This window comes from Manihot esculenta, chromosome 18 (genome assembly GCF_001659605.2).
Source record: "Manihot esculenta cultivar AM560-2 chromosome 18, M.esculenta_v8, whole genome shotgun sequence".
Classification (NCBI taxonomy): Eukaryota; Viridiplantae; Streptophyta; class Magnoliopsida; order Malpighiales; family Euphorbiaceae; genus Manihot; species Manihot esculenta.
Window position 1 is genome coordinate 4501423 of NC_035178.2, and position 70783 is coordinate 4572205.

General features: G+C 33.1%; 7 protein-coding genes, 2 long non-coding RNA genes and 1 pseudogene across 16 annotated transcripts in view; 5 read left to right on the top strand and 5 right to left on the bottom strand.

The window, feature by feature from the left end:
* The first annotated feature begins 1038 nt into the window (after positions 1-1038).
* Positions 1039-4937, top strand: LOC110606511 (annotated as a pseudogene).
* Positions 4938-5750: 813 nt separating this feature from the next.
* Positions 5751-8587, top strand: LOC122721275. The gene is made up of 5 exons (XR_006349375.1): positions 5751-6175; positions 6296-6445; positions 6782-7079; positions 7159-7529; positions 7671-8587. It is a non-coding gene; the product is annotated as an uncharacterized LOC122721275 (long non-coding RNA).
* LOC110606510 (amino acid permease 6) lies at positions 6636-10748 on the bottom strand. Its single transcript, XM_021745359.2, has 7 exons — positions 10214-10748; positions 9884-10117; positions 9704-9797; positions 9399-9613; positions 8923-9065; positions 7272-7499; positions 6636-7196 (listed from the first exon to the last, which is right to left on the bottom strand). Exons 1-7 carry the CDS (start codon positions 10326-10328, stop codon positions 6771-6773), a joined length of 1455 nt encoding a protein of 484 aa, XP_021601051.1. The 5' UTR covers positions 10329-10748; the 3' UTR covers positions 6636-6770.
* Positions 10749-15423: 4675 nt separating this feature from the next.
* On the top strand, positions 15424-24202 carry LOC110606340 (protein FAM135A). 6 transcript variants are annotated; one of them, XM_021745096.2, is made up of 16 exons: positions 15424-15592; positions 16164-16463; positions 16550-16635; positions 17823-17977; positions 18924-18988; positions 19349-19531; positions 19624-19678; positions 20446-20694; positions 20793-20926; positions 21613-21766; positions 21887-21946; positions 22032-22289; positions 22377-22635; positions 22715-22920; positions 23212-23262; positions 23507-24202. In XM_021745096.2, the coding sequence occupies exons 2-16, from the start codon at positions 16393-16395 to the stop codon at positions 23795-23797; spliced, it is 2277 nt and encodes a 758-aa protein (XP_021600788.1). In that variant the 5' UTR covers positions 15424-15592; positions 16164-16392; the 3' UTR covers positions 23798-24202. The 6 variants fall into 6 exon arrangements, with proteins under 6 accessions (XP_021600788.1, XP_021600789.1, XP_043808908.1 ...); XM_021745097.2 differs by having other exon boundaries at positions 16167-16463; XM_021745098.2 differs by lacking the exon at positions 15424-15592 and having other exon boundaries at positions 15609-16463; positions 23215-23262.
* An 876-nt stretch (positions 24203-25078) lies between these two features.
* LOC110606733 (xylulose kinase 2) lies at positions 25079-33940 on the top strand. Its single transcript, XM_021745691.2, has 11 exons — positions 25079-25321; positions 25558-26212; positions 26313-26401; positions 30945-31009; positions 31833-31888; positions 32277-32397; positions 32473-32547; positions 32632-32685; positions 33090-33184; positions 33260-33434; positions 33546-33940. The coding sequence occupies exons 1-11, from the start codon at positions 25263-25265 to the stop codon at positions 33776-33778; spliced, it is 1677 nt and encodes a 558-aa protein (XP_021601383.2). The 5' UTR covers positions 25079-25262; the 3' UTR covers positions 33779-33940.
* Positions 33941-36142: 2202 nt separating this feature from the next.
* LOC110607032 (tubulin alpha chain-like) lies at positions 36143-37067 on the bottom strand. The gene is given in 3 exon segments (XM_043953522.1): positions 36143-36550; positions 36552-36763; positions 36927-37067. Coding segments are annotated over 3 exon segments (624 nt in total). The 3' UTR covers positions 36143-36279.
* A 9793-nt stretch (positions 37068-46860) lies between these two features.
* LOC110606082 (receptor protein-tyrosine kinase CEPR1) lies at positions 46861-50183 on the bottom strand. The gene is made up of 2 exons (XM_021744828.2): positions 47536-50183; positions 46861-47363 (listed from the first exon to the last, which is right to left on the bottom strand). The coding sequence occupies exons 1-2, from the start codon at positions 50066-50068 to the stop codon at positions 47032-47034; spliced, it is 2865 nt and encodes a 954-aa protein (XP_021600520.2). The 5' UTR covers positions 50069-50183; the 3' UTR covers positions 46861-47031.
* A 2157-nt stretch (positions 50184-52340) lies between these two features.
* On the top strand, positions 52341-62179 carry LOC110606805. 3 transcript variants are annotated; one of them, XR_006349439.1, is made up of 4 exons: positions 52341-52845; positions 52999-53042; positions 60442-60514; positions 60634-62179. It is a non-coding gene; the product is annotated as an uncharacterized LOC110606805 (long non-coding RNA). The 3 variants fall into 3 exon arrangements; XR_006349440.1 differs by having other exon boundaries at positions 60442-60500; XR_002486569.2 differs by lacking the exons at positions 52341-52845; positions 52999-53042 and adding an exon at positions 58943-59106 and having other exon boundaries at positions 60634-62178.
* On the bottom strand, positions 55527-59324 carry LOC110606804 (receptor protein-tyrosine kinase CEPR1). The gene is made up of 2 exons (XM_021745792.2): positions 56472-59324; positions 55527-56074 (listed from the first exon to the last, which is right to left on the bottom strand). The coding sequence occupies exons 1-2, from the start codon at positions 59083-59085 to the stop codon at positions 55680-55682; spliced, it is 3009 nt and encodes a 1002-aa protein (XP_021601484.2). The 5' UTR covers positions 59086-59324; the 3' UTR covers positions 55527-55679.
* A 6016-nt stretch (positions 62180-68195) lies between the features above and the next one.
* The window catches only part of LOC110606457 (receptor-like protein kinase 7), a 3435-nt gene continuing 847 nt past the window's right edge, over positions 68196-70783 (bottom strand). The window contains exons 1-2 of the mRNA XM_021745258.2: positions 68886-70783; positions 68196-68786 (exon numbers count right to left, since the gene is read on the bottom strand). The exon at positions 68886-70783 is cut by the window's right edge and continues 847 nt beyond it. Coding sequence (XP_021600950.1) covers positions 68416-68786; positions 68886-70783 — 2269 coding nt within the window. The 3' untranslated portion in view covers positions 68196-68415. The remainder of the gene's footprint in view (positions 68787-68885) is intronic.

Genomic DNA, 70783 nt, shown 5'->3' on the forward strand with positions numbered 1-70783 from the left:
ATAAATGGACCTGGTACAATTCCAACCGTCGGATTATATTAAAATCGGACGGATCAATTGATTTACGAAAATCGTATTAAAATTATCCTATTCAAAACCATAAGTCAATGTGATTTTCGATTAATTTTAAACTTTTAAAATAAATAATTTTTATGAAGTTGTGTCGTTTAAAATTAATATATAAATAAATTAAATTATTAAATAATTAAGTTGAATTTTTTATTAATAAAAAATATTATTTTTATATAAAATTAATTTATTTTTTATATTATACAAATGGATAAATTTGTACAATTTACTTATTTAAATAAATATCAATTTAATAATATTTAAGATTTATATTTATCTCTTTACATTTTATTTAATTTTATCAAAATTATTTACTTTTAATTTTTTTTAATTTTAACTAAATTGATTGTTTAAAATTTAAATTTTAATTAAAATCTGAATTGAAATGTAAAAAAATCATAATTATAATTAATATAAAACCAAACTAAAAATTATCAAAATTAAAATAATATTTTAATATCATTAAATAAAATCAAACCATTTTCAATTTAATTTATAAATTAAATCAAATTAAAAATTAAAATTTCTGTAATTTTAAAATTTACCATTTAACTTTTAAAATATTATCATTATTAATAAATTAATTTTTATATTTTTAAAAATTTATTAAAATATTATATTTATTTTTCATTAACAAAATAATATTTATATTTATTTTTATCATTAAAAATATAGCAAAAATTTAAATTATTTCCTTTTTTTTCTTTATGAATTCTACGTGTTGATAAAAAAAATATTTTAATAAATTTAAAAATATAAAAATATTTTAATAAATTTTAAAAATTCAAAGACCTATATTTTAATAAATTTTTAAAAATTCAGAAATTAATTTATTAACGGTAACAATATTTAAAAAATAAAAGATTTATTTTGAAAAAATTAAAAATATTTTAATATATTTTTAAAAATATAAAAATAATTTATTAATAATGCAATATTCAAGACTGGACAGTAAATTCCAATAAAAAAACAACGAAAAATGAAAATTTGCCAGGCACACGATATTGTTTCCCTGTCCCATCACAGGACTCGGACCTAGATTCACCGGACATCGGCAGGAAAGCGACAACATTTAAAAAAGAAAAATCATGAGCTCGCGACATTGGTTTGCTGCTTCAGAATCAAAAGAGCCTGTGGAACTGTAAGTATCCTAAATTTCGCTATTTATAAATCTGTTCATTTTTTTATTCTCTGGATTCTGAATGATTCACTTGCTCACAAGTGGTGGAGCAACAGAGTCAATGTCCTGTGTTACCTCAGTTTCGGGATTGAAGAGCTTCCCTCTTCCCAATTCCTATAACCTCCATTTACCAGCAAACAAACGGAACCCAGTTTTTGGGTTCATTTTGTTTATCAAACTAGCATCTTTTCTCACAACTTGTACCAAGCTAGTGACAGTGTGAATAAGAGAATTTTATGGAATACGTCTGGGTTTTTATTGTCAAACTCACTTTCAGCTTATTCATTAAGTTGCAAAGCTAATATCAAGAGAAAGCATTTTGTTTTCTGTGTTAACTAATGTGGATTCTGTTGGTCTTTGATAGATTGAAGTGTAAAACCTTAAGGTTTTTGTATTTGGTATCCTGCTTGGATGAAATTGAAAATTACAAATACAATTTTCCTCATTAACATAGCTGAAATATTGACAAATTGTTACTGAAGTTGACTCATCGAAGTCTGTAAAGGAAATATCATCATTGCAGAAGTCCCTGGAACTTGTTTCTGAAAGAATAGTTGAAGCAGAAACAGAGATGGTAGGAAGGGATGAGGAAAATAGCAAACTGCTCTATGTTCATTTTGAGGTTACTTGTGCTTTCCAGTCAAGTTGGCTGCCTTTTAGGAAAGGGTGGTAGTATAATCAAGCAAATGTCAGCAGAAAGGCACAGATTCAGATTCTCCTTCTGGTGAATTAGTGCAGGTAATTGCATATTATCAACTGTGTCTTCATTGATGATGTAAGCCACTTACCTCTTGTCAGTCAACCTTGTGCATAAAAGGATGCAATTCCATGGCACATGGATGAGAATGGGAATATGGAATGGAAAGTTCATGTGAATCCAGTTGTATCTCTTTTCCTCTTTTGTTTTAACATTTTGATTATTTATGCATAAACATACATATTTGTAGCATGGTATGTATCTTCTATTATCTTTTAAAAGAGTAGGAAGATGGGCACTTGTGCATATATATTTATGTGCTTGTGCGTGTGGCTCTCAAGTATGAGTTTCCTTTTGCTCTTATTTTCACATCCTCCTCAGCTCTGGAGCATTTCTAGACATTACTGTTCTCACGAGGAGGTTGGATTTTTTTTTTTGGGCATTGCTCCTCCAATTTCAGCTTAGCTCTTTCTGTCATCACCACACTACATTCTCATACCAACTTCTCACTGAATGGAATAGATGTTTCAACATTATTACTGCAGTCTTAAACAGCAACGGCAATCACAGTCTCGGGCAAATAAATTAGTTTAGATCTCAAATTATATGTGTGTCTCTTTGTGTGTGCAAGTTCCATGCATTATCAATTTTTCATTTTGTTGCATAATTGTGCTGCAAATCACCGGAGAAGTTGATGCAGTTAGGAAAGCTTTTCAATCAGTTTATCAGCAGCTTCTGGAGAATCCACTCAGAGATCATGACTCTTTCCATGCTAAATTCCAGAGGGCCTTCATCTCGATCGTTTGGTCATCCTCTTCCTAGGCCAGAAGCATATCCACCACAATGCCATTCTTTCAATGCTCATGGAACAACTTATGGTGCTCGACCTCGGGATTTTCATAAAAGTGGTCCCTGGAATGAAGCCTACTTTAGATATAATACACTTTTGCTTGCCGTGTCTTGATGCGAAGGTAGGAGGTGTCATTGGAAAAGCGGGAACTATAATAAGAAACCTTCGGCAAGAATCAAGCTTTGACATCAAAGTTTTGGAAGGGATTTATGATTCAGAGGATTACATTATTCTCATTTCTGGTCCAGCAGTATGGTTTGCCTCCTCTAAAACTGCTTGATTGTAACAAGCTTTAATATTTTCACTTTCTTTTGCTCATTCATTTATGTTATGCTGACAACCCATCAAATATTGCAGCACCCAGAATGATAGAATATCAACTGTCCAAGATGCAGTTCTTCGTGTAAAAACCAGGATTGCTAGGGCTTTACCATTACCTGGTGGTGAAGAGAAGACTGTGATTGCTAGGCTTCTTGTCTCCTCAAATCAAATTGGTTGCCTCCTTGGTAAGGGTGGTTCTATGATGGCAGAAACAAGGAAGTCAACAGGGGGCCTATATTCTTATATTCCAAAATGTGCTTCAGAAAATGCAGAAGTGGTTCAGGTGTGTGCAAGGATAGATAGTTTTAGTCCACTAAGCTGCTTCATTTTCCTCATATTATTTTTATCATTTTCTTCAATAGTAATGTTGTTGTTAAAAATAAATTCCAACACTGTCTCCAAGTCTCAAGAATGGTTGACTACATACACCTACTTCTAAATGAGGGTCAGTTATGGTTGGCCTAGAGGTGTGTGTCAAAGCACTTAGTTGCAATCATAAACTACTTTTTTATGCATTTATATGAAAAGGAGAGAAGATATTCACAAAAGTGAGAAAAGTGAAAATGTCTTTCATTTCTTTTTTTAAACAAATATTTTCTTAAAATCTTAAGCGGTATTTACAAATTTAATGCTTATTAAATACTATTATACTATAATAATTCAAAATGTCACATTAGCAAGTTTTCATATTTTATGCATAAATATGCTCCATGTCAACACTTTGGGTGCTTTGGCATTCTTGGTTGGCAACAATTGTTGCCATGTTGAAGTAGGTGTATATAATCGATACAGGAAAGCAATGAAACTAATAATTGATACTTGGATGACAATTTTTGTGTTTTGGGTCAATAATCCTTTTTTTAATTGTTGTGGTACAGGAAAATGGGGAGTATGATGTAGTTCAAGAAGCACTCTGCAGATAAACACTAGGTTGCATAATCATGTCTTTTATGATGCATTTCCTTCTATAGACCATTCCAACCCTGCCTTCAGAGATCAAGTGCCTCCATTTCCTCCACGTGGGAAGAAGGGAGCTGTCTCCTTTCATGATGCATTTCATAATTTGATGGCATGAGTGATCCACCTCCACATGGTGGTTTCCATCTCCATGATGGTCATTCTTCTTTGATGGACAATATTCATAGATTAGGCTTGCCCCATATATCCAAAAGAAAACCTTGGTGTCCTCAAGTAGATACCTTCTTCTCTGCTTTCCAGGTTCAACAAGCGCTTCCCTCTAGTGTTTTGAGGCTGTTGCCTAAAGTTGCGGGGCATATGTCGCATATGCTGGCTGTTATTTGGATTGCACCATCCATCTTTGGCATGTAAAATTAAATATTAAAAATCTGTGATGATGCAGTTTTCTCTGTTCAAAATATTCTTAAAAAAGTAAATTGCAAAACAGTTTTGTGCAAGCTGTGATTTTACTCTCTTTCCTGATCTGGCATGCAGGGAGTTATTGAAGGTGGTCCTCCATTGGGCTTGCCAGACATTGGACCCCCCCCCCCCAAAAGGAAAAAAAAAAGAAAAAAAAGAAAGAAAGAAAGAAAAAAGACTTTCATGTCTTGGAGGGTATGCATATTGCCATCATTTGAAATTCTTATTTCTATTATGGTCCAGGTTTCAACTGTTAATTGTACATCGATAGTGTCACTGTTAACTCTCCTCTTTCATTCTTGTATTTATGTGTTTGTAGGTAAACTATTATCACAAGCACCACTGTTCAAGTTGTTGCTCCATGTTATGTGGTCCCTGTAATACATGGAGAAGATGGTTGTTTGGAACAATTTCATCAGATTTATTCTTGGTTTGGTCCTCCATTTACAGATTATATAAAACCAATATACAAGTAAATTTATTGTTTGATCAGTGTGTGTAAACATATTGGGGTGTTATACACACGCATAGACATGAGAGAGAGAAGGCAAGATCTATTTTGTTTGCGAAGTCTCAGTTGGAAATATTCATCAGCTGCCTTATCAAATTAAAAAGAATTACATGCTAGGGATGATAATGTTTCATTGAAGTAACTAAGGATCAAAATGCAATTTATCATTTTATTGCTGCATTAAAAGTGTCAAAGTGCCAGATTTGAATTGATTTCTTATTTACTATGACATAAAATGTATATGGTTTCTTTGGAATAAAGATACTAGTTTTGTTTTAAATATTCCCACAAAGGCCAATATAACCTTCTCATGGACCTGTAATTCCTTCCAGATTATGAGAACCTGCAGTAATGCCTTAATATCATATGTTTTATACATCAATGTAATTTCTAGTTTGTGTTGATGTTGTATTAGTGATTTATTACTTTATTTTAATTTGTTGTTAGTCTTACTAGACGAAAATGTTATATTTAATATGCTCAGAATTAGTATTTAATGCCTTTCTCAAAAGTTTCTAAACAACTTTGGCTTGTGGCTTTAAAAAATCTATCTTGGCCAATTCTATTTCAGCTTTCTGATGCTAAAATTACAATTACTAAGCTGAAGCCTTGAACACCAGAAACTGTGACTATAATATCTGGGACACTTGAACACACCCATGCAGCTCAGAGTCTTATTCAAGCATTTGTGATGAGCGAAGCGAGCCCACTTCATCTTTACAATAAGCCAATAAGGTAATGTTTGTGATCAGCTGCCCTCCTCTATTACCTCATCCCAAAGCCTTGTGTTGGCATTTGGCAATTAAGATAGAGCACATTCACTTTGCATGTTCCCTTGTATATACAATCTTAGATTTTCTTTTTGATTTTTCTTCTTATTGAATCTCAGTTCCATGTTTGAACTAGATGAGTTACCATTGATACTATGAGAATGCTATAAATCTAATTTGGCAGTTCTTGTGAGTACAGTGAACGTCGATTGAGCTTGCTGGTGAAAAGATGACGTACTTTGCAGGCTGGCATACATGCTTAATCTCTTATTAACAGAGACAAGTGCTTAAAATATTCCTTTGACCCCCATAAGAGTTATCAAACAAAATCTATGTTTTGATTTTGTTTGGAGGATGAAAATTTTTAGCAGACTGCTAGCAAAAAATTTATGATGTAAAGGTAACTTGTCCTACTTACATGCATATTTTTGGTTACCAGGATATTTTCACTTCATCGGCTTAATTTCTTAATATGTCCAATGAAACCAGAACATTAATTAGTATTGTTTGTTTTCTGAAGGTTGGCAGGCATCCGTTATCCTTTCTTTCAATGCACGAAAGACATATAGTTCTAGGTATTCTATCACTGCACGAAAGATATATAGTTTTAAGTAGCAAGGATTGCTATGAAAAAGGGAAAAGATTCGCAGGAGAAAAAGGGAGTAACAAGGTGAATCAAATGGGTTAGTTTGACGACAGCCTTAGAGATTTATTTCTTCATAAGTAATGACAAAATTCATGTTATGTTTAATATTGTCAAGCAAATTAAGTAAGGTTTACTATCAGTGGGGCATTTCCATCAGGTTATGGTGAGCTGTTGGCCCAGTTTCTGAATTGCATTGATGGGGCTCTTGGCAAAATGAAGAAAGCAGGCTTTTTATACTAGTTTTTAATTGATAGAGGAGTACAAGCAATTCAATACAGATGAACATTCGGATTTGATTAATTTCATCTGCAACCAATAAAACTTTGAACTTGTTACTGAGTAAAATTTATTATTGATCAGATTGGAAGGGCTTGTAGGTCTTGAGAGAGTTCATCAGACCTTCAACTGATCCAGCTGCAGCAACAAGTGATACCACCAAGCAGGCGAGACTCAATATTTTCAGCCATGTCCATGTGAAAGAGAACTTTGGCATTTTTGTGCGTGCTATGTACATCTCTATCGGAAAGTACACTGTCAATGGCCAGAATGCAGCTGCTCCGATGAGACCCAAGAAGTCATTGAAGAATGGGAAGATCATGGCTACCACAGCAGTCACTATAACGTACAGTGTCCTCCACACTAATCTGAATGAGTTGAGGTAATACACACCATAAAAAGGAATGTTAATGTCGTGTTCTCTTGTTATGAACTTGTTCTCAGGCCACCTCTGGTTGCAGCTCCTCTCCACAAAACTGAAGATTGGCTGGCAGAAAACCTGGAAGGCATTTGAATCACTTTAGAATGACAATCAAAGCAGTGCGTAGTGACTAGAACGCGTCGTCTTATTCACCTGGTAGGCACCAATGAGGTGAACAGCAATGCAAACATTGGCAAAATCGATCAGCCAAAAAGGTTCATAAAATCCAAAACCTGTGAGGAAATTGCCAGGAGCATCATTTCCAAATGCTGCATAACCAACACAACCACATAGGACGTAGAACAGGGTGGTTGTCAGGATGCCGACAAAGGATGCTTTCTTCATAGCTTTGTTCTCAGGAGGACTTGATTTGACTGTATCCTGTAATTCATGTCTTTATCAGCTTAGTAGGTGAGCATCATTAGTGGAATTTGCTTATCATCCCCTATGTTAATCCTGTCTTAACGTATGCTAACTAGTTGTAAAATCAAATAGACACATAATTCTTTTTTCATAGGATTCTCTACTGACACCAATTCATTAACCATGCAGATTCTTGTGAGAGTAGACCTAACAAGAAATGCTACATGTTAATGTAAGGTAAATCCACCATTCCAAGTCCTTTCGGATTACGTTATGCATCCAAAATGTTCACAAAGGAGAAAAAGAAATGGGCATATATGAGGGTGTCTAGTGAAAAATAAAACCAGCCTGTAGATGAGACAAACTTTAGCAGCGAATACCATGATTAGTTGCTCAGGAGATGATGCAAGAAAGGGACAGGTAGAAAGGCTACAAGGTGGGCTTTCACTTCTTTCCAAAAAGGCAAATGCGTTCATTTAGCCCAAAATTTTGATTGTGGTCCTCCATATTTTGATATGGTCCACGAAGAATCTCTAGAAGGCTATAACCGTAGACTCCACTTCCAGGAAAGAGTCACCCTCAGTTCATTCGTCCCAAGCTTTCCTTTTATTTGAAAATTTTGGAGTCTACGTACGGCTGCATTGGTCCTTATCAGAACAGTGCAGCCACTCGATTAACAAGAAATGCCACATACATTGTTCTGGAAATGCAGAGGACAGAAGATCAATGATCAGATATGCAACTTGCCAATTTTATCACTAGCCTGCTAGTACTGGTAGGCGTAGGACCCCTCAGAGAAGGCCGTAGAGTCTGACTGGAATGGAATGGCTAGTGGCCAATTCACTCGAAAACTGCCAGTATCTGTGACTGACTGTAATATCTATAGTTGTGGGGTCCATGATGTAATAAATATGATTTGTCAACCTCACTAAGTGTGTGTTTGCCATTTAATTTGAGGGCTCAAATTGTGTGTTTTCTTTTTATTAGAAAAAGCATCATTTTAGAAGCTGTTCAGAAAAGCAGTTTAAGAAAACCTGATTTGTTATTTCTAAATTATATTAAAAATAATTTTAAATTATTATTTAATATTTTATAAGCAATATTTTTAAGAAGTTTTCTTTTCTCAACGGCAACTCTAATATCAATATCAAACAGACTCTAAAATAATGTAATTCATCCCATTGTATGTGAAAATAACTATTTTTAAGATTTTTAGCACAACTCTCAACTCTCAACGCAATTATGATCCAAATATTGATTTTTTTTTTTAAAAACAAACAAAGAAAGAAAGAACATCCAGCAGACAATGTACTTGAAATCTAGAGCTTAGCAACAAAGGTAGTCAACGTTTTTATCAGGCACACATTTCAACTTTTCAAGTATTCCAGTTGCAGTTAACATGGCAAGAGGTAAATTAAAATGAAGGTATTGATTGGGGTACCTGTATCTCGATAAGAACAGTAGAGTAAGCGTAAGCAAAAGCAATATCCCCGATTGCTTGGAATGCCTTCCATACCTTCTGAGCTGCTGTCACGTCCACCCCCACTGTTACTCCTGTTAAGCTTGTCCTTGCAGCTCCCCCTCCTATTCCACATTTCTTACATTACTTCAAATTACATAAATTTACAAATAAAATTTACTAAATTACTTGTGATATTTAATGGGGTTTGTTTCACAGGTATTTAGTAACGGCTGCTGCTGCGGCTGCCCACAAACTGATGACGCATGCATAATTCAATGGACGATGAATTAGTCAACACTAGACAACAATTGTCTTTAATGGGTTTGTTTCATGAGTACGCAATAATTCAGTTCAAAAACACTCAAGTATATTTTGAACTCTAGTATTTTTTCTCGAGAGCGCTGCAGTGTCAATAAATTAAAACTCATCGGTGAAATACTTGGTATTTAATTTACCTGCTACTTTTGCAATGGACAGTCCCAGACCAATTGAAGAATAGGCGAAAGACATCACAGCTGCAAGAATTGAGAGCCATGAGAGCTTGTGGAAGTTTGGTATTTGGCTCAGGATGATTTGGATCCCAGCAAAGATAATCATGTAGGGATAATTTGATATATGGCATTTGTTTTCATGTCCATGCTTGTGGAAACAATTTGACCTCTTTACAGCCCTGACAAAAATTATTAAATTTATAAGTAAATATTAGAATAATTCAAAAAATATATAATTATTATACATATAATATTTTTTAATTACTCACACCATGCTAATAGATGCTGTAATAGTGTAACCGATTGTGACTCCTACCAGATTCACATACTGAGCCAACCCACATAGGAGAACTTTCCGGCCACCTGCATGTATGCAAAGTTGAACGAATTGGCTAATGAATAATCAGAGATTTTAAAAGGGATTCATGTTTTGGTATCGTAGTTCTCACCTAAGTTGGCTCTCACGGCATCCGTGTATGTGTAGTTTCTTTTGCCGGTGACAGGATCAGGCGACCTGTAGGAATCTGCAAGAAGAGTGGAAGTGAAAAAAGTTATGAAAGAGAACGCCATGAGAATAGCCGGCCCTGCCACCCAGCCCAACTGCGCTATGGCCCATGCTAGGGACAGCACTCCTGATCCAATCACAGCGGTGATGATATGAGCACTCGCAGTCACCCATGTCCCTTCAAAACAACAAGAAGATGATCCCATGAATATGGAAATTATGACATTTGCGCTATAACAAAAAAGGCAAAATTCTGGAATCTGTATAGCCATACCAGTTCTTTTAGCTCGACCATCATCATCCAGGTTCTTGTGAATTCCACTGTTTTCATATCCTTCTAGGTCTGCCTGCTCCAAGTACATGCTACTATGTTTCATCTCTTTAGCCATCTCTCTCTCTATTTGTGTGTGTGCGTTATCGCAAGTTGGGACGGTTGAAGAACGAGGGACAAGACTCTGAAATAGAGATGTGTAATTAATGGGTAGTTAAATCAAAGACAACTAATGGGGAGATAGCTCAGTATATTAAATAAGAAAGTAAAGGAAAGAATAAATGTTTTATAGCTTCAAGACTGGAGGGTTTATAGAGAAACATATAGCTGTGGTGGTTGGCTTTGTTGGAATAATGACACTAGAGCCCTCTGCACCATTGATGGTGGTGGTGGTGGTGGTAGTAGGAGGTGGAGGAGATGGGATGAAAGGTGAGGTGTTTACTTAAACTTAAACCCTATAGGGTCCCCACTTTGTCTTTTACATCTGAACCATTCATTGTGAAATTTTGGACAATAAAATTATTAAATTGATTTTTTCTCCTCACCTTTGCTTAATTAGTCGGTTACTTTCATATGAGGGAAGACTTCGATCTACCGTGCATATAGGTTATATTTTATTAAGGTGGTGATAAATATTACATCATAAATATTACATCGGCCCATTTCAAAAAAAAAAAAATATTACATCGGCAGTGTCTTAAATGCATGAATGGGGGCAATCTCTAATCAGATCCTACAGTATTTTGAACGCGTGTATTTTTAAAAACGTTAATGATATTTAATATACTTTTTAAAATAAAAAAAATAATTACTAAATTTTTGCATATAGAAATTATTTATTTTTCTCATTTAATATCCTCACTCTGATATACGCATTCAACTTCTTCAAAATACTACACCTGTATTGATTTTAACTCTTCGTGAATCTTACGATTATCAAAGAAGTAGCCGATCTGACTAGTTTTAGTTTTTTCTCTCTCCAACAAAATCCATGAGAAGGTCAACAAGAATGATAGAAGTTGGTAGTTGGTGAAAATTTGTTCTTCTTCCTTTTCCTTTATAATCGGGTTGGCAAAAGTTTCTTTCTTTTCTCCTCCATTTCCTTGTTTTCTTCTAGTGTTTAGGGAAAGAGTAAGACAGAGGTCCAAGATAGAGAGGATACAGTCCCTAGGAAAAGAAAAAGATAATAATGATCACTCATATTCTTGGCATTTTTCAAGGTCAACACTGCATTTTTTGTTTGGTTATATCAGGCTGCCCATAAAGATTTTAATTCAATAACACTAATTAAAATTATTTCTAAAAATATATGTAAAATATGACATTTTATAATTTTAAAATATTTATGGTCATGACTGCTGAATTTCTAATATATAAACCGGCTGAGGTTGTATTATGAATGAAAAAAAAAAGCTCAAAACTTAATATAGCTCTTAAACAAATCATTCTATCAGCGCGTCATTCAATATGTGGTTCAAAATTTAAATTCACTAGAAAAGAGCCTGAATTAGGAGATGTGATGAGAGATAGAAGAGTATGTCTAATTATACCACAATTTTATTAACATGCGTGTCGAAAGAGAATTAAATAGCTTTGATGAAAATTGATAAAAAAAGTAAGACAGATGGCACTGAAATAGAATAGCGATTATACGTCATTAAAAAAAAATATAATTCTCTCCGACTAAATTTATTCATAATCTTGTAAATTTTATTTTTCTTAGTAAGTTAATTAATAAATGGGTATGCATTCTTTGATTAAATTATAAGAAATACTAAAACACATGCAATAAATATATGAAAGACAAAACGTATTATTATTAAATTAAACAATAATTAACATCACCTAATTAGTAAGGCATAAAGATAAGGTGACATTTAACACGTCTTCAAGTAGAAACGTGTCTGCAAAATGGAATAAGATGTCAAAATTTCTTATACGCAGCACTTGATTAATAAAAATGTAATTAATTAAATATGAGAATTACTATATAGATATATACTCAAATACACATACAATACTGGCTAGAACACCGCATGAGACCTGAGGGAAATAATGTCAGCAAAGAAAGAGACAGCCCACCAATATAGACTTCGCCACAGAAACACATTCTTCATTTGCCAACTTCATCTTCCACACCGCCATTACCCATTTGCTAAGACGTGATATAACTCATCTCCATGTTCCTTGTTTGTAGTACAGCAGCCTCTGAGCCAATGACTCTCATCTCATCCTTTCATAAGGATATCTAAATAACAGTTACCGTTATTCTAAAATCTCATGCCAAACATAATGTTATATTTATTTTAATTATTATAGGTTTCAATAAGAACAAAAAGGATAAATTTCATTATTGATATTATTGTATTAATGAAAATTAAAAAAAAAAAAAAGAAGTAGATAGAGATGAAATATACATATGTGGAATACAATCCTTGTCTCAGTCGGTCCAAGCAACCCCATGATTTGTATTTTCTTGAAAATAAGAATAATATCTTATTTATTATTATTATTATTATTTAATTCCAATACCTTGTAGCCTTGCAAAAGAAATGGACAAACCCTTGACGGGTCCTTTCGAAGGGTGCGTGCCTCACTTGGATATTGACTGCAACATTAATTTTTTAGATCACAAGTTTGCCTCGAGACCAACCCCTCCCTTCCCTAACCATGCACCACAACCAAACATGAGACAACTTGTTTATTTTCTTTATTATTTTTTAAATTTTTTCTTGATGAACCTTTTATATTTTTTCCTTTTTAATATGCAAAAGCGTAATTATAAAATTATAAATTTTCTATTTTTTTTTTCGTGTCTCTGTCACCCTAATTTCAAATCTAATCACATGTTTGCTGTATATGATTGAACGTGACTTGCTGTTACCATTGAGCCAAATTATTTGTGGTTTTTGTTTCTTTTAAAAATCAATCAAAATCTCACCAAATTTAACCTTGAAAAAGCACTAAAATACATTATAGGTAAGGGAAGTTTTTTGAATAAGGAGCAATAATTGATGGTCCTCACCATCCTCATTCAACCTCAACCACAATTAATTTTGTTTAAAAATTAAAAATATATAATCATAATTCTATTTCTAACTAATTTTATTAGAAATTTATTTTTTTCTTAAATATAATTCTAAATATTGTTAAAAACATTTAGTCTTTTTTTTTTTGAAAGTTTTCTAATTGAATATGTTAATAACTAAAGTGAAATAAATCATTATAGTTTGAAATTTCTACTTGCTTACTTCATCCTGTTTTTATTATATAGTGCAATTATAACTTATAGCGTATTAACGGGTAATTACGCTAATTGCTTGATCACCATATATAATCAATTTTATTTTCATAAATTGAAAACTATATTCAAAACTTTTATTATAAGATTAATTTTTCGATTAAATGATTTCTTAATACGGTACTTGAATTTGAGCATCTCTATTTATTAATTTAATATTTCAATATAAAATAAAATGAACTCTATGTTTGTTCATACTTCATTCACATGCAAAATTAGAGATGTAATAAATTTTTGAGTTAAATGGCTATTTCATATTAATTCTCTATTTCAACATTTTTTAGAATAAAATATTTTTAAATTTAAAAAATTAAATTCTTAAATTAATAAAAGAGAAATCAATTAAATTAAATTTTTATAAAATTTTTAATTTTTAAATGATAGGTTAGTATAAATTTAATTGAAATAATAATATAATTTTATTTAACGCTATGAAAGTATATATTGCCCAATTAAAAACAATGTATTGCCTTTAGAGTTAGAGCCCATCCTATTATAGCCTAGTATTCCCACCAATATTCATAATTCAAAAACTAATAGATTTGAAATTGGACCGTCAGTTGGTAATCGAAAAGTGTGTTTTGCGTCTGTTAAATAATCGTCAAAACAGGCCTTTAAAATAATAATATAATTTTATTTAATGATATGAGATTATATATTTCTTAATTAAAAACGATGTATTGCATTTAGAGTTAGAATTCATTCTATTATACAAGGCCCAGTATTCTCACAACTGTCCAGAGCTCAAAAACTAATAGATTTGAGATTATACTCTCAAGTGACAGCTAAAAAAAATATGTTTGTTAAATAAGCGTCAGGGTCTAACACTGCTGTAAGTGGCACAAGGGTCTAGCACCACTTTAAATGACACGTACATTATTTATTTATTTATTTTTTAAAATTATGGCTATGATTTAATTTTTTTTAATTATTAATATATTATAATAAAATATTTATATTATATTAATTTAATATATTATTATAATATATTTTATTAATTTTAATATTTTATTACAATAACATTATAATTAAATAATATTAATTATAAATTTATTTACTATTAGTAAATATATGTATAAAAGTACTTAATTAAATAATTAATAAGAAAATAAATAAATAAGTTAATTAATTAATATAAATATTTAAAATTATAAAAATTAAATTTACATTTTATTAGATTGTTATTTAGAATTATTATGCTGTAATTTAAATAATAAATAATAAATAAATAAATAAATTAATTAATATAAATATTTAAAATTATAAAAATTAAATTTATTTTTTATTGAGTTGTTATTTAAAATTATAAAATAAAATTATGTTGTGATTTAAATAATTAATAAAAAATAAATAAATAAATTAATATAAATATTTAAAATTATAAAAATTAAATTTATTTTTTATTGAGCTGCTATCTAAAATTATAAAATTTTTATAGAATAAAATTATATTGTGATTAAATATTGATACGATCATTTGTTTATAATTTATTAAAAATAATAGATTTAATTAATTTATTTTATGATTAAATTAATTAATTTATTTATTTTTTATAAATTATAAAAACTCATTATTTTTATATATTAAAAATATTTTTATAAAACATAATAACTATTTATAATTGGTGTTAGTATTTTATAGAGTTATAAAATAATATTAAATATATATAAAATTACTAATGTTATTTAATTGCTGAATTAATGTATTAATCTATTAAAATAATAAAAAATTTTATTACGAAACATATATATAATATAATTAAATTATGTTTTATACATTTAATCACAATATTAATATTTAATTTTTATTTAAATATTAATAATAAAATTTATTAAATATTATATTAAAATTATAAAAAATCAAAAACAACAAATGCCTGAGACCTACCAAGCACACTTTTCGGCTATCACCTATTACCAAACCCACTAAATCTACAAATATTTTTTCCTCCAACCTTTAATTCACAAATCAAAGCAAAAAGTTCGTCTTTTTGCCTAAACATCAGGCGAAAAGAAAAATTGCAAACCCTAGCAAAATCCTTCGATTCCTTTATTCACTGAGATTTTTTAGATCTAAACAAGGTTCTTTTGGTCCTCTATTGTTTCATGTTTATTTTCCTTTTGGTTAATTCGGGCGAAATTATTACTTTGCGCATATATAATGATGGAAATTGATAGTTTCTGGAAATTGATGCAAGGGTTCGTAGATTTCCCAAAATTCGAAGAATTTAATTGAATGTCTTGCATTACATTGGATCCATTTGCCAATATAAAAAGGGCCCCATTTGTACAACAAATACACTTGTCATTGATGGGATCAAAGTGTGTCTATCAATTAGTTTGCCAATGTATTCATTGGAATAATTGATCATGAACGGAGGGATAGGCAAAATATTTTAGGAGTTGAATGATGCTGCTGAAAGTTGATTATTCAATTGACAAGCTTTGTGTTGTTATTATGGTTGAATGATCATTTGGGCTTTTGTATAGTTGTTGGCTTTTAATATTCTGAATAATGTTAAGGATGTGTAGCATACACATAACGAACTTTATGATTACTGTTTATGTTTATTTTAGTGTTTGACATTTTTTTTCATCTATGTAAAATTCGTTTGCTTCATTATCACAAATTTTTTTTGAAATTCATATGCAGCAGTCAAATATCATATTTGCTAAAGAGGAAGAATCGTGGGAGTACAAGGGTAGAAGAGAGGAGCTTCTCCAAAGAACAATAACCACCGAGAGATGGTTTTTCATGTGGTTATTGAGTGATTTTTAATAAAAAGAGCCTCATGGAATTTGTATGATGTAGAACTATGGGCTTGAAGAATGAGGTTCAATATTTGAAGAGGTCATAGTTTCCTGTAGTTAAGTTGATTGTCATGTGGGACACAGTGCAACAAATTGCCATTTACATCCATAGGTTTCACAACCTTGACCTTTTTCAGCAAGGGTAAGTGAATAAGTTTCTTCTTTTTTTTTTTTTTTTTTTTCTCCACTTTCAATATATATAGTTCTCATCGTGATTTTTTTTTAAAGGTTCTATCAAATTAAGGTCAGCATGAGATGGGAAAATGATGATTATACTTCTTTGGCAACTCCTTCTAGGGTTGTTCAATATGAAGGTGATTTATTTCTTTACTTCTGTTTAGTTATTATTTTTGGAGAATGAATATAAGGTAATTTTATTGAAGTCATAATGCTACTATCTTTCTACTTCTATATATATGTGTTCCTTTTAGTAAAACTTTTTCACTAATAATAATAATAACAACCCTCTTTTTTGTGCTTTTCAAGGTCAAATTAATTTATTTATATGACACTTAATTGCATCTTATTGCTTTCTTTGTGCTTTTTTGCAAATAAGTTGCAACTAAGTGTCATGTAAATTAATTATGAATCTTGACCTATGGTATGAATATTGCTACTTGCACTCCAATGTGTTGAATAATCTGAAAAGTGTGTAACCCTGCAGGCAGATATCTATGGGTGCTGTTGTAAACTTGTCATTTTGTATTTAAGTATCCAGCCTTTGTTAGATTTTCTTCTACCAATGTAAGATTTTTGTTAGTATTGCTTTGAGTTGAGAATGTGGATCTTTCATTCTTTCTTCTTCTTTTTTTATCTTTCTGTAATGAATTTTATCATGGTGTTGCTGGACTAGCTGAATGATAAAGATGTTTATCAGGTTGTTTCTGTTAGCTAGATAAACAAATTTTCCTGTTTTCTATTTTAGTTTCAGAGCATGATTGAAGATTTAGGCCCTCCTCATCCCTAGGATGTAGTTCCAAACTGTCAGCATTCTCATAGAATAATCATGATTAGTGGCATGGTTCTTAAGGCAATATTTGTTATAGTTAAATATATTTTTTTTTCTTTTTCACAAGAGTGTGAGCTGACAGTTAATTGAGTGGTTCATTAGAAGGCATGTTGATCCTTGGACTATCTGATGGGAGAGGCCCTCCCATCCCATAGATTCCTCCCAACTCCAATCCAATGAGATTTTTACTGTTTTTGCTTGGAGGTGTCCCTTGAAGACTAAACATTCAGTACAGTTATGATCTAGATTCTTGTCCTCTGAACTGACCTTGGGAACTTGGAGGAAGAGCTGTTCGCGATGCCTATTCTTAGGCTTAATTTGTCGTCTTAATTTTACTTTCGTACTGCTCTTTCGATACTGTTCATGTTCTAAAAACACCTTGCTTCACTTGAGTGATAGATCTTTTTATTATTGTTATTATTATTATTATTATTATGCTTGATGTTTATGGGAAGATATAAAATTGAAGAAAATACTGAATTTGGGCTTCAGCTAATGATCTGAGTTCCGGCAACATTAATGGGGCATGGAGAATCGATGATACAGACAATAGTTTCTTTACACAGCCTTTTCGGATTAAATATGCAAGGCAAGATATTTGTTTATCTGTCATGGTCTTGTTCAATCTATCTCTCAGTAAATATAAGGTAATCCTCTATCCCTCTCTGTGCGCACCCATGTCATTCTTTGCACATGTCATATAACAAGCAATTTTGTTATTTCATGTTTCCAGTAATAGGAGATTAATGCAATAAATAAGTGTGACGAGAGGTTCATGAACAAATTAGCTCATGTGAGACCAAAACTTTGCCTACAGACACACAAATTAGGAAGCAGTTCATAGTCATACCAGAATTTAAAATACTAAAAAATTTCAATGCAAGGTGTCCTGGTGGACAGTTTTCTTGTAACTGGGTTCATAATATATTAACTATCAGCATCCTATGAAATGAAAGGGGGTGCTTTTTTCTGTCCAAATTTATTTTTTATGTACATAACTTCTACTTTCTAAATTCTTTGGTGATTTACATATAATTTTCATTGTTGCTTTCATGTTAATATCAAATGATGCTAAGTACTGCATTCTTAGGATTTCAGAGGTGGTAGAACATAGATCCGGAAAAATGTTTTCTCTAACAATTTTGGAAAATATTGGTCCCCTTTATTCTTTCAATTAACATCCGCCCTTCCTTAACTCGACTTTTGAATAAGAATACTTTTATGTCTTTGGTGGTTAATTGCTTGTGGCTTCTTGCCTACTCTTGCTTAGGCATGTGGGTGGGATTGATGCTTGTCTAATGCGTCATTACGATGATGATTCTCATAGTCTTACAATGTTATTCCTTTTTGTAAATTGGAATAAGATACTACTTACTAAATTAATGATTTTGGAAGGAGCGGAGGTGGTCAAGGGGTGATGATTTGGTAATTTGTGTGCAATTATTTGGAGTATTTGCTCTAGGGGAATGTTAGAATTATTAAGGGCCAGTATTTGCCAACTTCTACAATTTCTTGAATTCTTGTACTGATCTTCTTTCTTATCTCTAATTTTTCACGTAAAAACTTTGTACTGATGTAGCTTGCAATTTACAGGTTCCATCCACATCGGCCGTTATTTTGAAATTTGAGCTTATGCAGGCTCCCATAACAGAGAATATGTAAGTTGTGAGCATGCTTATTAATTTGGTAATTGTCTGATTTATTATTTATTTCTTCACTTCCCAGCATACTTGATCTTGGGAAAAAAGAAAGTCTGTTTGGTTCAGCATTTAGATTTCTAAAATGTATTTTCCAAAAAAAAATTTTGGTTTATGAGAAAGTAAATGCAATAATAGGAAAGTGTACTTGAACCTTTTCTTTTCATAAAATATCACTTTTTCTTATCTAACCAAAGTTTGTCTTTTATTTCTTTTATTTTTTGCTTCAGAATAGTATAAATAAAAAGAAAGCAAAAAAAGAGCCTACCAAACAATGCCCATACTTGGACATTACTACTGATTCTATTATACTCCATGCAGAATTGAGTTGCTAGCATATCTGGATGCTTCCTCTGTTGCAGTTCATGAATTTCGAATTCCTCCTAAAGCTCTTTTTGGATTGCATTCATATTGCCCAATCCATTTTGATATGTTTCATGCTGTGTTAGTTGAAGCAAGTGTCCATGTCTGTCTATTAAAAGCTTCTCATGCGCAGGCATCCAGGTTTGTCAGATCTACTATCTAAATAAATAAACTGCTTGTGATCAGGTCAACTGTGGTTTGTTAAAATAACTTGCTCTTTTGGATTATTGCAGAGTTCCCTGCCACCCTGAAGATGTTGCTGGTGAAAGTGTTGATAGGTCAAATCAAGTATGCTTAGATAATTTTTACATGTGGTTGTTTCCACACTTTTATATTTTCTCTTGCCTTTTGCATTGATTGCATTTTGTTTCTGGTGAATCTGTAAACTGATAATAATACATGCTTGCAGCTAATACCTTGAATTTACATTCCCATATGCCTGTGCATTCTTCGTTTCTTTCTGTGCATGCATGCATATTTGTCCTATTTTCTGTTGTACTGATATATCACTGCAGAAGAGATGTTTTGATTACAGTAACTTCCATTTCAAGCTTCCAATAAATTTCATGTTAATAATTTCTTAGTTTGTTCTCTTAGGGACTTCAGTTTTTTTTCCCATTTTCTTTTTAAATGTAATAGGGAATGCTTATGAACTGCTTCATGTAAAATTGGATGCTCAGCAATGGAATACCTGCATGACCCTTATTTGCTGTTGACAATTATGACATTTAGGTCCCCTTGGTATTGCTTTTTCTGAAGGCCCATAATATAAGTGCCAAGAGAAAGCATCTTTTGACCAGAAGGATGATATGTCTGGCAAACATATTTCCTTATGATGTCCATATCTTGTAGACAATTGTTGGATTTGAGAAATTATATGCCATTGAACACCAAAAGGATGATATATCTTTGTGAAGTCCATATCTTGTGGAGGATAATTGACTAAAAATTTTTCTAGTGGTCTCATATATGGAGGGGATTGTTTGTATTTATTGAAACAAGAGTTCCTTAAACTTGTTCTCCTTGCGTTGAATAATATTTTTGTATTTGATCAGGCATCGGATCCCGTGAATCTTGTAGGCATGAACCAGATCATGCTTGTTAAATCATTGTTAGTTGCGCGTGACACTTTACTTGAAGAGCTGCAAAGACTTAGCAAAGCTGTTGACCGAGTCATTGACTTAACTGATTTCATGTCCAAAATGAATGAGATGAATATGATTGATTCTATCCTGAAGGCAGAGCTGGGCACTGCAAATGGTGAAACAGTTGCGGGGCAAGGCAATCTTCAACATGGTCTTGAGGTCCTTGCTTCATTTGCATAGCACATGTCTACATTATGTAAATAAGTCCATGTGGTATTTTATTTTCTTTATTATTCATTTTTCTTTTTTTAAACCAGAAAGAAAATGGAACTTTAGATCTCCAAAGTGATAGGCTTCCCTACTTTTTACCAAGGGAAGCTGTGGCGAACATTTTTCAGTTGCTGGGTGCTCAATTATCATACTTGTGGAATACTTTTTTGCAGTTTCACAGGTTTGCTTGCTTCTGCTCTAGTTCAGCACAATCAGCCAATTATGTAATAGTTTCATAGTTTCAGGCATTAGATCTGACCCAAAATCAAAGCCACAAACAGCATAACAGCAGGCTAAAACCAAAACATAACTGAACAAAACCATCAAAACAAATCAGCATATAGACTTTAAATTACTATTGCAAATTCTATTGAGTAAACACAATGAATGAAATAACCAGAGTACCTTTGGTTTCAACCTCCTTGGTCATGTTTAACACCTCAGTCTCTTTGGATAAAGGAAAAGTAAAATAAGTATTTATAAAGTAAGGGATTTTATGATTTTTAAATCTTTATATGAAAAAGTTTTTCAAGATATTTGAAGATTTTAAAGAAAGAACCTTCTAATCCACCCATTTAGTAGGTTGGAAATGGAGGTTTTTAGAGGTTTTTAGCGCCACAATAAACCTTATTTTAAAAATTGAATGCTCTCTCAAACACAAGTTTAAGGTTTTTAGACCTTAAAAAACCTCCCATCACTTAAAACATCCTCCCAAACAAAAGCTTACATTCTCTGGTGCATTATTGTATGTGGCATATCAAGTCCTTAACTGGTACTCATATGCTTGGCTGCAGCTAATAAATGAGTTCAATTGTTGTTGACATTCTTATTAATCTGCACTCAGCTGGTCTTGTTACTTCATTCCAGGGCAACCAACACAGAGATACTGGAATTTCTCCATAATGTATGGGCTAAGGATCGCAGAGCTGAGTGGTCAATATGGATGGTGTACTCTAAGGTTGACATGCCTCATCATTATATAAGCAGTGGAAATAGCGATTCTTCCCACCATATTGATGAAGTAAACGCTTATGTTCTTCAAGCTTGGTTTCTTTTATGTAGAATTATGGTTTTGGTTTAAATTTTCAATTCTAGAATAATTCTACTTGTCTTGATCTTCAATTTTCCATTTTATCTACAGCCTGTCCAGATTGCTGCTACACGTGCTGAGCTTCATCGACAAAGTATTGCCCAAATGAGGGTGAATTATTACTCCCACATTGACTGATTTGTCATCCTTATCTTCCTTGTACTCTATTCTACAGAGCAGGTTTTGTTCCTTGCAGATTAATACTCGGTCAATTCAAGACATGCATATATTTGGAGATCCTCAGCGAATTCCTATTATATTTGTGGAGCGTGTCATAAATTCCCCTCGGCGAACTTTGAGTGAAAATTCTTACTTTAGAAATTGTGACTTGATAGATTCACTTGGCTTACTTGCTGCACCTCGCACAGAGTCTTTAAAGAAGCTTCCTAGTAGTAGTACTTCACGAAGAAAAGCTCGTGATTTGAAGATCGGTGTCTTTGTGCATGGCTTTCAGGCTAGTCTTTTTTAAACTTTCTGTTGTACTATAATTTAAGTTTATATCAGTAGATTAATTGTGTTTATTGCAACTCCAATAATTTAGGGACATCATCTGGATTTACGACTCATACGTAATCAATGGCTTTTGATAGAGCCCAAGACGGAAATTCTTATGTCAGAGGCAAATGAAGATAAAACATCAGGAGACTTCAGAGAAATGGGACTAAGGCTGGCAGAGGAAGTGATCTCTTTTCTTCAAAGGAAATTGGGCAAATATTCAAGATCTGGTGGTCCAAGGGATATTAAACTTAGCTTTGTTGGGCATTCTATTGGAAATGTCATTATAAGATCAGCATTAGCAGGTGTATATTCATCACATTAGGATGTCACGTGTTTCTATTTGTTTAATTTGACACCAGTTACGTATTTATGTTGTCACAGAGAGCATTATGGAACCATTCCGAAGACACCTCTACACATATGTTTCTGTATCTGGTCCACAGTTGGGATATCTTTACAGTTCAAACTCTTTATTTAACTCTGGAATGTGGTTTATGAAGAAGTTCAAGGGAACCCACTGCATTCATCAGCTCACCTTCACGGATGATTCAGATCTCCAAAATACTTTCTTCTACAAACTCTGTGAGGTACTGAAATTATATATTTATGTATCAATATTGACTAGGATGGGTTTCAGTCATCTTTTTCATTAGTTTTTTTCTTGAACTGGAGAGAGAAAGGATGGGAAACAAGGTGTTTACTTATCCTTAACCTGAATCAAGAAACCATGGCCTGATTTATCTGTCTTAGTTGCATTTTGAGAAAATAAATATAATGATGATTCCATGCGACAGACAAAATTTGTCTGGAAAGGAAAGGCAAATGCTGTCTGTCTACTTTTCTACTGAAATTTTAAAATCTGTCTTTTGATTTTTCAGCAGAAGACACTAGAGAATTTCAGGAATATAATACTGATTTCTTCACCCCAGGTATTTCTCGAGCATCCTATTTCCCATATTTGCAATTGAAACCTTATTTTTTGAAATACTTGCATATGATTACTCATTTCTATTCCCTTTTCTAACCACTAATTCTAAATGGGTAGTTTTAGTTGGAGCAATTTGCAGGTTTCATTAGATGTATGCCATCTGTAGGACAGTGAAAAAACAAACTGGAGGAAGCGAAGTTGTTTTAGATAATCATGTGCTTATTAGGTAATTATATTTCTCTCAGGACGGTTATGTGCCATATCATTCTGCCAGAATCGAATTATGCCGAGCTGCTTCCTTGGATTACTCGAAAAAAGGCAGAATATTCCTGGAGATGCTAAATAATTGTTTGGATCAGATACGAGCCCCAACATCACAGCAACGGGTGTTCATGCGCTGTGATGTCAACTTCGATACCTCCACATATGGCAGGAATTTGAACGCATTCATTGGACGTACTGCTCATATTGAGTTCTTGGAGTCTGATATTTTTGCAAGGTTCATCATGTGGTCTTTCCAAGAATTCTTTCGTTGATGAGCACAATAAACTGCAATCTCTCCCATCTCAACTTGGCTAAACCTATTTTGCCAGGTTTGCCTTAATTTCTTGGCAATGAAGTTCAGAAATGTTGGGATTTGTTGACCACATTCACATTCACATTCACATTCACATTCATTTCCGTCAGGTGGTCGTATGCATGGGTTCTGTTGGCCCCTGCTACTGAGAAATGAATTATTGTTGAAGCTAATTATTGGCATCTTATGTGGATTCTATTTCTGCCACTAGCCATTCTGAATCAGACTTCGAATATATTGTATATTTCCAAGCGTTTATCGGGGTTTAGATTCCAGGCCGTGAGACGTTTCTGGGAAACTGGAACTGGTTGTTTCAGAGGTTCGGCATAGTTTTATACATATTTACTTGGTTGGTTAGATTACACATCGAAGAATTGCATTTGTAAACAGGCTGATGAAATTGGGTTCGGTCTGCATAAATTTTGCATGAATTTATTTCTTAAATTTCAGAGAGGGACAGGTCAAAGAATATTTACATGGCTTAATTAGTTAATTAATTAACTAATATTATTATCTCCTATTTGCAGAAAAGGGGAGAAAAAGATCTGGATCGGATTAATAAATATTTTTCAAATATTTGGTCCATTTATAGACAATTCTTTATATATAAATATGATCTATTATACTAATATCAACGGTATCTTACTGGACTAATAAATATCCTTCCAAATAATCAAAATATCGAGAATATATTTTGTTACATTCTCTTTCTAAGGCTTTTTATTTTAATTACAAGGAACACATTTTTCATATATTTAATTTAAAATGAATCAAAATTTGCAATGAAAGAAATCGGAATTTGATTAAGTAGGAGGGGAGGAAAATAATATCAGAACAATAAGAGAGGTTTAAAAGAAAAATGTGAGAAAAACAAGGAGGAAAGAAAATAACATTTATCTTTTTATTAGATTTCCCTTTTTAAATTTGAAGAGAAAATAAAGAAGAAATATGTGATTTGTTTTGAAATTATATATACTCTTAGAGTCAGGATGTTAAATATTATTAAACATTAATTTTTTTTCTAAACATTGTCGATGCAATGGAATCACGAGGATCACGGCCTTCACAAAGGTTGCGGATTACGTATAATTCTGGATTTTTTTTTTTTAGAAATAGGATATTCTTGTGGATTAATGTTTACAAAGTTAAATTATTCTATTTATTAATAATTTTATTAGATGGATTATTAAAAATTTAATTCAATGAATTATATCAATAGAAACGATTTACAATTTACCATATATTACAGAAGACGCCGTTGAGGATTAAGCTCCCTTACTCATCACTTATTAGGATCTTATCCAACCAAATCTCTTGTGATTATCCATAATTATACGTTAATCATTTTGCTTCTCCACATTAACACACCGCCGAGTTACTCTCACTTCTTCAGTTGATTTCGTCTTGAGCTCGGCGATTTACCAATGGAGAATTTAACTCTTCCTCATGACTCCCTATTTCTTGGATTCGACAGCTCTACTCAGTAAGTTTCTCCTCCTGTCAGTCTATGCTCTAAATGAAAGCAACCCAGATAGATAAATTCTTTGCTTGATCATTGTTGCTTCATGGGTTCCTGTATTTTGCTCGGAATTCTTAAGCTTTAATGATTGACCAGTTAATTTAATCGAATTATTTTGCTTACATGCTGTATTTCGATGTTTCGTGAGAAATGCTTGCTTTGACATTTCTGAAAAAGCGTGAAATTTTGATTGCTTCAAGGTCCTTGAAGGCAACTGTTCTGGACTCCAATCTCAATATTGTCAAATCAGACCTAGTTCATTTTGACTCCGATTTGCCCCATTATAAGACCAAAGATGGAGTCTATAGAGATCCCTCTGATAATGGCAGAATTGTTTCACCCACCTTGATGTGGGTGGAAGCTCTTGATCTCATTCTACAGAGGCTCTTGAAATCCGGTATTGATTTTGGGAAAATTGCTGCTGTTTCTGGTAGCGGACAGCAACACGGTAGTGTTTATTGGAAGAAAGGAAGTTCTGCAATATTATCATCGTTAGACTCCAGTAAGCCATTGGTGGATCAATTAAGCAATGCATTTTCGATCAAGGAATCGCCTATATGGATGGATAGTAGCACCACTACGCAATGTAGGGAGATAGAGAAAGCTGTTGGTGGAGCATTGGAGCTCTCCAGACTTACTGGCTCACGAGCTTATGAAAGATTCACTGGACCACAGATCAGGAAGATCTTTCAGTCACAGCCTGAAGCTTATAATGCTACAGAGAGGGTTTCTCTTGTTAGCTCTTTTATGGCATCCCTTTTTATTGGAGCATATGCTTGCATTGATCACACTGATGGTTCTGGGATGAATTTGATGGATATAAAGCAGAAAGTCTGGTCTGAAATAGCTTTAGAGGTTTGTCTGCTGTATGTTTTGGATTTATGATTTACGTTTGCTAAACTTAACTTTGCATATTAGGTTGTTGTTCATATATTCCAGATTTTGTCAATTGCAGGCCACAGCACCAGGGTTGAAGGAAAAACTTGGAAAATTAGCCCCTGCCTATGATGTTGCAGGTCATATTGCTTCCTATTTTGTAGAGAGGTTAGTAGCATACATGTATTGTTTCCACATTGTGTTTCCTGCATGATGCAACTTAAGCTCTTGGGAAAAAGGGTAATAGATAGTGAAATCAAATAATTATACATTAATAAGAGCAAAATAGTTCAAGCCTCAGCTCCCCTTGGTATTCAAGATATTCTTACTAACTCATTAGTCTGTCTTGAGTTGTTCACAATTAGGCTGCACATCTCCTTTGTAAAAGTTTCATCAGATATAGATCGTTCAGAGTTAATCTCTTGTATCAGATGAACTTTGTTTTCTCCTTACCTCTTGATGGCTTTTAGCAATGAATTATATCTTATGCCAAAAAAAAAAGCGCAAAATATTTAACATGAAAATGCAAGTATGCAACTTTGGCCTCTTTGAGTAACTTTTCTATCATAATTTAGTTATTCCCACCATGCTGGGTACTTGTTCCTGAGCTTTGTTAATGAGTTGTGAATGTGATAAGCAAAATCAGGCCAAGGGTTGAGGGGACCACACAGGTGAATAATGGAAAGACCACAGACCAAAGCGCTACCCTTCTCTCACCAGACTTTCAGCTTACCCTCCGAAATCTCCCGATAAAGTTCCACAATCACCCACCACAACATCCTTATCCTCCATCTCTTCCTCGACTAAGCCCTCCACCCCTTCTACTTCCTCTAAATATCACATGGTTCGTCATCTTTCCAATAAAAAATACCAAGATCTCCGAGCTTGTAGGCTATGTTTTTATTGTAAACAACCCTACTCTCCTCTCCACCAATGCCCCAACAAATCCGAGGGCGAGGATGATGAAGATTCCCCCGATGTGGCTCGAGATATGGTGGAGACCTAAGAGAATTTTTTCTCTTGATGACGCATACTCGGATCACTCATATGGATTTGTTGCTCTTTTCGGTGGGAGGCATTTCCCACCCTTGTACCATGAAGTTATTAGGTCGTGTACTTGATACTGAGTTGATTGTAATGGTCGATAGTGATGCTAGCCACTGTTTTGTCTCTGAGTCACTGGTTCATAGGCTTTCCCTACTGGTGTATCACACCAAACCTTTCTCTGTCCGTCTAGGTGATGGTCGATACTTACAGTTCTTCGGCATGTGTCTCAGCCTCACCATAAATTTGGGGTCTTTAACCATCTCTCCTTATTGTTATGTGTTCCCTTTAGGCGGGGTGGATATCATTCTGAGCATCTCTTGGTTAGAAACTTTAGGTGATGTCAAAATGAATTGAAGAAAACAGACAATGCATTTCTCTCACATGGGTGGCAAAATTACTCTCTCTAGCCAGCCCTGGTTTGCACTCTGGCTTCCTTCCAATCTATTCAAAAAATGGATGATATCGACTCAAGATTCTTATTATGGGATTGTTCATCGGTTGATATTCTACCTGATTCTTTCAACTTATCTCTCTCTCTGGATCAGCATCAACTAGACAGTTTGCTTAGCCAATATTTGACTGTGTTCTCAAGCAAAGTTGGCTTACCACCAGTGAGGCTATATGACCATGTCATTCCCTTGCAGCCAAGTACATCTGTAATATCAGTCAAGCCTTACCGTTATGGGTACTATTAGAAAGATGAAATTGAGCAGTTGGTCTCAGAAATGCTTGTTGTCGGGATTATCCAACCCAACTCTAGTCCTTTTTCTAGCCCAGTTCTCCTTGTCTGCAAGAAGGATAGAAGTTGGCATTTCTGTGTCGATTACTAGAGCCTTAATCAGGCTACTATTCTTGATCATTATTCTATTCCTATAATTCAAGAGCTATTGGATGAGCTTCATGGAGCAATTTTCTTTTCCAAATTGGACCTTTGATTTGGTTACCACCAAATTCGAATCCGGCCTGAGGACATTCCAAAAATAGCATTCAAAACACATTCTGGGCATTATGAGTTTCTGGTCATGCCTTTCGGATTGACCATACCCTAGCTACCTTCCGGGCTACGATGAATGAGGTTTTTCGTCCCTTCCTATGGCGTTTTGTCTTAGTCTTCTTTGACGACATCTTGGTGTATAGCAGTAACTAGGATCAACGCATCCAACATTTAGCTACTATTTTACAGACCTTACAATCTCAGCACTTACTGTCAATAAAAAAAATGCTCATTTGCTAGGTGTTCTCTAGAGTATTTGGGACACATCATCTCCAACCATGGACCCTAATATAATATCCGCAGTGGTTTGGTGGCCTATCCCAGTTAAAGCTGTGAGAGCATTATTGGGATTGATTGGCTATTATCATCGGTTCATTCAGAATTATGGTAAGATTGCCGCTCCGCTTACCACTCGTACTATCAAGGAATCTCAATTGCAGTTTCAATAGAATCAATCTGCCCAAATGGCTTTTGATCATCTGAAGCAAGCTATCATATCTGCACCCGTCTTAATTATGCCAAATTTTACTAAGCAGTTTGAAGTCAAGTGTGATGCGTCAGGATATGGGGTGGGTGCAGTACTAATGCAACAAGGACAACCAATAGCCTATTTTAGTACGGCTCTCTCTGCCCAAACTATGTCTACTTTAGCATATGACTGCGAACTAATGGCACTTGCTTTTGCCATTGAGCATTGGCAACCATACCTCTTGGAACAGAAGTTTGTTGTAAGAACTGACCAACGCAACCTTCGCCATCTTCTTGAGCTACAAATTGTTACTCCGGTTCAGCAATGTTGGATTTATAAATTGTTGCACTACAAATTCGTGATTGAATATAAACTTGAACACACCATTAGGGCTGCTGATTCACTTTCGCATCAAGGTGACATTGAGTTAAATGCTCTCTCTCACCCACGCTGGATTGATTTGGATGAATTACAAGTTGCTGTCCACTCCTGCTCATTCCTAAGGGAATCTGGGAGGATATCTCCTTAGGCTTCATCACTGGTTTGCCCAAATCACACGGAGTTGACTGCATCTTGGTATTGATTGATTGACTTTCGAAATATGGCCTTTTCCTCGCTCTGCGACATACTTTCACTGTCAAATCAGTTGCTGAACTATTTGTCAAAGAAATTATGCGGCTTCATGGCATTTCTCATTCCATGGTTAGTGATTGGAATCCTATCTTTATAAGCAATTCCCAGCAAGAATTGGTTTGAATCATGGGGACGACGCTGAGGATGAGTTCAGCATACCATCCATAGACGGATGGTCAAACAAAGTGCTAAACCGAAGTCTAGAGCAATATCTTCGTTGTTTTGCCTCGGAGTAGCCTAAGTCATGGGTTCATTGGCTACATTGGGCTGAATTTTGGTATAATACAACCTTTCAAGGAGCAATTAAACTCACTCATTTGCAGGTTGTGTATGGGAAGCCACCTCCCTCCATTTTACAGTACATGCTAGGTGAAACAAGGGTGGAAGAACAGGTTGTGTATGGGAAGCCACCTCCCACCATTTTACAGTACATGCTAGGTGAAACAAGGGTGGAAGAAGTGTCTCATGCTCTGCTGGACAGGGATGAAATAATCAGGCAACTGAAGTAAAATCTGAATAAGGCGCAGGCTGCCATGGCCAACCAAGCAAACAAGAAACGCTAAGATGTTCAGTTCGACCTAGGTGATAAGGTTTTCCTTAAACTTTGCCCTTACCCTCAGTTATCAGTTAAATCTCGGATCCATCCAAAGCTGGCAGTAAGGTTTTATTGGCTTTTTCTTATCACTGCTGAGATTGGAGCAGTTGCTTATGAGCTTATTTTACCACCAGAGGCAAAGGTTCATTCCATTTTTCATGTCTCACAACTTAAGAGGGTTACTGGTGATCATGCTGTGGTCACATCTTTACCTCCAGAATTAGTTGTTGATGAGCCTATTCCAATACAGCTTGAAACTATTCTCAACCGTCATTCCATAAACCAAAACAGCACCTCGGTACCCCAAGTACTCATTAAATGGCAGGGTTATTTGGTGGATGAGGCTACTTGGATGGATGAGAGTGATTTATAGGGATGATTTTTAGAATTTAGTCGTGGAGACAAGTCTTCTTCTAATGAGGTGGGTAATGATAAGCAAAATCAGCCAAAAGGGGTTAAGGAGACCACACAAGAAAATAATGGAAAAACAAAACCTGCGTGGAGGGTATATTCCAGAGATCAAGGAAATCAGGCAAGGGACAGGTGGGAAAAACCGTTTTGCCAGAGTAAAGGACAAGTGTGATGTTTCATGAGGGAAGGTATATAGTAGTATATATAGAAGGATATGTAATGGGAAAATGACATCGTGAATTTTTCTGTTCTTATGAATTAGGCGGATTATTTCTCTTGGGAGAATTGTCCTAAGAATTCTCTGTTCCTGCTTGTTAGCTCTGATCCATCAGTAAACAATTTCCCATTTTCCATTCCTTACTCTATCAGAATGCTTGTGAAGTTGTCTGCTGTAATGACTCCATGAACATGCTTGTGGCTATTTCTTCAATCAGTTGATGAACTGTTGGGCTGTGCGCTAAGAAAGTTTGTTTGTCCTGCTTTCTGTCTATGTATGCTCATTAAGTCTGGCTGTTTAGTGGATTGAGTTTAGCACCTCAAGAATTTCATTTTTATCTTGCAGGTATAAATTTAATAAGGATTGTTTGGTTGTTCAGTGGTCTGGGGACAATCCCAACAGTTTAGCAGGTTAGTAATCTAATAAGAATTATGTGATGCTTTCCATTTTACCTGTAACAATTGTCTGTGGCTTCCCATTTTTCCTGTAGATATAGAATTCAGCATATTCATAGTTTCAGGGTGATAAAGTGCTTTACTGGAACTTGTTTAAAGCATATGCAGGAGATGCTTCTCTTTCCCCTCATTTTTCAAGAGTTACCACAATTGAGTTTGCCTTAGTTATCTGGTCGTCTCAGACATGATCTAGTGAGAAATTTGCAAGAATTTGATTAAAGTGCTATCACAGTAATGCTCAAAATGAATTTTGAATCTTTTTCAAAGAAAAACTGAATTACTTGCAATTATTCTTTTGCCTTTCACATTGAGATCTCACAAGTAAAGACTACTTCCAAAAATTAAAAGCTTAAAATAAAAATCAGTTCATCATATTGTGAAATATTCTTCTGTTTCAAAGAAAATTCTGAAATTAAAATAAAGAAAAAAGAAAGCTGAAAAGGCATTTAGATTTGGGAATAAAGCACATCATTAATGACAGTTTCCTAACTGCTATTGTAACAGGGTCTTTATGTAGCACCTTTTACTGTAATGGTAGCTTTAAAAAGTTCTATTTTTAAAATTCAAAAATCAGTAAAAGATACAGTAACCATTGCTTTTCAATTTAAACAATGAATAGCTGTACTTAGAAGATTATAAAAGCTTGCTACATTAATGACATATTTTCAATTCAAAATAAAAATATTACTTGATATTAAGTCTTATTACTTGCTATATGCCATGGTTTCAGTATGTTTCTCTTCTTGATCATTTCTTAACCAAAAACTTGAAACTGCAGGTTTAACAGTTAGCGTTCCTGGGGATCTGGCAATTAGCCTGGGCACAAGTGATACTGTGAGTTGGCATATAAAATGCTTCCTCTGTTTTAGACATGGCTAGCTTAGCTTGCTTGCTAATGTATTTAACTTTTTGGATTTCATTGTCTCTGTGTGTTACTTCCCACTGCCCTCTTCTTTGCTATAACTCCATGGATTTATAGGGCTTCACTGCCTTCACCAATTAGCTTTGCTTCTCTAACTGCTTTTATGAGCTATATTGTGAATGATTCACCTTTGATCTAACATTTATAATCTTCTTGGGCCACTCATGCTTATATTTTAATCTTATGTATTAGATTGAGAAAAACCTCAATATTGATTCCTTCCTTACGAGATAAAAGTTAGTCGTAATATTAGGTTCTTTCATACTTTTTAGACTCGTAACCTTCTCATACTTGTCATAGGTTTTTGGGATTGCTATTGATCCCCAACCTAGATTAGAAGGGCATGTTTTCCCTAATCCTGTGGATACAGAAGGTTACATGGTAATGTTATGCTACAAAAATGGGTCTCTGACTCGTGAAGGTACAAATCCAACTCAGTATACATTCTAGCTATGTCATTTTATTGGTCCTTAATCTAACAACAATTTTGAACTAGATATTCGTAATCGATGTGCTGAGAAATCTTGGGTAGTCTTCAACAAGCTTGTGGAGCAAACTCCACCTCTTAACGGTTTGTGTACATGATTTGTTCTTTAATCTTTTTTTATATGATTTGTTTGTGTTTGCTGTCAACTCATTCTAGATTCTGCAACAGATGGCAAGCTTGGTTTCTACTATAAGGACCATGAAATTCTTCCTCCTCTTCCAGGTCAGATCTTGCATTTTTTTTACCCCATTATAATTAACAATTTTTTTTGTCCACAGCAAATATTGAGCCAGGCATTTGCATTGTGTTGACTTTCTGAATTTCAACTTCTTTCTGCGGGGCTTCCTTGCCTCTATTTATCCACCGCAACCTATACGTATGGAACCAAATTTCACCACTAAGTGTTTCTGTTTCATACAAAACCATGGGCCAGCAGAGAAATTATATGTAACCTGTTCAATCTCGGTGTATAAAGATACTATTTTTCACACCTTTCATATGTTTATATTTCCTATAGTAATTTGCTATAACCATTGTTGTGTATCCTTTTTATATTATTTTGTATTTTTGTCCATTTATTATCTAAAAAGACCCTGAAATCAACTAACGATTATTTCTGCAACCAGTTGGCTTCCATCGCTACAAACTCCACAATTTTACTGGTGACAGTCTAGAGGGAGTGAATGTACAAGAGATGCAGGAATTTGATCCTGCTTCCGAGGTTGGTACTAATAGTGTACTAGCAAAATTTTACATATGCAAACATTATACAAATAAAAAAAAAATCCATTTTCAGGTCCGAGCAGTGATTGAAGGCCAGTTCCTCTCAATGCGAGCTCATGCCGAAAGATTTGGCATGCCCATCCCTCCAAAACGAATAATAGCCACCGGTGGAGCATCAGCAAACCTTAGCATCTTGAATTTGGTGGCATCAATATTTGGCTGTGATGTCTACACTGTTCAAAGACCTGGTATGCAGTTTTTTGCTGTTCTATTGTTCGAATGAGTTTCTTTCCCCTCCCGGAAGCTCCTCTACCAATCTTATTATCATCTGATGAAGAAGCCCTTTACTTGCTTGGCAGATTCTGCGTCATTAGGAGCTGCTCTGAGAGCTGCTCATGGTTGGATGTGCAGTAAAAAGGGTAGCTTTGTGCCAATTGCATCCTTATACAAGGACAAGCTGGAGATGTCAGCTCTCAACTGCAAGCTTTCAATTAGTGCTTGGAGTCAAGAACTGACTTCTAAATATGCCTTATTGATGAAGAAGAGAATAGAAATAGAAAATCAGCTTGTCCAAAAGCTGGGACGCTGCTGAAGTAGGAGCTGCCACAGCCACACTGTGATGCCTCGATCGTGGTCTTTGGAAATGCTCAACAATTGTGAACCCCAAAAAGAAACAAATTATAATTCCTTTTGGTCGAAATGCTTCTTTACAATTACATTACATATCAATAAAAAGGATTTTTATTCTTTCAAATTTGGGCATTAGCTGTGTAATTAGTATGTTCGTGATTTTTTTTTTAATTTCTACTTTTCACAAATGCAAGAATTTAACTGGATTTTCTGTTACAGTTAGTACTTATAAATTAAGATAAAACCTAAAATTATTACAAGGGAGATCAAGCGAACAACCCTCCGAGGATTTCGAACCTACGTAAACAAGAACATCGACGGCAACTCCTTGGTTGTATTTATAAGTAATTCTGATTAGACTTAATTGAATTGCCTAATTCTAATTGGAGAGGTATGAACTAGTTTCTGTTAAACTGAATGTTATGTTTTATTGCCAGTTGCTTTGATGCAATTAACAATGCCCCTTGTTTATGCAATTCATCCCTGACATATTGTGCTTGTTGGACAAATGAGATGCATCAAGTTCATTTCATTTCTTAAACTCAATGGGTGCCTAATTCTGATTGGACTTAATTTGATTAATCATTTAATTGCAAGGTGTTATGATCAATTGCTAGGCTGGTGCTTCTAACTGACTTCACGGCAAACACGACATCGCTTTCTATCATCTCACCATCGAAAAATGGACCAACTGGTGGCATGGACAATAGGTTACCAAATGGAGACTACTATTGTAGACAAGGGCAGTAAGTGTCAACCTGCAGGTGTAAGGAGAAGGGGAATCAAGGAAAGTGGAGAAGCACAACGGGACCACAGTAGAGTAGGAAAAAGTCCATAGAACCAGGGATGCAGATTGGCTTGTCTAAGGGCCATGAATGACAAATCTGTAAAATGAGGGTCAAAATTAGTTAAAATAATTTACTTTTGATGTATTAATATAGTTTTTAACATGCAATTAAACTAAGTCCGATAGGCCAAAAATAAGAGATTTAAGACCAAAATGAAAATGCAAGCCCACACAATAACAGAAGATCCAGTCCAAGACTACAAAGCAAGCTCATGTGCAGAGGAACTCAGACGGTGCCGACAGAAATGCTTCTGAAACTATTTACCGCCAAACAATAATTCACCGACTACCACGGCCAATAACAAAAAAAAAAAAAAAAAGAGATCGCATCTGAAATAATGGCAATATGCATGTCCAAAAAAGTTAAAAAAAACTCAAAATAAAGACAAGTAACAGGAAATTCAATCCAAAAGCAGTTAAATCAAAAAAATTCAACTGCAACCAAAATAAACTTCTCTTAATTTTCGCTGGACTAAGCAGTACATGATATTTGAACTTGTAATAAAATAACTTCACACTAAAAAAGAAGATGCGATAAAATTCATTAAAAACTGTTAATCGCTCAACTTAGCAATGTGATTCTAAATTAACAGCATCAATAAATGAAATTCCTGCTCATACATAAAAATTATATGTCTAAAATTTAAAATTTTAAAAGCCATACAAATGTTAAATCAATTAAAATTCTAAAAGCCAGACAAATCACAATACAAATGTTAAATCAATTAAATAAATAAAAATTTTATATAAAATAAAATAAAAGCCATACAAAATTATACATTAGACAGACAGGAAAGGAAATATATATTAAACACACGGAAAGGAGTTTTGAAAGCCGAAACTTTTTTCCACCGGCCAATGAACCTGATAATATTTTAGACATATTAAACGCATTTTCTCACCGTCACTCTTTCTCTCTTTTTGGAGCAGAAGTTTATTTTTTACTGATAATATTTTAATTATTTGGTAATCAAGTTAATGTATTAATATAGATTGTTTGGATATTTTTCTACAGTTGACTAGATACAATATGTATCTACTAATAAAATTACTTAATTACGGTGAATTATATTTTTTGTTAATTTTAATTATTAAATATTATAAAAAAAATTAAAATATTTTTATATAAAAGATTAATTAGTAAATTTTTAAAAAAATTTAAAACATTAATTAATATTTTTTAAAAAATTATAAAAATTAAATAATAAAATATTTAACTGTAAAATTAATAAAAAATAATTAGTAAATTTTTTAAATGCATATTTTAATGTATTTTTTGAAATAAAAAGCATATTATAGTACTTTTTTCTTTTGTAAAATGAGTTTGCCCTGTTCGCATAATTCTTAGGTTGTGATATAAAGCCCTCCCACTAATTACTAATCACAGCTACTGTGTTTCAGACTGCTTCTGTTCTGTATGGAATTTACTTTTTGTTCTTTGTTCTTAAAAATAAACAAATCAAATAAATAAGAAAGACAGCAAGCAGCAAATTGAAACGATAAAAATTGAACTTAAAACTCAATCCCATACTTTCAATTCTCTTTTAGTAGCAAATGCTTAGCAATCCCAACCATAGCAATGGCCATAATATCACACAAAAAGTCCTCAATCAATACTACTCATCTCCTTCCTCACCATCGTCCCCTTCAGCAGATTCTGCACCAACCTCCTCATAGTCCTTCTCCAGTGCAGCAAGATCCTCGCGGGCCTCAGGGAACTCTCCTTCTTCCGTGCCCTCATCCACATACCAGTGCACAAAGGCACGCTTCGCATACATGAGATCAAACTTATGATCAATACGGGAGAAGACTTCTGCAACACTTGTGGAATTGGAGATCATGCAAACAGCCCTTTGCACCCTGGCAAGGTCACCTCCAGGAACAACAGTTGATGCCACACTTGAATTCGGTAGGGCACCAATCAACAAATTGGATTGTGTGCTTAGTCTTGATGGTGGCAACAGCTGCATTCACATCCTTGGTGAGAATTAGAAACTTAATATTAGAGCGGCGTTTATGAAGACGCCTTCCAGAGGTGAGAGTCGACGGTTTCCGGGTTTTATACGGGGAAAATACAAAGTGAACGATGGTACGTGGAACCTACGGAGGTTAGTTAACCATGGTTAAATAAATCGTCAGGCGTCAGCGAATTATCATCGGCTACCCTAGGTTGGCCCAACAACGTCTAACCATGGTTAATTGCCCACTCAGTTTTGAATTTTGATTTCTCTGGAAAAATGAGCTTGCTATTTAATGAAATTGCCGTGTTACCAACCGTCCATGAGTGGGCGGTAAATTTGAGAAGGGTAATAATGACATTTCGTATGGAACATTGGTTCAAACCGGTAACGCCAGTTGGGCTATCAGTGGAGAGTAGATCCAACGTCTCGATCAGTGGGCCCATCTTTAGACACTAAGCTTGGCCCAACAGTGACAAGGGGGGTTTTGCAAAGTTTGAGTACACGCACGATTCTCATTTTCGGGCCGAAACGAACATCCATACCAAAAATCTAGAATTTTTTATTCATCATTTAAACTTTCTCGAATCGAATTTTTTTGAAATATACTTTTAATATAGTTTTACATTTTGTGTGCCTTATTTAAATTGAAATTCAAAGGAAAACTAAACTATATTAAATTAAAAATTGTACATAGATGCATCATCGTCTTATTTTTATGAAATGGTTGAGTATGTTACAGAATTTCACAGCTTAACACAGTGCAGTTTTGCAGGGAGCTTTCAGGAGTTCTGCACCGAGTTCTTTGGTTCAGAATTAAACACAAATGATGAAACCCCATGAACTTAAGCAAATCATCTCAGCTCCAAAACAAATATCCATATTAATCTCAATACAATTGGGTGGCCAAGGTGGAGGACTAGACTCAAGGTTACACCAGTAGTACATAAGAGACGACCACTCAAAATAAACAACAGGTACAAGCAGTCCACCTTAAATTTCTGCCGGCTTCTTTGGAGGACATGCATGTCCTACACAGTGACTAGTAATCCAACCGTGGAGCATTATCCTATTCAGAGAACTTGATGACCATATACAATAGAAAGACGACCAAGATGAATCTTTCACTAAAATAACATTTCAGTCAATAAAGAAACAGCAAATATGACACCAATAAGCCAAAACAAAAGTATGCAAACAATTATTTACCCTGCAAAACTGCACTCTCTGTAAATTGAAAGCTCATATTGATGATAGCAGACTATAAGTGACATCTAATAAAACGTTTGTGATATCTTATTAAAATGTATTGAATAAGAAAGAGTCATACTAACCATAGGTACTGGACTGACACAAAAGTCATGAAGGCTAAAGAACATGACTAACTGACAAAACATATGGAAAGAATTATTCACACCAAGCAAGGAATAACAGCTAAAACTAGTGTCCAATTATTGGAATATATGGCAAATCATTATATTTTACTGGATCATGGAGCATCAAGTGAACATGTACAAGCAGTAAAAGTTTAAATACAATGAATAACTAATCATACTATGACTTCCTTGTAAATTTTGACCACCAGCAGAATCTCATGCAAATACATAAATAAAGATATTGCTAAATAACCATGTAGTCTGAAAGCTTAAACGATCAGGCAGAGGCACAACAATAAGCTTGATGCTTACTCAAGGGCATATGGCATTAATAGCTTCGAAATTGCTTGTTTATTGTTTGAGTATAGGATCACCCATGAAACTAAACAACCATCCAATCAAAAAGCTTAAGCCATCCAAGAAAAGCGTGTATTTGTGCATCAATGATCCTCTTTCTAACAATTTAGAACTTTTAGGCAAGTGATGGCTCAAAAATTGAAAACCAACTTTCTCTAAGCCAAAATGAGATGCTGTGGAATAAAGTTGAGACAGTTCAGACTCAAACTTGTAAGAGAAATTACATAAAAGAAGAATATGGTACATTTAAGAGTTGGAATGCAACTGTAGCATAAGCAAAACATGGACGGAAATTTTTTGCGGACATACGAGATGTTTATTATATAGCTACTTCTTAGTTTGGAAATAGGAAGCAATGCTAGTGAAATATCTGTCAATGGACAGTTTTCAGATAGAATATGAAATGAAAATAATAGTTACTTAGAACAAACAGAACCAACACATTATTATATAGCTACCTCTTAGTTTGGAAATAGGAAGCAATGCTAGTGAAATATCTGTCAAGGGACAGTTTTTAGATAGAATATGAAATGAAACTAATAGTTACTTAGAACAAACAGAACCAACACAAGTACACTTAAAATACAAGTATGAAGCTGTCATGAGACAGAAATCCTTCTCTCCACAATAGCCATTTTACAAGAGTCCACAAGCCCGTGGAAAGAAAAGATGAAGCACAATATGGAAATATAGTCTATCAATATTAAGGTTTTACATGCAATAAGGAAAAAAATTATTTCAAACATTCCACCGGAGTACTACCAAAGAAATGCAGCTTTTACTATACATATACATAAAAGACAAATGAAGACTACATGCCAGGTTATCAAGACTCAATTACAGAACCTCTACCTGCAAGTGCCAAGAGAGTTTTTATGTCCCTTTGCCTCAAAAGGGCAGAAATATACTTCAATTTAAAGCATTCATGTATTTGTAAAGTTTTTAAGACTTCCAACATAATATAATTCAACCAAAACAAGCTTCTCAACTATAATTTGAGTGAAATTAATACTTCAAATATTTTATTTATGATCAATTAATTTTATATATATTCCTTTCTAGTAACAAAATCTGCAACTAGGACAAGCACAGAGCTGACAATTAACTTGTATAGAATGTCACATGAAAAGCATATCCAATCATACATTGTTTCACTCATCATGCTAAAGCCTCTTTACAGAGAATTTCATGAAATGAAGATCACAGGCATTGACAAGCTGCTCGTTGTCTTTGCATTTACAAGGTTCCAATGTGATTCCTTAGGGCCTTAAGGACTAAATCATACCATTCCAGTAGGCAAAGTATGAACACGAAGAAGACACTCAAATCATAAATTCCATATAATGCATCAATAATAATCAACTTATTCAATTTGATAACAGCAATGCCATGTCATACAAGAACTGGTTCACTAATTATGGCCCCTTAAACTAAGATAAAGAATCCATGGAAACATGTATCGCTGGCAAACATACCAAACAATCATTTAGGATAAAAAGAAGGATGAATGTTAATAATAACAAAGGAAGAAAGGAAGGGACCACTAAAAATGCAGTAGTGTCTTACTCCTCCATCTGGCTTTTTCGCCATGTATTCCACAAACACTACTGCAATCAGCAAAAACACAAAAGAAACTATATACAACAATTTCAAATGCCATAAAAAGGCAATGCAAATCATTCTTCTCTCTGTCTGCTTTAGTCTCTCAAAACCCCAAAACCATTACTTGCTCCAATAGGAAAGGACAAGGAATAAATGAAAATCACCGACATATAAACGGCTTCCCATAGCCATCTGGCAGATAAAATATTCAATCATACCACACAAGCCGGAAAATATAAAAAAAAAAGTATCAAAATGGGAAAGACATGTAGAAAACTATGTCACTATATTTGAATAAGCAACTGAATGTATGGAAAATTGAGAAAAGCATACATCATCACCAATAATGATCATTTCAATAAACTGGAAAATGGGTATAAACATTTTGGGATACATACATATGAAAAACCCATCATCAAAATGCTTCACATACAGTCTCCTCGGCATTTTGATGTGCAATAATAAATACCCATCATCGACAACTAATCATATGCTTTTCCTCCTTTGAAAATATCAAAAGTAGAATAAAACAACGAAAATAAAAATAAAACAGCAACAAGAAGAAGAACGAGAACATTTAAAGAGGAGTGTGAGATATTTGCTTTTTTTTTCCTTTTCATTTTTCAGAGTGAAACTATGTATACATTTGCCTGGCTCCATCCTGTCTGCCTTTTAAACACCTACATTGTACTGGGTCGCTTCTCTTATCTGTGAATGCACCAAAATGACCTTCGATTTACAAAGGCAAGGTGAGGGAGCAGCTCATGGTGAGGAAGGGTAGCTCCGTCATTCCACAAAACCGAAGAGAAAAACAAGCCCTCAACAACAGAAGCCATTGCAGAACAGTGTAGCCCAGGCAAGCCCAAGAAACACATAGCTTCTCTTTCTCCGGAGTGTGTCTGGTTTTCAAGGGGTTTACTGAAAGAAAATAAATTTAAAAAAAAAAGGAAAAGAAAAGGAAAGAAAAGAAGAGAGAAAACAGGAGAGGCTTGTTTGTATCTTAAAAGGAAATTTGATTGGTAAGGAGAAGGAAGACGCATTGGTTTCTTGGATTTGGAAGAGGTCGGTGGTGAAAAGCCATTTTCAACTTTCTTTCTTGTTCCTCTCGTGCTCTAATACTCACCGTTTTGTCTCTGCTGCCTCTCTCTCTCTCTCTCTCTCTCATGTAATCCTTTTAGGCTTTTACCCCCTTTGTACATCGAGAAATTCAACAACCCAAAAATATTAATATTCTTCATAATACAAATATGCAAATTTTAAAAAAATATATATATAAATAAAAATAAATAGAGAGATTCTGCTAGTGTTACTTGGGTGGTTCCTGGCGCATGTAAAAATACAGGAGCCTCACAGTCACAGCTGTTGTTTTTTGGACTTTAAAGTGACGTAAGGTCTGACCAAGTACTCTCTGCACAAATCAATGCCTCAGCTGAGAGCGAGTCCGGTTGGGTTTAGAACCGAAATAGCTAATTTAATGCCTCGAATCAGTTAACCATTCACTGGTTTAATTTGAACCAGATAAAGATTTTAAAAAATATTTTTAATAGCATTAGTTTATTAAAAATGAAATTAAATATTGAATTGAATAACTCAAAATCAAAATTGTTATTATTAAAATATTAAATAAAAGCCGAGCAATTCCATGATAGGGGTAAATAATTGCTGGGCTGCATCAGAATGAGGGGTTTTTTTCTGAGTAACAAGGAAGGGGTTAGGTAGGTCTGCCAAAGATACGGCATGTAGGTCATTGTTATTTATGGGTGTGTTTTGTGATAAAATAGCCCATTTCTTTTTTATATTTGAGTGATTTCTTTATCAAAAAAATTCTTTATTTTTTATAAAAAATTACTTAAATAAATTTATTTTTATATCTTGAACGAAATATGTTCACAAATTTTTATTTAAAATCACATAATATTTTTCTTTTAACAATTAAAATAATAACTTATGATTTAATGGGCCGATCGTAAAAGGCCGGTCGTAAAATCAACATGTAGCCGAGGTTGATGTGGCAGCATATGTCGCCATGATCATGGACGGCAACGGGAGGTAAGCGCAGCGACGAAGTAGGGTTGTATCGTGGGTCGTAAGGCAGGTGCATGGTCTCTAATGGATTCTCCAGAGATGGGTTCTCTGTTTTGAGAAAGAGATTTTCTTTTATAATTAATTTGATGCATAAATACTTTTAAATAAAATTGATATCTTTAATTTTATTTCTTTTTTATGGGACATGATACTTTTATATATATGTATCAAACGGTACATAATTTATAAGACAATAAATATAAAATTAGCCGATTCATAATCTCTATATGCACACTTATAATTTTTATAGTGAATTAAAGAGGCGATCAGCTAATAAAAGGTCGACATCTTTATTTTAATTTCATCGGGTCTATCGATTTCATTTGATTTATATAGAAATGAGTTTCTTTCAAGTTGGCTATGTTAGCATTCAAACCTTTGTCGTAGTACGAATTTTTGAGAAGATCGATTTATCCGTTCTCTCTAATCTTCGAAAAGATTGATCAGTTTATCCGTTTTAAATTTGAATAAATTTAAGGGTTTTGCTGGCAATTTTTTGTATTCAATAGATTGGATTTTTTATTGTTTAGCCCGACCAAATAAAAAGAATTTTTATTCATGCCTATATGTGTTATGATTTTGGAGATTATATTTTTTATACGTTATCGCCTTCCATTATTGAAGAGGCGAAATGCATATATATATATTTTTTAATAAATTGATAAAATTTATAGTACTAAAAGTTTTTCTACTATTGACAAACTAATATTATTTGCAAACGTTAGGAAAATAAGTTGATGTATTTAAGGGTTTTTTTTTTCATTTTATAATATTTAGTGCACTTGAGAAAATTGATTAACTAAAAAATATTTATACTATCAAATTAAAAATAAGTTATTTTTAAAAATAATGACTTTATCTTTTTGAATGAATTAGATATTTTGTGGACTTTAAATATTTTTCTCATAAAGTTCTTATTTTAATTTTATAATAAAGTAATAAAAAATAAATTATTTTTTATTTTTTTAAGTATTTTTTGTTAGAAAAACTTTTTAAAAAAATTCACATACAAATTATTTTATAGAAAAACAAAGTCCAAAACCTCCACTTATGAAAATACCTTTTGTATTTGGATAGTAGTTGGGACAATAAATAAAATTATAAAAATTTATTATTTAATTTTTATGATGTAAAAAAATTTATTAGTTAGACTATTAATTTTAAAAAATATATTAAAATATTATTAATATTTAAAAAAATATATTAATTAATTTTTCCATTAATTTTAATGGTTAAATATTATTAAAAAAATAAATATTTTTAATACAAAGTGACATATTAGTAGATTTTTTAGAAATTTAATAAATTAATTAATAAATTTTTTAAAATTATAAAAATTAAATAATATAATATTTAATAATTAAAATTAATAAAATAATTAATTAATAAAATTTTTAAAATATTAAAAATATTTTAATATATTTTTAAAATTAAATAGTTAATTAATTTTTTTATAATATAAAAATTAAATAGTAATTTTTTCTTATAAAACTAAAATGTTTCCCAAGTTACAAGAATTTAAGTAATGTTTAATTATTAAAAAACTTTATCATTTCAAAATGAAAAGAACTTCTTAAAAAATTTTTGAAAGTTTTATTATTATTTTTTTAAATGGATATAGGATTGAAGGAGTAAAATTTAAAATTTTTCAAATTTATTCAGATATATTTACTATCAAATTAAATCTATAAGTATTTAAATTATTTTTAAATTTTATTTATTCTATTTAAATGAAAACTAAATTATTTTCTTAAAATAAATTTTCCTGAAAATATTATATATATATATATATATTATTTTTCACAAAATAAAGGGAGTTCACCTTAAAACTATTTATTAGGGGTCTTAGCCAGATTAAAAAAGAGAAATAATAATATTTAGCACATTAAAAATAATAAAGAAATGCCAGGTTAAATAAAGAAGTATTTATTTTCAATATATTTTTATTATAAAATTGAAAATTTTATATATATATAATATTTATTTTCTAAAAACAATTTAGCTCTGAACCTTAAACATTAATACTAGCGGAAAAGTAATAGTAATAAGAAACAAAACCCACCACAGAACACAAGAATTGTTGTTCCAAAAATTGCAGGAAAAGGGTTGGGCTGTCACTGAGCAACATGGAATTGTCTGTCAGATGAACTGAAGCTGCAGCAGTTGAAACTTGGGAGTGGTTAAATAGATAGGTAGATGAGAGTAGTTAATTAGGTGATAAATATAGGTAAATGTTTGGTTGCAAGGAGCCACTGCCTGCAACCTCTTCTCTCCTCTGCTGCCTTCACACATAAAGACAGAGAGCCCTTAGAAAAGGCTTCTTTTTTTCCCCCAAAGTTACAAAATAATAAAATTTTACCTAGAAATTGGAATTTATAATGAGGTTTCTTAACATTGGATAACGTTAGGTTAGACAAACTCACAACTAATAGTGAGCTTTTACAGAGTGTAATTCAAAAGACAAACTCACGACCCAATTAGAATTTTGCTTACTTTTTTGAGCTTTTGAAACTTGTATTTAATTTGTAATCATGGAGTCCATCCATTATGTCCAGATGGAATTACTAATTACATGACATTTCTCATTGTGTTAGCCAAGTATATTTGATCACTATTTCTTTTCTATATTCGGGAAAAAAAAAAAAGTTTTAAGCATTTATCAGTTGCTTGATTTTCTTAGCTGTGCCAACTTGATCTAACGGATTGGACCTTAAAGTTTGGCGGCAAACCTGGGTTAAGCCCACAAATGCCTAAGCTTACCTTGAAGAAATTTCTATTACTTTGCCATCTTGGACCTCAGAACTGAAACAGACAAGGCCACAAGAAGGGTACATAATTTGGGCTTTCATTGCTTCAATGAACTCCGCCGCAAAGGCACGTCCATTCTCACTTTATTTAGCAACACTTTTAACGGCCGTTTATGTCAGATGATTTGTTTAACCAGGTCGTGGCGTGCGAGAAATCGTCAGTATTTTTAACTTGGGACGCACAACACATGTTTGGTAGAATGTTTCAATGCAGACTCGTTGAATTCACAGCTCTGAAACATGTTCGTTTACCTAATTCAACTAGCTAGTAGTGAATTTTAATCTGATGACTCCTGTTTAATGTGGTGATAATATGATTGTAAATGCTTGATCCAGTTCAGTCAATTGAGCTGTTGGTAACATGTATCCTGGACGGAATCCTCATTGCGTTATAATTATCAACTTGTATTTGCTGTTCCTTCAAAATTTTTGTAACTGCACTTTTATTTTGAGCTAGTAATGATTATAATCACCTTCATTATTTTATTTGTTTGCACTTTTCTAATTTAGTACTAATTTATTATTTCAGGCACTGAAGCGGCATCTCCATTAGCATCTAAGTGGTGGAAACAGGTTACTTTTCTTATCTCTCCACCATTTCAAAATTCAGTGGAAGTGAAAACTTTTTGTAAAAAAAAACATTACGTGTTCATGACTTTTGATTAAATTTTACAGAAATATTTCTCAGTTATTTGTCTAATGTGTTGTGGACACCTGATTTGATCTCTTGCTCGACGAAACCATGGCAGACATGTCTGTCTTGGGTCCTTATCATAGCCAAGTAGGCCTTGATATTCTGTCTTTTCACTTGGAGAACAATTCCATTTAAACTTCAACCACAACTTGGCACTTTTCTTTTAGTTTATGCGCTCTCCACAATGATAAAATAAATATTTATCGTCATGAATCTTGTTCTTCTGAGAGGACCCCCCCTGTACCACTCCTGAAGAGTTGAAACGAACTACACTTGTAATTGTGCACTCACATTTTTGCATACACAGATGCAAGCACCTGTACATATTCTCATTTTGTCTTTACATTTGCTTCTCGCAAGTTGCTTGCTGATATATGCATAAATACAAGTATACAAAAATGTATATATATATATATTTACATACATCCACTAAATTAGCAATACAGAATTACCTGTACTTTATATGTATTTTGAAGTATTGCTTTCACCATGAAATGAAAGATTCCTGATCTGCTTCAGGGGAACAACTGAAAATAGCTACATGTAGGTAATGAATACCTCAACTTGAACATCATAACGTCTACAGCATGACTTGGCTACCCGTTAGAGCATTACTGATTTACAATCCAACGTATAAAATTATTTTAGAGAAGTGGAAAATCTTGAGTTTTGCTCATAATTCCTAGGACAAACAAAGAGACCAACTTGTGAGCAGAGGTTCTTGGTTCATTGTCCATGGTGAAGCTAGCATGGTGGCTGGCTTTTCTATTCTTAGACCTCCATGATTACAAAGCAATTAAGCTAGCTTGGAAAAGAAGGAACAGGAATAATGAATAAATAGAAGGTTTATTCTTTCTCTTCTCCCCCTCACTTAAATCGAGACAAAGATACTTATGAATAGATCACCCCATTAATCCTTTCAGTGGATGATAACATGGGTGAAATTCTCAGGACTCCACTTTATTATAACTCATCTGTTTCTCCCGTGAATCACAACTCTTCACCCTCAGCAAATAATGTGCCTTTGTTGAAGCTACTTTTCTTTGGATAGCTCCATTATGAAATAAAAGCAAAGAAGAAAGGCAAAAGCAAATTTCTTAAAAGCCATGGGGTGACTTCATTTCTGGTCTACGCAACATGGAAGCTTTTGTTACTATAGAGTCATATTAATTAAATTCCTGGTACAAGAGCAAGAAAACAAAATGGAAAAGCATAAAATTGAAAGAAAAAAATGGAAAAAAGAATCTACAAGCTACATTAGTTAAAACTAAAACAAAAAGGAAAATGAAGAAGAAGAAGAAGAAGAGGAGGAAAGAGGGACAAAAACGCTCTTCATGATAAGTCACTGTATTTTAGGACTATATTTTATTCATATTTATATTGATGCACGCTGTGATAATACACCAAGAACCCCACCACTCTCCTATAGTCTATTACAATTATAATTCATTGTTGCTGCTTGATTCGACATCTTTTCGGTTATATTAGACTACTTGCAAGAATTGAATCTGCATGGATCTGCCTCTATCAGCAATTGGACCACCTCTTCCATTGTTGGGCGGAGGGCTGGGTTGTTGCAGGTACAGCAGATAGCAATGCGCAGAACCTGGATCATCTCAACCAAAGATCCCAAAAGTCGTTTATCCAATACTTCATTAACTCCCTCATTGGTGTCCATTGTCATTGAAACCCAATGTATGATATTCTTGTTCTCTCCAAATTCTGCTTCTAGTGGCTTTTTCCCTGTTACTAATTCCATCAGCACCACCCCAAAACTGTAGACATCACACTTGGTCGTTGCTTTAGATGAATATGCATATTCTGTAGCATCAATGAACTTGAATAAAAATGTTGTACAAATAAATCAAAACCAAATAATCAAGACAACTAAGTGTACTGAAAGAAACAAGTTATGATTCAAGATGTATTGATTTACTGTTCAAAAAACTAAGAATATGTGACCTAGATGGAATTAAGTTGGATTTGAAATTACCTGGAGCTAGATAATCATAGGCTCCTGCAAGGGCATTAATGGTGGAATCTTCCCTTTCCCTTGCTTGCATAACCCTGGGCATGCCAAAGTTGGCGACCTTGGGCTGGTAGTTAGCATCTAGAAGAATATTGGATGACTTAATATTTCTGTGAATAATAGGTGGCGACAGATCATGGTGGAGATAAGCTAAGCACTGTGCAACTCCAAGTGCTATTTGATGACGGGTAGGCCAATCTAGATGCACCTGAAATTCGTGCAGGGCATCCCAGAGGTTTCCATTTGGCATGTACTCATAAACCAACATGCTGGAATCCAAACTCGAGAAGTAACAGTACAATTTGACTATGTTCTTGTGACTTATACTTCCCATGGTCTTAGCCTCAGTTTTCAACTCCTTTTCCCAAAGCAACCTGTCTTCTACAGTTGACTTTTGCATTCCCTTACTCCACAGCCTCTTTACTGCAACTGTTTGCCCACTGCTTAATTCAATCCTGTACACCGTTCCAGATGCTTCTTGGCCCATTCTGTTGTTATCAACCATGCCTTGAATCATCTCTTGTTCATAAAAACGCATTCCATTGAAGCTTGCATTGAAGGGGGAAAATGAAGAGGAAATGGTGTTCTTATGTCTAATTCTCCAGAATTTATGGTTTAGAAACAAGAGAGCTCCGACTATTATTATAATTGCAGGAATTCCAATCAACCAAGTAGAACTTATTTTCTTCCTATTATAAGTCTGTGAGCATATGGGAAAGTTTTGGTCTGTTGAAACATAGATTGGAACACAGAGACTTGGGTTGCCAGAAAAGCTCTTCAGCAACCCTCCTTTTATCAGAGAATAAGGAATGGGACCAGAAAGGTGATTGTTTGAAAAATTAATGAAATAAGGTTGCAACACACTAAGACTTTCTGGGACACTTCCAGTCAAAAGGTTATTTGAAAGATCAAGAACAGTAAGAGATTTCAACAAAGAGAGTGATTTGGGGATGGAAGAATTCAACATGTTATCTTGTAGCATCAGTAAATTTAACTTGCTCAGAAAGCCAATTTGAGAAGGTATTGGCCCAGACAGTAGATTATTGCTGATATCAAGCTTAACCAGATTGTTAGCCCTGGAGATTTCAGGAGGCAGAACGCCTGAAATCTTGTTACTTTGCAAGAACAATTCTGATAACTTTGTAGCAGTTTCAATTGTGTTTGCAAGTGAACCACTAAAATTATTGTAACTCAAATCAATGATTGAAACATGGGGAAGACCTAGAAGTCCTGCTGGTATTGGCCCCTCCAAACGGTTGTTGTTGACTCGAAACCTTAGAAGTGTGTTGCATTTTGCATAACTATCGGGTAGCTCTCCAGAAAACATGTTATCCAAGAAAAGAAAGTATAACAGTTTACCTCCTTTACAAGCTTCTGTTGGTAATGGACCTGATAGGCGATTCTCTGACAGGTCTAGGACAACCATTGCTGACAGTTGGCCGAAGTTTTGTGGAACTTCTCCAGTAAGATAATTGTCATAAAGTGATAAACTGTGCAGAGTTGTTGAGTTGGCAATGGCACTTGGGATTTCTCCAATGAGGCTGTTGTTGTAAAGCTGCAGAAATTTGAGCTTTGGAAGGCGACATATTGATTCTGGTATGTTTCCTGTCAACTTATTGACCGAGATGTCCAAATCTACTAGCTCTGTCAAATTTCCAAGTTCTTCAGGTATACTGCCAGAAAGGTGACCATTATAATAAAGCTCAAGTTGTTGCAAATTCTTCAATGATCCAATCTCTGCAGGAATTTTCCCTGTCAAGAAATTTCCACTTAATTCAAGATCGATAAGAGATGTCATGTTTCCTAATGATGCTGGGATTGGACCGTACAACATGCATGACGACAAGATCAAGTATTGAATCTTTGTCAGTTTGGAAATGTCCTCCGGCAGTTGCCACAATGTAAGACCCTCGTTTTCATTGAAAGTAAGCAACTCAAGATTGGTAAGATTAGTCACTGACATTGGAAAATTGCCTGTGAAAAGGTTGTATGACATGTCAAGAATGCGGAGATATTTCAATGGTGATAAATCAGGAATTGTTCCACCAAGATTCAAAGAAGTCATATTGAGCTCTTCCAAGTTAGAGCAGTTTGTGATGCTGTAAAAGAAATCACCATAGAGGTTGTTGTAGCCGAGACGGAGAACACGCAACTCTGGCAGGTAAGAGCATATTCCTTCTGGAAAACGGCCATTGATTGACCAACCGGCCATGTCAAGTTTTTCAACATAACCATGACTGTTGCAGCTAACTCCTGTGAAATTGCAGTAAGATTTCCCTCCAGTTACATCCCATTCCGACAAAGCATTTCCTGACAAAGAAGTTTTAACGAGATTGAAGAACTGGGACTGGTTTGTAGTGATGGCATGCAGAGGGTATGTCAGAGAAATAATTGAGAGAAAAAGGAAGATGGACTGAAAAGCCATAAAGGTAGTTAAGGTTGTTGTTGCAGAGGGGGCCTTGAGAAGGAGCATTTTTACCATGTATCTAATATCCATACTTCGAATTTATGCTATAATTTTTCCTGGAGGAGAGGAAACAATTATTGGGCGGGAAGCAAAAAGCAAATCATTCTATTTGATCAGTCAAAAAGCCATCTTTTCAAAAAGCTTCTTTCTTTCTTTCTTTCTTTCTTTCTTTATGAAAATTCTTTGATGTACAGAAAAATATAAGAATTCAAACCATCATAGTTTTGTTCTATTTAGACCATTATTCGATTGTTGAATTTTAAATTGAACGAATAATATTTTAACGGTAAAAAGAAAGCCAATTGAGGAGCCAGCAGCTTCTAGTTCGAAAAAAAATTAGCCCCAAAAAAAAAAAAACATATTCCTTATATCAATAATTCAAATTAATTATATCTGTAATTTTTTAAAAATCATATTCATAGAATTTTACAATGGATTTGTGAATTTAGAAAAACTCCCCGTAGAGGAGGGTATTTCCTCCCTTTTATACTCTTTCCTTTCCTCACGCGAGATACCCATCCCGCTATGGACCACCTACCCCTTATTGTAGATTCGTACGTATAGATGACTTCAGGACCATCCCTGTGTCAGGCAATCATTTAATTTCTTTCGGCGCGTGAGTGGACAGAGCTGCGAAATGACTGGATCCGCAATCATTTCTTCCCGTACCCGGGTTTAAGAAAAAAAGACCGGAACCAGGAAGGTCTGACTTTAAGACTGAACTGGACTGGGCCGGTCTGATCAAATGACTTAAATAGAGGTACAGTTTGGAGGATGAACGGGTTAGGTCCGGCTTATTTGAGAGCTTAAAGTTTCCGGATTGTGGACTGCTATTATCGGCCTGGCCTTATGACGGGAGGGATGGGGAAGCCCAGCGGTCATCATAATGTAACACCACCCAATTATTCCTTGAGGATGGCAATTTAGAATACGAATCTGAGCATAAAGCGAGGCACATGTCCTTTGATCATCACCGAGTTTGTAGTGGAGCTAGCTTTTGCCAATTTAATTTGTGTCTCCCCTTTGCTTGAGGGATTGACTTGTAACATGTCAGGTAGTGAATAATAATCCACCATTATTTTTTATAATAGATAATATGAAAAGCAGGCATCTATTTTATATTTCATACAAGTGGTATTTTACTTTTGTTTTTGTTTTTTTGTTTTTTTCCTGAAAACTGGTTAATTATACACATATGGGTCTTGCTATAGTATCTTTTAAGGTTTTTTTTTTTAATTTATTTTTGGCAAAAAAAATAGAATACTTTTTAATTCATATATTTAAATTATTTTAAATGTAGTATAATTTATTTTTTTTCTTACTTTTCAATTTAAATTTTCTTATCATGTAAGTTTTAGAGATGAATTAATTTTCAACTTATTATTATTATTATTATTATTATTTCTCTTAGGTGTTGTAAAATTATTGGATTCAATTTAATTCCAATTTAAGCTTATTCAATCCAAAATTAAAATATAACAATTGAATATCTTTTCATTTATTTTTCGAACCATGAAATTCAGTATAAAAATCAAACTTCTCAATTCTTTTAATAAATCAAGAAGTTTAAGCAAATAAAAATTTAATTTATAAGATAAAACTAAGTTTACATTGGATTTTCTAGGTCAATTTAGATAGAAGTTTAAAATAAGCTTATTGAGCATTTTCAAAAAATATAAAAATTGAATTGCACATTTAGCCATGTAAAAATTATATTATCACCATTCAGATTTTTTTTTTCTCTGAAAAGTGGATTTTTCACTTGATTATATCTTATTTTTTCTCTATTAATTTACCACTAAAAAATGGAAATAAATAATAAAGAGAGAATGAGAGGTGATAATAGGTTTAATAAATTGTACAAATAGTTTTTTATGTTTAATTGATACAATTAGAGTAAAATTTTTTAAAAAAATTAATTTATATTTCTTAATCTTCTCAAAATGAAAAATAATTTATAAATAGTAACAGATAAAAGAGGATGGGAGTAACAATTACCATTTTGATTTTTAACCAAATAGATGAAATAGTTATGAAAATGCATACATACATTAAATTCCTTTATTTTTTCAACATTTGAAATTGTATTATTAAAATGCAATAGGATTTTATCATCAATTTCACCCATTTACTTATTTAACATATTATCTAGCTCGTACCATCGCACCCTTAGCTTAAGAATTTTTTATTTTTAGATTAAATTAAATTTAGTGATATTTTTTAATTGATCTGAAAAATGAAATTAAACATTTAACGAAACCTTAAAGATGCTGTGAGAAATTTTAGTGGTGCAATATAAACGCAATCGTTTCAACAGAAAAAGAAAATTGAGCCAAAAAGCATTGTCACTGGCCAGATTTTCTCAGCTGGGCCCAACTTGGTCTAAAGAAGTTGACCTCAACAATTGGAGGCGGACCTGCGTTAGCCCACAAGCATCTAAGACTTGCTGTTTTTTGGATCTACAATACGGACTTGAAACCGACTAGGCCGACAAGAGGATACTGAACTTGGCCTCCCGCAGACTTGAGGACCGGCGGCGGTAAACCATCGCACAAAGGCATGCCCCTTTTTAATTAACTAGTATGCTCAGGAGGCCATTTTTATCGTGTTTTGATTTGCGGGAAATTGTCGTTTCTTTTTAATTTCAAATGCAGACCACCTGTTTGTTACAATGCCTAAATGCACAGCTCATTCCCTTCCCAAGCTATGGGAGCATTCAATTATTAAACCCATGTAGGTAGTACTAAAGAAATGTGTTGATGATGTGGATGGAAATGTGTGATCCAATTCAGCCAACTTACTAAAGAGTATGCTCGTTGCGTCGATAACTATCAACTTGTGTTTTACTGTTTCTTCAAATTTTTAATTACATTTTGGTCCGAAATAATAATGATTACCATCATCTTGCATTATTTGATTTGTGTGCACTTTTCTAATTTCCTTATAATTTATTATTTCAGGCAATAAAGTGGCATGTCCATTAGCATCCAAGTGGTGGAAACATGTGAGTTTTCACAAATCTCCATTATTAGGTCATACAATTCAGTGAATTTACCATTCTATCTTATTATTATTAGGCTAAATACCATACTTTGACTCATAACTTCTACAAAAAGTAAAATCAATTGAGACCTTCATATTTTTTTTTATTAATATTTTAAAAAGTATAACTATTTTAAAATATAATTATTGAACTGTTTAACTTATAAAGTCTGAAAATTTAAAGCACATGTACACGCTTAAAAGTTAAATAATTATATATTTATAAATATCAAGTATTAAGTATAAATTACAAAAATATCAAGATGGCGATTGATTTTTTGTGCAAATATGATTTATACCTTCAATCTTATTATATTATTAAAATGGGAGGAGCATTATTTATAGTCTACTTAAGATCAAAATCATATTGAAATTTCAATATAATTCTAATTCCATCATTCTTTATTTCAGTTCAACTTTCAACTCTTTATTCTAATACGTTTTTGGTTTAAGTTTCTGTTTTCTAAACAATTTTTTACAATTATATTTTATTAAAAAATATATATATTAATTACCTTTTTTTATTTAAAGTTAATTATTAATAGACATTGGATAGTATAATATATCTTTAAAGTATTTTAATTATACTATTTATTATAAATATTTGTATACTTAAAATTAAGCATGAAAAAGTAGTATAATATATCATATTATTTTAGTAGCTTCTTAATTATATAATCTTGAATGGTAAAAACGTATATAATAAACATTAAACATATCATAAAATATAGTAATACACTTATAATTAAAAAAAATTGATAATCTATTTATAACCAAAGTTATTAAACAAAGTAGATGAATTTTAGATAACATTAATTTGTATATAGTTCATAATTATAATAATGTATAATATGTGTACATTGTAATTTTAATTACATATAAATATAATTAATTTTAAAGTATATAATATATTAAAAACACAGAAAAACATGTAATAAACTAGGTTGGTATAATTTTGGATAGTTTTGGCTTGTTTTTTAATAAAAAATAAAAATCAAATCAAACAGTAAAATAAGTTCAGTTGATACAATGATTTGATTTAATTCGGATCGTCAAAGACTTTGTACACTTCTACTTGGCAATGTTGTTAAGCAAGTGAAACTGATGTTGTAAAAAATAATAAAACATAGCTGCAAATTTTAAAGAATATTTCTTAATTTCTACTGTCTTTATCTCTTGCTCGATGAAATCATAGCAGACATGACTGTCCTGGGTTTCTAATTCCTTATAATGGCCAGGGATGCCTTGATGTCCTGTCTTTTCACTGGGAGAACAATTCCCTTCAGCCAAAGCTTGGCACTTCTCTTTTAGTTAATGGACACTCCACCATGATAAAAGAAATATTTATATCCATGAATCTTATTCTTCTATCTGGAACCCGAATCCCAAAACACTCATGAAGTTGAAACACACCACACGTGTAATTGTGCACTCACATTTATGCATACTGCAGATCTTTTATGCTTACTGCAAGTATCTTGCTGATATATGCGTATAAATACACAGAGACACATATGTATTTACATACACCTATCAAATGATTAATTACTAGTTTTCATTCAATGCTGTCTCCAACCATGAGATCTTTTATTAGCAGTAGAGAGAATTTTCTGGAGTTTATATTTTAGTGTTGCCTTGATCATGATTCATGAAATAGAGGAGTCTTGATCTGCTTCAGGCAAATGAACGAACATAGCTAAAAATAGGTTGACAGATATTTCTAGTTGAACATCATAATGTCTACAGCATGACCTAGCTAGTCATTAGATCATTAGAGTGTTCGTGATATAAAAATAAATTTTAGAGGAGTGAGAGAATATTGTGTCACACTCAGAATGCCATTAGCAAGTAAAGGGAGTTCCAATTTGTGAGTGGAAATTCTTGGTTCACTATCTACGGTGAAGACAGCATCGTAGCTGGCTTTTCTATTCTTAGAACTGACAACGAGAAAATTAAGCTCTCTTATGAAAGAAGGATCGGGAAAATAAGAGAGGAAAAAAAAAAGGGTTCTGCTTTCTCCTCTGTCCCCAACCTAAATGGATCTGCCACTCAAGCAATCCCACCTCGGTTCTCTTTTTCCAGTGGTTAACATGGGGTGAAGGGGTCCTACCCATATGAATCATGTCTTGTTTTTTAAATCAGAATCAGGACTCCACTTCAGTGCTAAAAATCACAACCCTCCACCATCAGCAAATAACGTGCCCTTGTTGAAACTCCTTTTCCTTTGGATAGCTCTCTTATGAAATAAAAAAAGGCAAAGTTATAGAGGAAAAAACAAATTTCTTAAAAGCTAGGGAATGAATTCATTTGTGGGTCTGTGAAATATGGATGCTATGCGTTACTATAAAGCAGGCATGTTGTTTTAATTCCCCAGATACAAGAGCAATAAAACAAAATGGAAAAGCAGAAAATTCAAAAATGAAAAAGAAGAATTAAAAAAAGAAAGGAGATAAGAATCTACAAGCTACTTTAGTTAGTAAAAAAAATATAAAAGAGTAAGTTGCTCTTCATGATAAGTTTCAGAACCTTAGGGACAATATATACTATTGTATAGATGCTATGATACTTCACCTATAACCCTACCATACTCCTATCTCAATCATAATTCAATAGTGCTGTTTATTTTAGTGACAGTTGACGTCTCTTTGGTCTTATTGGACGACTTGCAAGAATCGAATCTGCATGGGTCTGCCTCAATCAGCATCTGGACCACCTCATTCATAGTTGGGCGGAGGGCTGGGTTGTTACAGGTACAGCAGTTGGCAATCCGCAGAACCCGGATCATCTCATCCCTGAAACACCCTGACAATCGTTTGTCCAATACTTCTATAGCTCCTTCCTTGGTGTCTGCTTTTGATGAAATCCAATATATGATATTCTTGTTCTCTCCAAAGTCTGCCTCCAGTGGCTTCTTCCCTGTTATTAATTCCATCAGCACTACCCCAAAGCTGTAGACATCACACTTGGTGGTGGCTTTGTATGAATATGCATACTCTGTCACAAGCATCAATCAACTTGAATGAAAATTTTGTTGATACATAAATCAAAACTTAGTAAGACAGAATTGATTGTACTAAATAAAATAAGTGATAACTGAAGATATGTCGATTGACTATTCAAAGAGCAAAGCAAGCATACTGAAATTAGTAAAAAAAAACAGTGGATTGTGGAAATATCAATTATTGCATTAAACTCTTTTGCAGTTTGTCACAAATACTGTAATTAGTTAATTGCCATACAAATAGTATCTGTATTTCTTATGAAACAAAGTTGCATTGTAGAATAATTGCTAAAAGAAGTTAATGCTATTGACACTACAAAAGAGTAATGAAAATGTTCATAAATAATGAATATGTAATATATTTTTAATTAAGGTGGATCAGAAAATCACCTGGAGCCAAGTAACCGTAGGTTCCTGCAATGACAATGGTAGTGGAATCTTTTCCTCCCCTAGCCTGCAAAACTTTGGCTATGCCAAAATCTGCAACCTTAGGCTGGTAGTTAACGTCTAAAAGGATATTGGTTGACTTTATATCTCTGTGAATTATAGGTGGCAGCAGATCATGATGAAGATAAGCCAAGCCTTGTGCTACTCCAAGTGCTATTTGATGACGGGTAGGCCAATCTAGATGGATCTGACTGTTGTGAAGGGCATCCCAGAGGTTTCCATTGGGCATGTACTCGTAAACCAATACGTTGCAATCCAAACTCGAGACATAACTGTACAATTTGACTATGTTCTTGTGCCTTACATTTCCCAGGGTCCCAACCTCTGTTTTCAATTGTTTGTCCATACGCAATCGATCTTCTGAAGCTGAATCTTTTGTTCTCTTACTCCATAGCCTCTTTGCTGCAATAACTTCCCCACTTCTTAATTGGATTCTGTACACCGTTCCAGATCCTCCTTGGCCCACTTTGTTTTTATCAACCATGCCTTCCAGTATCTCTTGTGGGTCAAAACTTATTCGATGGAAGCTCTTCATATTGTATGAAAAGAATGATGAAGACATGGTCTCATCTTGTTCTATGAACTTTTCTTTACTTAGTTTACGTTTTAGAAACAAGAGAGCTCCAACTATAATGATAATTACTGAAACTCCTATCACCCAGATACAGTTCAGTCTCTTTCGGTTGTAAGTCTGTGAGCATATGGGGAAATTTTGATCTGATGAAACAAAGACTGGAACACAGAGACCTGGGTTGCCCCAAAAACTATCTAACAGCCCACCTTTTATCAGAGATAGAGGAATTGGACCAGAAAGACGGTTGTTTGAAAAGTTGATAGAATTTGGTAACAAAACACTGAGACTCTCTGGAATATTTCCAGACAACATGTTGTTGGAGAGATCAAGAACATTGAGAGATTTCAACATAGAAAGTGATTTGGGGACTGAAGAATTCAGCATGTTGCCTTGCAGCATCAACAAATTTAGCTTCGTCAGATAGCCTATTTGAAATGGTACTGGGCCAGACAAGAGATTATTGCTAATATCAATCTTTACCAGATTGATAGCCCCGGAAATTTCAGGAGGTAGAAGTCCTGAAATCTTGTTGCTTTGCAAGAACAATTCTGACAAGTTTCTAGCAGTTCCAAAAGTTGCAGCAATTGAACCGCTAAAATTATTGCAACTCAAATCAATGATTGAAACATGTGGAAGACCTAGAAGTCCTCTTGGTATTGGGCCCTCCAAACGGTTATGATTGACTCGAAACCGTAGAAGGGTGTTGCATTTTGCATAACTATCGGGTAGTGTTCCAGAAAACATGTTATCCAACACAAGAAAGTACAACAATTTACCTCTGTTGCAAACTTGTGCAGGTAACGGACCCGATAGGCGGTTCTCTGACAAGTCTAGGACAACCATAGCTGACAGCTTCCCCAAGTTTTGTGGAACTTCTCCTGTAAAAGAGTTGTCGTAAATTGATAAAATGCGCAAAGTCGTTGAGTTGGCAATAGCACTAGGGATTTCTCCTGTGAGGCTGTTGTTGTAAAGCTGCAAGACTTCGAGCTTGGGAAGCCGACATATAGATTCTGGAATATTTCCTGTTAACTTATTGACTGAAATGTCCAAGTCTACCAGCTCTGTTAAATTTCCAAATTCATCAGGTATGCTGCCAGAAAGATGATAATTATAATAGAGCTCAAGGCTTTGCAAGTTCTTCAATGATCCTATCTCTGCAGGAATTTGTCCCGTGAGGTAATTCCCACTTAATTCAAGATCAACAAGGGATGTCATGTTTCCTATTGATTTTGGGATTGGACCATATAACATGCATGTCATCAACATCATTGATTTAAGCCTTGTCATCTTCGAAACGTTCTCCGGCAGTTGCCACATGTTGAGTTCCACGTTTTCATTGAAGTTAAGTATCTGAAGGTCAGTAAGATTAGTCACTGACATTGGAAAGTCACCTGTGAAGAGATTGTATGACATGTCAAGCACCCGAAGAGATTTCAATGTTGAGAAATCAGGAAGTGCTCCAGCGAGATACAAAGAACTCATATTCAGCTCCTCCAAGAAAGAGCAGTTAATGATGCTATGAAGGAAATCACCATGGAGATGGTTGTGGCTGAGACGGAGAATACGCAACTCAGGCAGATAAGAGCATATACCAGCTGGGAAACGGCCGGAGATTGACCAACCAGTCATGTCAAGTTTCTCAACATGCCCTTGACTGTTGCAGCCAACTCCCTTGAAATTGCAGTAAGATTTCCCTCCAGTGACCTCCCAATCAAACAAGGCATTTCCTGAGAGAGAATTTCTCATTAGATTGAAAAATTGGGACTGATTTGTACTGATGGCTTGCAAAGGGCAGATTATAGATATAAGTGACACAAATAGGAAATAAACAAACTTGGGAGCCATGTGGGAAAGAGAGGGAAAGGCAGTTAAGATAGTTGTTTCAGAGAAAGAGGTGAGGAAGCAGAGAAGTATATAAATGAGATGATTGAGGGGATCATTGGGTGCAGCAGTGCAAGGCTTGATGATAAAAAGCAGGTTCATGCAATAGTACAGAGTGAGAAAGTGAGTTATGCATATCTTTGCATAAAGAGGCTTTACGTTTATACCCCACTAACTTATGTAAAGAATAACATGAATGCAAGTCCTTTATCCAGATAATTTTTTTTCTGAATACACTGCATGTCATCCTGATCACCGTATGTTCTTGTGACTAGGACCTCTTGTGATTTTATGTCTTTCTCTTGGATGGCCACAGCTCAGAGTTTAGCCTTTTGACCATCAACTGCCGTGCACCCACATCCATGCTTGTCTGTCCCGCAATGATTCTTATTTTAAGGAAAGCCTTTTATGTTAGCATGTCAATATGTACTAGCTTGGTGTTGTATTTTTTTTTTTCCTACCAAGTGCATATAAGATAGCTTTTCTATTAAATATGCTGAATAAGGCTATTTTTCTATTGTTAAGGGCCCCATGGAATGTCATTGTTCTGTTCATTTCTATCCAAACTTAGCTGAACTCTAATTTGTCTGTTAGTTCTTTGTTCCCTGTTTAAAAGGTCTGGGAAACAGGCAGACTCAAACTAAATTTATTGAGCACTTTTGTCATATGATGAAAATTAAGCAGTGGCTACACTATAAGTAGACATATTTGGCTTGACATAGAATCCTAGTGGGATCAAATCTTAGTTAGATTACAAATGCTGAGAGTTATGATTTTCCCTGAGAATACAGTGGTTTAGTGCTATTTTCCACTTCATAAGCAATACATGCAATGTAATATAGAAGGGAGAAATCTTTCAAATAAATTCCTCATTTTAGACTGCCTATATTGAATTTTAGATTCAACCAATCACATGTACTCTGTGTTTAAATTTCATATTAACTTTTGCTAGATCACTATTGTTTTTTTCCTTCAAAATTCTTGGTAAATGGAATATAGCATTAATATTAAAAAATTCCCAATCAGGTGGGAAAACAAAAGAGGGATAATATTCTATCATTTATGATCGTGCTGGAGAATTTGCATTACAAGGACAGGGACCATATTCCGAAGTAATTATTTACTTGATAGATATTAAGACACTATGTAAAGAGAGGTACATAAAGAGTACTGTAATGCTTCATTATCATCACATTGTAGGACCATATCATTGCTGAAATTTGTGATCTAACCAGAAACCATATTGTTAGTTGCAAAGCATTTTCTCTTTTCTATATCTCACTTTGGATTAGATCAAATGGGTTTGCTGCATAATGGGATGTGAGTTTAGCATTAATGCTTCAAAAGATAGTAGATCACAGATCCATTTACCTTCTGCTTCTGCTCAAACCTGAATGGGAATGGTCTGTTGTGGTTTCTTACAACAGTTGTGAAAGCTGATGAAATATTTTTGTGCAGATTTTGGGTGAATGGACCAACAGAGTTCTGAAAGCTACGCAGCTGAAATATATTTGGAGGTTGATTGAAACTTGTAATGTATTTATTCATAAAGGCCAAATGTTAATTTTTTCATAATTCATGTTTCATTAACTTGGCTTAAATTGGATTGCTTTACTGACTTCTTGAAGCCTTCTTGATTTCTATTTGCAGACTTGACTGGCCTTTAGGAGATTGAGCCATCTTTGGTGCTCTACTTGCTAAACTTACCCATCATGGTGGAGAGAATCATTCTCAACTTTTACAATGCACAATTAGTGGAAGCTCTCACATTTCCATTATCAGGTAAAATCATCCTTGTCATAAATTTTAGTCACAATACAAATTGATAGTATTATCTAGAACTTAAGACGATGGAGACTTACAGAGAGAGTCACTGAATATTTGTGGTCCCACGTCCTGCCAATGGCATATACAAGCTAAGTGAGAGATGCTCAGTAGAGGGTAAATGGGCCATAGGATAATAGCCCAAGTGATTGTTTGAGCCCATCTGTTTCAACAACGGGAATCTTTGTAGGATAGAAGTGGTGAAAGATAGAAAATGCAAAGCAAAGATGCCCACTTCAAAAGCATTTGGGTGTTTATTGGGCGAATAGGGAATTTTGCTTATATCTGAGATGTCAATTCCTTATAAGCCTCTTTTGCTTTTTTTATTTCCTTTCACCGACATTTTCTTTTGGAGTGGCTAACAAGCACAATTGCAAGTGCATAGCTGAAAAAAAAAAAAAAAAGACAATGTCATTAGCTTTTAGTGGCAAAATTGACAGCCATTTTCTTCTATTGGAAAAATTAGAGAGAGAAACAATAGTAGCATATAGGATGTCTTTATGGTATAATAAATAAATAAAAGTGAGATATTTATATAAAAATAAATTATATTTTTTTAAAAAAATATACATATTAATTCATTATTATATTTTTAAAATTCATTAATTCACTTATAAGTTTTAATTATCTATTTATTTTAATTTTTATTAATTTATTATACCATACGTGCTATAACAGTTCTACTATATGATTCTTCCTTTAACTGTGTTAATAGCTATATCTCCATTCTAAAACAAAATAAGGTTTATGTTGTGATCAAGGGCTGAGATTTGCTCATACACAGCTTATCAGATGATTTCATGTTGCGGCAAGCCGCGTCCCAGCATATTATAGCATGTTTATTCCCATCAATTTTTGTTTATGATAACCTTTATCTTAAGTGGGAGAATAAGGATGTATGCTTTGGAGTCTCAATTATTATTTTTTTCCCTTTTTTTAATAATTTGTAATCTCTTTCCATGGGATAGAATATGTGGGGTTTGCTTCTGTAGAGTCAATACATAATCATGATTTTGCATAAAATATAATTAAAATAATTGATTTGGCAATTCAGCACACTAATTGGAATAGTAAAGCAAATTAGAGGAGCTAGAAGCTATTATTAATATTTATTTAATCAAGGGTTGGGTTGGTCATGATACCTAGTGTTAAAGGGAGCATATTTCAAGTGGAAACATAAAATATTTTAGTTATTTTAATTATGTTGTTTTTTTATTGGTTTACTAACATGGACATCAATGCATCACTAGATGATAGTGTTAATAGTCAATGGTGATTTTTTTTTTCAATCAAAAAAATTATTTGGTTTGCGATAATTCCATCTTATGTATTATATTTCATTATATATTTTGTTTAAATTGAATTTTTAAACTTTATACTTACTATGTTATAATGGTTAGGTTATAAATAAATTAAATTAACAAATATTTTTAAGAGAGATTTATTATTTAGTTTTTTGGTATTGCCATTATTAACAAGTCAGTCTCTACATTTTTAGAAATCTATTAAAACGTGTTTATCTTTTCTTTTCGTCAACGAAATAGTTTTTCCATCCTCTTTTTTGTTAAAAATAGATAAAAGATGATAAAAAAATTTTTAAATTCAATTTTGCTTTCAAATAAAACCCCTTATTTAGTTTTTGGATATTGCTATTATTAACAAGTCAGTCCCTACATTTTCAGAAATCTATTAAAATGTCCTTATCTTTTCTCATATCTATTAAAATGTTCTTATCGTTTCTTTCTGTCAACGAAATAGTCCATCCTCCTCCTCCTCAAAAAAGAAGAAAAAAAAAAGAAAAATAAGAAGAAGATGATGAAGGAGAAGAAGAAAAAAAAAAGGAAAAGAAAAAGAAGAAGACGAATCGCCTCCTCCTTAAAAAAGAAGAATAAAAAAAAAATCAAAGAAGAAAAAGAAGAACCAAAGAAGAAGAAGAGGAAAAAGAATGGATGAAGAAGAAAAAGGAGGAGGAAAAGAATGAGATAATTTGGTCTTTTGCTATATTTTTAACGGCAGAAATAGATAGAAAGATTATTTTATTGATAGAGAGAAAAAATAAATATATTTTAATAGATTTATGTAAATGTAAGAACCTATTAATAATAGTAATATTTAAAAATTAAATTATAAATTTCTCTATTTTGAATGATGTTAATAAAAAATTAATTTTAAAAAACTCCAATAAAAAATTATAAAAACTTCTTAATAGAGGAACTTATTTGTATTTTTTTTTTTAAGTAAATTTTAATACCTGGAAGCATACTGTAATTTTTATCAAAATTTTCAGTCGGCATGTTACAATCTAATTATATCAGCCTTTATATTTTGCAAGGTGACAAACTGAACCTTTTTTAGTTTTTCTCACTAAACTTGGTGTTGAAAATTACATTTTTATATAAAATGTATAAAATAATTATGAGAACTCTTAACACAAATCCGTTGTATCGCATTGGCATTTATTTATACCCAAAATTCGGGTTTGAAAATATCCTCCAAGAATATAATTTATTTTTATTTTTTTATTATAATTAGAAAAGTGAAATACAGTAATAAATTTATATATAATACTAGTAATAAGATTTTCAATATTTGAAAAATACTTTTCATTTTAAAAAATAAGTTTTTTTAACTTTTTAATTTTTTATTTTTACCGAATAAAATAATATTCATTAATCAATTTTACTCGATGTTCCAAACATAAACATTAGGAAGTTTTTTTTTTTTTTTATTTTCTTTAGGTTACATCTAAGACTCATTTATATCAAGAATCAATGTGTTTTGAATTTATGATCCAATTTTCCTAAGTCAAAGGTTGAAATAAGTTACCAAACTTTTCATTAAAATTTGATTAAATATTGATTTTTTTTTGAATCAAATTAAATATTGATTTAAACTTGTTTGTGAAAAATAAATTGTATGTTTATATTTTAAAAATATTTTTCATAAAAATAATTTATATTTCTTTTTTAGTTGTTATTTAAAAATAAAAATATTAATAAATTTATATCAGTAATATAAATAAAATCTTTAAAATTTCAAAAAATATTTTTTCTTTTTAGAATAAGAAAATCATTTTTTTTAAAATAATTTAATTTTTTTACTTTAATAAAAAAATATTTTCTATTTATCACTTTTCTTGAATATTCTAAATGTTAAAAAAATGAAAAAATATTTTTTTAAAAGGATAGGCTTGATAATATATTTTTTAATAATAAATATAGTATTTTGTAATTTTTTAATACTAAAACATATTTATTATTAGAAAATTTATATTATTAGAAAAAAAAATCTGAGTTTAAATTAAATATGCTGTTATTTATAAAGCAAATTAAACTTATTTAAAATTTAATTTGAAAATCGACAATTATATTAAGTCTTTTCCCATTTTTTTACTAGCTCTCTCAACCAGAAAGCCCTGATTTCAGAAACAAAATTTAGAGGAGGAATTACTATCAAGTACTTTAATTTTTAAAAAATTCATTAATTTATCTGAAAACCATTGAATTAAAATATCTCTATATTTTATAAAATTTAATTTTTTAATTTTTTTATTAAATAAATTATTAAATAATTTATTTTAATATCAATTAAAAGGATTAAATAATATAAATATTTAAAATTATATGACTTAAATAATACATATAATTAAAATTAGGGAAAATTACTTTTTAGTCCCTGAGGTATAGCGTAATTAACGGATTCATCCTTCTATTTTTAGAACCCAACACTTTCGTCCCTGAAGTTTAATTCCGTCAAAATTCAAGGTCCCTCCGTCAAAAATTTCTGTTAAGTCAATGATTTTCACCTGGTCAAAGGAAAGAGAATAAATATAATTCCAAAAATACCCTTATCAATAATAAAATGAAAAAAATACTATTTAGTCCCTATAGTATGGAAAAACTCGCTACTTAGTCCCTCAATTTTGAAAAATATATTAAAATGTCCCTAACATTTTAAAAAGTCTACTAGTTAGTTCCTCTATTAATTTTATCACTAAATATTTTACTATTTAGTCCTTATAGTTTAGAAAAAAAAAATAATTAGTCCCTCAAATTATTAAAAAATTTACTAATTAGTCACTCCATATCATGGAAATTTTATATTTTTTTTTATAACATTTAACGACTAAAATTAACGGAAAGACTAACTAGTAAATTTTTTAAAATATCAGAGATATTTTAATAAATTTTTAAAATGGCGAGCAGTGATCGATGACGAACAGCATCACAAAAAATATTTATATTGAGTTTTAACTTTTTATTTTTAATAATTTAAATTTTATATATTTTGATTTTTATTATTTTTGCTGAATTTGAATCTTAAATTTATTAAAATTTTTATTTGTTTATGAAGATTGAGTTTGAGATTTTCTTCCTTGAATTTTGACGAAATTAGACTTTAGGGACTAAAATGTTGAATTCAAAAAAATAGAGGGACAAATATGTTAATTATGTAATATCTTAGGGACAAAAATGTATTTTTTCCTTCAATTCTTTGAGAGAGGGACCTATAAATTTGTAGGAATTAAATTTCAGGGACTAAAGTATTGAGTTCTAGAAAGGGTAATTCGGTCATTTTTCCTATCACTAACGGCATTTTTCACGGAGGGACCTCTAATTTTGACGGAATTAAACCTCAGGGACGAAAGCGTTGGGTTCTAAAAATAGAGGGACGAATATGTTAATTACGCTATACCTCAGGGACTAAAAAGTAATTTTCCCTTAAAATTAAGAAATAATTATTATCCACTTTAACCGCTTACTCTATCAGATGGGTCTCACTTCCGACCCTTCTCTTTCGGGCCTTCCACTTTAACCCAAACATGAAGGAGATTTGCACTTTAACCGTTTTGCGTCATCAGATATTTGAGTAAGGAAAGACCCGGTTCCGATACTTCTAGCAGCATCGTTCGCTCCGGTGCCGATCTAAGAACAAATTGGGATGGTGGTGATGACAAGTGTAATGATGATTTTAATTCATGTTCTCTTTCTTTGCTATATGTTTATTCTCCTGGGATTTAGATTCTTTTACATGATTTAATGGATGTAAATATGTGCAACTCCAATTGTGATACAAACAACAAGGACAACAATAATATTATTGTTTTTGGTCGCCAAAAAAACACCAATGTTTCATCTCCTAAAACTTTGCTCTTTCCGTTAATAAACCGTCTTCAGGTAAATATAGTTGGAAAATAGATTTATATCGATCTCATTTTACGGAATCGAGCTATAATTTGAATGAAAATTATTCAAACACTAGTAAAATGAAAGAAAAAAAATAAATTTCTGAATAAATAAGATATCAAAACTAAGAGAAAAAATATGAGATATCTGATTGAAAAAGAAAGAAAAAAAGAATTATATGTTAACGATAGAGGGTAGTAAGAGAATTATAAAAGTTTTTCTATTGATATAGTGCTAAAATGAGTGTTTTTTGAACGGATATCTTTCTATAATAGTTTGACTCAAATTAATTCAAATAACTTTTGAATCCATTTTCTATTTGATTCAAAATAGTTAATTTAAATTATTTAATAATTTTTTACTAACTATTATATATATAATTTTATTTTTTATTAAACATACATATGAGATGTAATAATTTTTATATAATTGTTATGACAGAACGTAACCTCAGATAACCTCAGGTATTGTGATTTTCTAGCATTTTAAAATAGTTTTATTTATAATTTTTCTAATTTAAAATAGTTTTGTTATTAATTATAATAATTCAGTCTAAATTAATTTAAATAAATTTTAAATTTATTTTTCAGTAATTTAAAATAATTAATTTAAATCGTTTAATAATTTTATATTAATTATTATATACAATTCCGTTTCTTTGCACACCGACCATGTTTTGAATAGCAACATAAATCGTGTTTAGGTTCTGATTGGCGGTTGTGCTGTGGAATCCATAGTGGAGTTGGAGGAGAGAGATGAGAAGAGGAGGTTGAGATTGGAATGGTTTGTGGTGTCTGAATTGAAAAATTATTGTTGGATTCAAAATTTATCATTTTATTTAAAATAATTAATTTAAATTATTTAATAATTTTATTCTAACTATAATATATAATTTTATTATATATAATTTTTTTTTTCGTAAATGAGAATGTGAGATGTGATACCTTTACCGTTAACATAATGAAATATTTTAATGTAATATATAAAATATAAAGATAATTTAATTAATTAAGTAAAATTATAGGAACACATTAATAATTATTTTTAAAATTAATAAAATTAAATAATATAAATATTTAAGACAATTAATAATTTTATTTAATAAAAGATTAAAGAATTAAATTTTATAAAATATATGAATATTTTAATTAAATAATTTTAAAATAAGAATAAATTAATAAATTTTTTAAAATTCAGAGCTAATTACTTGACTCTTTAATAATTAAGATAAAAAGTCCATTTTTATGTGAGATTTGAGGTATTGCATTATAAAACTTAGCATACACCTTATTACACCGTTAAAATATTAATATATCTTATAATTATATGTCAAAATATTTTATAAATTTAATAATTATGTTATAATAATAATTTTGTAGTTTTATCAGTTAATATAAAAATTTAGAAATAAATTTTTGCAAACTATCAACTACCGTTGATGGTTTGGTGGGTTAAGCCCAATGGGTAAAAAAAAAGCCTGGCCTTTTTAATAATATGCCCAGCCCATTATACAAGACTCATAGTAACTTTAGTTATGAGTCTTGGCCCAATTAGCAAGCTCCCAAAGAACTTCCCAAATATGATATAATGTATATTTTTAATATAATAACATCTTTGTGAATATTATATCAATATTAATTATGTAATTACAAATTAAAATTAATTTACTGAATTTTAGTTTATTTGGGAGAAAAAAAGAATATTATTAAAAAGGAAAATGTTAATCTCATGGAACATGTCTTACATTTTTTTACCTTAGCATAGTGGTACGAGTAATAGAAAATATGCAGTTAAAACTGATTTATTTCAATAATTAAATACTTTTATTAAATTCTCCTATTAAAAAAAAAAATTCCATGCTCATCCTTCTGGACACGTGAATTTTAGGTTATGAATGTGTATAATTAAATTTATGTAGACTAATTTATATAAATTAAAATACATTACGTGCAAATTTAATTGAATCCAAAGACGTGATATAAAAATATTTATAAATGTCAATTTCAAGCCAAAATTGACTAAAAAAAAAAAAATTATATAATGAACTTGGCTTCTAAGGATTTGGTTATCTAGAAAACCTTACTGCTATTCACCTAACAATTATTCCAGATTTTAAGTATACGCAATTATGAGTTATTGGAATCCTCTCATCAGTTGGTTATAACTAACATGAATTGCCTGCAGATTTAAGACATCTCCATATTTTATCAACATGACCTCCATGTTTTATTCGCCTTGCAGTTGTTTGAAGTACACACAAGAGAGCTCTGCCTCTCTGCATCAAAATTGAAGACTGCCTAATATGTTACAAGCAATTACACTATAATATATTACATGTTCAAACTAGCAGCATTTGAAAAAAGAAATTTCCAGGAAATGACTGATTAAGAAACCTAATCAAAAGTAGACCAGTTGGGAAGATCTAAGTTTCAGGACTGAACTTCTCCTTGTCTTTACTGATGACAATGCCTACCAGCTTACAAGGTTCTGCTTCTTCTAGCATTTGAACTACACTTCTCATGGTGGGTCTCAGCGATGGAACCCTTGCTGTGCAGAGAATTGCAATTCTCAATACCTTCACAGCATCTTCCTTGAAAACTTCTGGGATTCTGGAGTCTACTATGCTGAACAACTTCTCTTTGCTCTTCAAGTTGCTGGAAACCCAATCTACTATATCTTTGTTTTCTCCATACTCTGGCTCTATTGGCCTCTTTCCACTCACTAGCTCCATTAATACCACTCCAAAGCTATAAACATCACTCTTCTCATTGACTTTGTATGTGTACCCATATTCTGCAGAATTTAAAAGTCAATCAATTAATGAACAAAACCCATAATTTTATTTTTTTTATCATCAAGGAGAAAATTGAAATCAGAAACATATTTACTTACCAGGAGCTATATAACCATGGGTACCAGCAATTACATGGGTGGAGTCTTTACCACCATTATTGGCTTGAACAATCTTCGCCAACCCAAAATCAGCAATCCTAGGCTTCAAGAACTCATCCAACAAAATATTACTGGACTTTACATCTCTGTGAATGACTGGTCTGTCGCATCCATGATGCAGATACTCCAATCCCTTAGCTGCTCCCACTGCAATCTCATACCTTGTCTCCCAATCGAGCTCCATCTTCCTTGAAGAATGCAGCCGGTCCCATAAGCTCCCATTAGGCATATACTCGTAAACTAACAAGCTAGAATCCTCACTGGTAATACTACAATAGAGCTTCACCACATTGACATGCCTTATTGAGCTCAAAGTCTGCACCTCTGCATCAAATTCTTTAGATTTTCCTCCCCGTTTTGCAAGCATCGGTGTGGTGCTCCAGCTATTTTTCCGGTTACCGGAATCTGTGTTCCAAATATGTTTCACAGCAAGTTCTTTTCCATTGGCAAGTGCTACTTTGTACACGTTTCCGGACCCCCCTTTTCCTATCACGTTCTCTTCCTTTATGGAATCAAGAATCTCATCCTCTCCGAAGCTTAATACATGGAAGGACTTTACGTCCCAAGATTCTTCCTTCAATGAACGTTCATGATCCTTTTCTTTCTTCTTTAAGTACAAGAAGTATATAAGAGAGACCAGCAATATTGCTGCACCTACAGCAAAGCAAGCAACAAGCGTACGCACATCTCTTGACATCCCGGATTCAGGCTTGCATCTCTGAAAAGTGTTCACTGTTTCACTGCAGAGGCCAGAATTTCCAGCAAAACTTCCATTATATGCTTCAATTGATAGAGATTGAGGTATGAGACCGGTTAATCTATTGTGGGTCAGATCAAGGAGGCTTAGCCTCAAAGACGACAAGGTGTCTGGAATTTGACCTGAAAGTAGATTCTCTGATAAATTCAGAGAATTTAGAGTCTGTAGAGATCCCAACGAGGATGGGATTTCACCAGAAAGCAAATTATGAGCTATGTTTAGATCGCTGAGAGCGTTACAAGAGCCTAGTGACTCTGGAATTGAACCAGAGAACATGTTGTTCTCCAAATGAAGGCTGCTTAGTTGCTTAAGTTCGCCAATTCCCTCCGGTATCTTTCCCGAAAACTGATTATCGTTTAAACTTATCGATACCAACGATGTAGCTTCCGATATCTCCTCTGGCAATTCACCGGATAATCGGTTGTTTCCGAGGAACAACTGCCCCAGAGCTTTGGCATTCCTAATATCAGGAGTAAGCGGGCCTTCGAATTGATTAAACTCGATATCGATTATGTTCATGTTGGGCAATCCCCAAATTCCAGCTGGAAGAGTGCCCGAAAGCGAGTTTTTACTGACTCTGAATCTCGTCAAAGTAGTACAGCTCGCATAACTAGCCGGAATTTCTCCGGTGAGATTGTTTTGGAGCATGAGAAGCTGCTTCATGGTCCCCTGCTTGCACATATCTGGTGGGATCAGACCTGTCAAGAAATTCTCCGACACATCAATGTAAATAAAATTTGCCCAGGAACCAAGCTGCGGAGGGAGAGGACCGGTTAACATGTTCCCATACAGAGAAAGATTTACAAGTTTCTTGAACTGGCCAAACTCCACCGGTATTTCACCAGAAAGCTCGTTGTCGAATAGCTGAAGAGTTACCAGATTAGTCAGGAATCTCAATTCAGATAGCCCGCCTTCCAGATAGTTCATGGACGCGTCGAATTTCTCCAGTTTCGTAAGATTTCCAAATTCAACCGGCAATTTTCCGGTCAAGCTGTTGTTGTAAAGCTCCAGCTGCCAGAGGTTCTTGAGCATTCCTATCTGTGAAGGAATCTCGCCGGTTATATTACTATCGGAAAGTTCC

Excerpts from the sequence above, each read along its gene's own strand:
- LOC110606510 (XM_021745359.2), bottom strand. The coding sequence starts at position 10,328 with ATGGCTAAAGAGATGAAACATAGTAGCATGTACTTGGAGCAGGCAGAC. Across the intron at positions 10,118-10,213 it reads TGGTCGAGCTAAAAGAACTG|GGACATGGGTGACTGCGAGT; the intron begins GTATGGCTATAC and ends GTTGTTTTGAAG. Across the intron at positions 9,798-9,883 it reads TGCCGTGAGAGCCAACTTAG|GTGGCCGGAAAGTTCTCCTA; the intron begins GTGAGAACTACG and ends GCATACATGCAG.
- LOC110606340 (XM_021745096.2), top strand. The coding sequence starts at position 16,393 with ATGTGGGACACAGTGCAACAAATTGCCATTTACATCCATAGGTTTCAC. Across the intron at positions 17,978-18,923 it reads TATCTCTCAGTAAATATAAG|GTTCCATCCACATCGGCCGT; the intron begins GTAATCCTCTAT and ends TGCAATTTACAG. Across the intron at positions 22,636-22,714 it reads TATAAGATCAGCATTAGCAG|AGAGCATTATGGAACCATTC; the intron begins GTGTATATTCAT and ends ATGTTGTCACAG.
- LOC110606733 (XM_021745691.2), top strand. The coding sequence starts at position 25,263 with ATGGAGAATTTAACTCTTCCTCATGACTCCCTATTTCTTGGATTCGAC. Across the intron at positions 32,686-33,089 it reads AATTCTTCCTCCTCTTCCAG|TTGGCTTCCATCGCTACAAA; the intron begins GTCAGATCTTGC and ends TTCTGCAACCAG. Across the intron at positions 33,435-33,545 it reads CTACACTGTTCAAAGACCTG|ATTCTGCGTCATTAGGAGCT; the intron begins GTATGCAGTTTT and ends CTTGCTTGGCAG.
- LOC110606082 (XM_021744828.2), bottom strand. The coding sequence starts at position 50,068 with ATGGATATTAGATACATGGTAAAAATGCTCCTTCTCAAGGCCCCCTCT. Across the intron at positions 47,364-47,535 it reads CTATGATTATCTAGCTCCAG|AATATGCATATTCATCTAAA; the intron begins GTAATTTCAAAT and ends TTGATGCTACAG.
- LOC110606804 (XM_021745792.2), bottom strand. The coding sequence starts at position 59,085 with ATGAACCTGCTTTTTATCATCAAGCCTTGCACTGCTGCACCCAATGAT. Across the intron at positions 56,075-56,471 it reads CTACGGTTACTTGGCTCCAG|AGTATGCATATTCATACAAA; the intron begins GTGATTTTCTGA and ends TGCTTGTGACAG.